At 38.1% G+C, this 72089-nt stretch overlaps 1 non-coding gene and 1 pseudogene across 1 annotated transcript; one reads left to right on the top strand and one right to left on the bottom strand.

Moving 5' to 3' along the window:
- The first annotated feature begins 16742 nt into the window (after positions 1-16742).
- LOC148690532 (uncharacterized) lies at positions 16743-19126 on the top strand (annotated as a pseudogene).
- A 28067-nt stretch (positions 19127-47193) lies between these two features.
- On the bottom strand, positions 47194-47304 carry LOC148690531 (small nucleolar RNA R71). Its single transcript, XR_015957390.1, has one exon. It is a non-coding gene; the product is annotated as a small nucleolar RNA R71 (small nucleolar RNA).
- Between the last annotated feature and the right edge of the window lie 24785 nt (positions 47305-72089).

Here is a 72089-nt window from a genome sequence, read left to right as displayed (position 1 = left end):
AGTATTGAGGCCTGGAATGCTCTAGCTCCGATGCCTTCCGCTCCGATGCCTTCCGCTCCGATGCCTTCCGCTTCTATGCCTCCTGCTTCTATGCCTTCCGCTCCTATGCCGTCCGCTTCTATTCCTTCTGCTTCGACGCCTCGTAGTGGGGCTTCACGTAAACATCCTCTGTGAAGGCTCCATCTTTCTCCATGTTTAGTATCTTTCATTTTTTTTTTATTTTTTTTAATTTTTTTTTTAATTTTTTTTTTATTTATATTAACATAAATAAAATCAAACGGCATGGAATTGGTCCTTGAATGGAAGGTGATACTTGAAGTGAACCGGCATTGGTTTGAATTCTAGTGTAGGTGCCTGATTCATAAAAAACAGCAAGTTAGTATAAAATCTAATGGAATTTGGAAAAAAAAACTTACTTGTTTTGTCCGATAAGAACTCAATGACAAACACCACTCCTTTGAAAGTTTCAGGGATATTGGACTTGGCCAGATTGCAAGTGATGGTTATGACTTGTCCAATGTCATCAAATTTAACTTCTTTGGGCATTGTTGTCTCAAGTATATTCTCTTTGATGAATTCATGAAATTCCCTACTTTGCACCTTTGGAAGGTCTTCCAAGATGTCTTTTTCACTTTCTTCTTCCTTGGAATTCATGAACCTGCAAGGAATAGGGATATTAGGTGGAATGGGGTTAGAACTAATTGGAACAACCTTACTTGAATTAGATGGCGTAGGAGCAATAAGTGCTTCCGGCAAAGGTGCTTCAAATTCTCCCTTCGGATTTACAATGGTTGAACTAGGGAGTTTGCCTTGGTCGCAAAATTGTCCTACGAACTCCGCTATCTGCCCAATTTGCTTTTCCAAGTGGTTCAACCTTTTGTCTTCTTGTCGAGCCTCATTGTCTTGATTTTGTGAGCCCTGCACCAAACAAATTAATTCGTTAAGCTTTTGATTATAATCTATTGACGAACTTAATTTTGGTTGGGCATATTGAATATGAGGTTGTGGTGGCTGCCAATATCCTCCTTGTTGAGCATTTTGACGTTCCCACCACATAGAGTTTGAATGATCACTCCAATCTGAATTGTAAGTATTGGAAAACACGTTATTCCTTGATTGAAGATTAAATATATCAACTCTTTGCATTTGGGATCTTTCCATAAGTTGTGACAAAAGAGAAGCATTATCAAGTGCCATCTAGTACTTGAATTCAACAAACAAAACACAAATAAAAAAAACTAAATCTAAAATACATAACAGAAACAAACAATCCAAGGGATTAGCAAATTTTCTAATCCCCGGCAACGGCGCCAAAATTTGATGCGAGAATTATACGCACACAAATTAAACCCTCTTTTCGTCAAATTGTAGTATATGTATAAGTAGGGATCGTTCTAGACCGGGGATTAGGAGGGATTGTTAACCACTTGGATTTGACTCAAAAACGTAAAATAACAATATGAAACACTATACTAGACTCAAAGAATGCAAAACTAAACTTTAAAACACTAAGACAAACCAAAAGACTCAAAACAACACAAACACACTCAAATCTGCCTAAAAACCACTTTCTGGGCAGATTTGAGCACAAACACAAATTTGGACGAAATTAAGTAATAACTTGACTCAAGAACGTAAAAACACAATATAAAACACTAAACTAACTCAAAGAATGTAAAACTAAACACTTAAAACATTAAAACAAACCAAAAGACTCAAACATCACCCAAAACACTCAAAACTGCCTTAAAATCACTTTCTGGGCAGTTTTGAGCACTTTGGTGAATCTGGACGAAATTGGGAAATAAAATGAATCAAAACACTTAAAAGCACAAACTAAATTGATTTCTAACTAAATTGGACATTAAAGTAAAGGGGGATTTAGATTTATACGAAAATTGAAATAACAAAACAAGTTAATAAACTAAACAGATTGTAAAACGAATTTGATGGAATGGAATGAATGGCTAAGGGGTTCATCTCCATACATGTTATACTTGCATAATAAAATGATTTCCAATTGCATTTCAATAAACCATGAAACTCAACACCCCGGGTTAACCGTGATGCACTAATTAACCTTCAAATCTTCCTAACGTTATTGAATTGGATGGGTTAGCGCATACAACAATTCAAAACATTCCCCACAAGTCCTCAACATGAATGCATAGAAGAGATACAAGCAAGAATCATTACGCTCTATGAAAATTATAAGTGTTGACGAGGCATTCGTTACTATGGATTGCATGAAACTTATGCCAAGAATTTGTTTAACGCGATTGTTTATAAGCAACCTCCACTACTTGTGAATATAAGTTCATAACGATTAGGTGAAACTTACTTATATTCTAGCGTCATATTCATGCATGAAAATTAAGCGCGCATTCTCAATAAACATACATAAATAAGTTATCAATCAAACGGTTAAACAAATTGAATCCACAACTTATGAAACGCAATTAGAAGTATTCAAATCAAAATGCAAGCATAAACATATATTCGAATCACCCCCTAACCAAGGGGGGTTTAGTTCCTCATGGTACAAAACAAAGAGAATCAAAGAAACACCTAAACATTCCAACAACTCAAACTTGAATTGTATGAACGTTTAGGCCCTCTTATCTTCCATTCCTCATTCGTACAAAACAAAGAGCATTGAAATTAAACATTGAAATCAAAGAAACGCCTAAACATTCCAACAACTCAAACTTGAATTGTATGAATGTTTAGGCACTCTTCTCTTCCTCTTCGTTGTAGCACAAGGTCTAAGGATAGTTTGATGGTGTGAATGGTTTGGGGAGTGGTTGGAGTGGCTGCAATGGAGGAGAAAAGTGTTTTGGTGGCTGCTGCAAGGGTGTGGAGAGGTTTTGACGAATTTCTGGAATATGGAAGAGTGAATGAATGTTTGTGTGAAGTGTGTATGGTTTTTATAGGGAGATGGATGGATGGGAGAGGGAACATGACAGCTAGGTTGCATGTGCAAATGCTAGGATGGCTGAAATTGTAAGGGGAATGCATGTGCAATGTTGGAAATCTGATGGGAGAAAGGTGGATGCATGTGTTGGCTGATTTAAAGAATGTGAGGGAATGATGAAAGGGGAAACATGACAGCTAGGATGAATGCATGTGGAGTGCATGTGCAATGTTTTAAAGGATGGAATGCATGTGAATATGCTAGAAATCTGATGGGAATGAATGATTAAATGTGAATGGCTGATTAGAATCTAGGGTGCATGTGGGTTAGAAATGCATGTGGGTGAATGTTTGAATGATTAAAGGGGAAACATGACAGCTAGGTTGGTTGGTGGCTGCCATGGAGGTGTGGAATGATGGAATTTCACAAGGGGAATGCATGTGCACAGTTTTGGTGTGGAGAAATGATTATGGATGCATGTGTTGAATGATTTCTTGGTGAGGGATGTGGAGTGGCTGGAATGATGAATGAATAAAGGGTGCATGTGGGTTAATTAATTAAAGGGAGTGCATGTGCAATGTTGTTGTTGGTGCAATGATGGAGGAACAAGTGCATGTGGCTGAAATGTGGAAGGTGTGTGGCTACTTCAAGTAGGAATCCTTGTGACATCAACTCTTCAATTTCGTCCATTCCTTTTGCTCCAAGTATAAGTTATCCCTTCCAAGTCCAATTTTGCTCCAAAATGCATCTTTTTGCTTCCTTAGCCACATGAACCTAAAAACACACGAAAATGGCTTAAACGCCAAAAACAACTATGAATTAACAATATAAATGCACGAAAACAAGCTAAGTAAGTCGCCTAAATATGCTCCTATCAAATTCCCCCACACTTAGCTTTTGCTAGTCCTCGAGCAAAACAAAACAAAAGAAACCAAAAACAAAACAAAACGAACAAAACACAACCTACACCTTCCAACAATCGTCTCAGGGATTTCCAATGCACATGACATGTTAAAAATCATTATTCCCACAGATTTTGGTTATCTTTACACTTAAGTACATACTTAATCATAGTCACCACATACTAATTCACAATTAAGCATTTAAAACTATATTTTGAATGTAGTAACATGCCTTAGAGAATTTGCTCAATTCCTTACAAGATATGCACTCAATTTTCACTCAGATTTTCTGACTACACACCCTAAACTAGTTATATGTGAGAAGATTGATGTAAACATAAAAACGAACACTCACATATATGTATTTCAAAGGAAGCAATTTCTGGAGTTAATAAGCATGTTTAGATATGATCTCATGAATGGAATGCTACTACTTAGATGCGAGAACCAGTGACACCATAAGCTCATATCAATTCGAAACTCCACATTTTGAAACAAATAACACTCAAGATAGAAGTCAAAAGGTTGTAACGGGGCTAGGGTATTGGCTAACAATGAAAGGTGAAGGATAAACAAACATTCTTAAAGCAATAGTGAGCAAAGTATTGAATTAGGCACTTAGAATTCCCTTAAGAACGCAGAAGTCAACTTTGAACACCCAAGGGAAAGTCACACAAAACTTAGGGCCATATTCAACTTTTTGGACCCTTTCTTCAACCATCAACGCTCGTGAGTTCATTCTTACTTATTTTCACTCCTTTTTTTTTTCTTTTCTTCTTCTTTTTCTTTTGAATCTCAAAACATACATATAAACGTAAGAACAAACTTTTACTCCCCCACACTCATTTTCTTGCATAATGTAACTCAAAAGGAATTCATTTAAGTCATGCTCACTATACTTTAAGAACAAGGGTATAGGAAAGTCCTACTCTAGGTTAGGTATGGGGTGATGTGGGTTAACAAAGAATAAAGGCTACACGAGGCTCAACGGGGTTAAAACTTACAACAAATACGAAAAATGGGAAGTAAGGCTATTTGGTTATGGTGGCAACTACACAACTTCATCTTGATATATGTTATGCAATTCAGTGTCATGCTTTGAATGAAACGGATATAAGTTCTAGCATTTAGTTCTATCATGATACAATTGCATTCTAAGTAGCAACCAAGCAAGGATAATGAGATCATGCAACAACTTTAGAAAACAAAGAATCACAGAAAATAACTCTCCAAAGAAAGTAATGGCTCGAGTCTCACAGGGAATGTTTCCCCTTTCTGTGAATATGCTAGAAATCTGATGGGAATGAATGATTAAATGTGAATGGCTGATTAGAATCTAGGGTGCATGTGGGTGAATGTTTGAATGATTAAAGGGGAAACATGACAGCTAGGTTGGTTGGTGGCTGCCATGGAGGTGTGGAATGATGGAATTGCACAAGGGGAATGCATGTGCACGGTTTTGGTGTGGAGAAATGATTATGGATGCATGTGTTGAATGATTTCTTGGTGAGGGATGTGGAGTGGCTGGAATGATGAAAGAATAAAGGGTGCATGTGGGTTAATTAATTAAAGGGAGTGCATGTGCAATGTTGTTGTTGGTGCAATGATGGAGGAACAAGTGCATGTGGCTGAAATGTGGAAGGTGTGTGGCTACTTCAAGTAGGAATCCTTGTGACATCAACTCTTCAATTTCGTCCATTCCTTTTGCTCCAAGTATAAGTTATCCCTTCCAAGTCCAATTTTGCTCCAAAATGCTCCAAAATGCATCTTTTTGCAACCTTAGCCACATGAACCTAAAAACACACGAAAATGGCTTAAACGCCAAAAACAACTATGAATTAACAATATAAATGCACGAAAACAAGCTAAGTAAGTCGCCTAAATATGCTCCTATCACCCTCCTAATCCCCGGTCCAGAACGATCCCTACTTATACATATACTACAATTTGACGAAAATAGGGTTTAATTTGTGTGCGTATAAATCACGCATCAGAATAACTCGGCAGGATGTGTGCTAAACACTCCCTTCATTCATTCACATATCTACCAAGATTATGCATGATGTGTGTTCTAATCTTGGCTACACAACTTTGTGATTAATTGAAATGATGATCAAACATTAAAATCAACACACTAAGTCACCATTAAAACAGAAAATGAAACAAGAAATAGATGGACAAACTGAGCATTCTAACTTAATTACATGGCAAACTTTGCAAGGTTACATCGAATCCCTAGAGGAAGATTAGTTACACTTCATGTTTACAAAGGTTTAACATAAAAATAAATAACATGAGTGAACATAAGATTAAGAAGGAGAAACCCTTGAAGCAAAACTGATGTTGAAGTCCTTGAAGAGTTCCTTGGTGTTGCTTCTCCAAATGTGGTGCGGATGAAGGTAGAATGGCTTGGTTGAATGGTTTCTGCCCTTGGGACAGAAAATGGACTGAGAATGGAGCGAAATGGGAGAGGTTATGGGTGTGTAATGGACTGGTTGAAGAAGAAAACTTGTGGATGGAAGAGAATGTGTAATGGAATAAAATGTAGATAATTTTCTGTGAATGGGAGAGAATGTCGAATGCAATGGAATGGAGAGAATGTGTCATGAATAATGCACAGAAGTGGAGCAAATAGGGTGTGTGTAATGGAATCCAATCCGAGAGAGAGAGTGAGTGAGTCCCTTAGTGCATTTCTGAAAATGGTTAATGATGGAAAAACAATCAGAATCCATGTGAAAGCTGACATGATCCATGTGAAAGGAATGCTGAAAAGGGTGTGAATGTGCACGGTATGGGCATGAGGGATTTGGAATCGCATGAAATGGTTGGATGAGTGGATTTTTGGCGTGATACCTGCAAAGCATGGACATGATCTGCAGGTATGTGGTTTATTTTATTCAAGACACATGTGGAATGTCTGCAAGCATGAAGTGGGTGATAGGAGCATATTTAGGCGACTTACTTAGCTTGTTTTCGTGCATTTATATTGTTAATTCATAGTTGTTTTTGGCGTTTAAGCCATTTTCGTGTGTTTTTAGGTTCATGTGGCTAAGGAAGCAAAAAGATGCATTTTGGAGCATTTTGGAGCAAAATTGGACTTGGAAGGGATAACTTATACTTGGAGCAAAAGGAATGGACGAAATTGAAGAGTTGATGTCACAAGGATTCCTACTTGAAGTAGCCACACACCTTCCACATTTCAGCCACATGCACTTGTTCCTCCATCATTGCACCAACAACAACATTGCACATGCACTCCCTTTAATTAATTAACCCACATACACCCTTTATTCTTTCATCATTCCAGCCACTCCACAATCCCATTCATCAACACATGCATCCACATGCATTCACCCTTTAAACCATTAAATCCACATGCTTTCCTATTCAATTAAATCAGCCACATGCATTCATCATCATAACCTAGCTGTCATTCCACTTCATTGCACATGCATCTTCAAATAAATCAGATTTCCATCATATTCACATGCATTCCATCCTTTAAAACATTGCACATGCACTCCCTTTAATTAATTAAGCCACATGCACTCCCATCCATTTCATCATTGCAGCCAACACATGCTTTCACATGCATTTTCAGATTGTCCCCTTGCACATGCAGCCACATATTCATTGCACATGCAATTCCAACCCACATGCATCCTTTAATCATTCAAACATGCAGCCACATTCCCTCCTAGCTGTCATGTTCCCCCCATTTCACCTATAAATAAGCATCCATTGCATTCATTCTCATTCACACTTCCATTTCAGAAACTCATCCATTGCAGAAATGTAGACCATCAAACTCCCTTGTGCCGTGCTCTCCCTTACAATCCAAACACCATCCTTCCATTTCCACCACTCCTCTTCCATATCTCCACCACTCCCGAAACCATTCACACCATCAAACTCACCTTAGACCTTGTGCCACAACGAAGAGGAAGAGAAGAGTGCCTAAACGTTCATACAATTCAAGTTTGAGTTGTTGGAATGTTTAGGTGTTTCTTTGATTTCAATGTTTAATTTCAATGCTCTTTGTTTTGTACGAATGAGGAATGGATGATAAGAGCGCCTAAACGTTCATACAATTCAAGTTTGAGTTGTTGGAATGTTTAGGCGTTTCTTTGATTCTCTTTGTTTTGTACCATGAGTAACTAAACCCCCCTTGGTTAGGGGGTGATTCGAATATATGTTTATGCTTGCATTTTGATTTGAATACATCTAATTGCGTTTCATAAATTGTGGATTCAATTCGTTTAACTGTTTGATTGATAACTTATTTATGTATGTTCATTGAGAGTGCACACTTAATTTTCATGCATGAATATGACGCTAGAATATAAGTGAGTTTCACCTAATCGTTATGAACTTATATTCACAAGTAGTGGAGGTTGCTTATAAACAATCGCGTTAAATGAATTCTTGGCATAAGTTTCATGCAATCCATAGTAACGAATGCCTCGTCAACACTTATAATTTTCATAAAGCGTAATGATTCTTGCTTGTACCTCTTCTATGCATTCATGTTGAGGACTTGTGGGGAATGTTTTGAATTGTCGCATGCATCATCCAATTCAATAACGTTAGGAAGATTTGAAGGTTAATTAGTGCATCACGGTTAACTTGGGGTGTTGAGTATCATAGTTTATTGAAATGCAATTGGAAATCATTTTATTATGCAAGTATAACATGTATGGAGATGAACCCCTTAGCCATTCTATCATCCATTCATTCCATTCCATCAAATTCGTTTTACAATCTGTTTAGTTTATTAACTTGTTTTGTTATTTCAATTTTCGTATAAATCTAAATCCCCCTTTACTTTAATGTCCAATTTAGTTAGAAATCAATTTAGTTTGTGCTTTTAAGTGTTTTGATTCATTTTATTTCCCAATTTCGTCCAGATTCACCAAAGTGCTCAAAACTGCCCAGAAAGTGATTTTAAGGCAGTTTTGAGTGTTTTGGGTGATGTTTGAGTCTTTTGGTTTGTTTTAATGTTTTAAGTGTTTAGTTTTACATTCTTTAAGTTAGTTTAGTGTTTTATATTGTGTTTTTACGTTCTTGAGTCAAGTTATTACTTAATTTCGTCCAAATTTGTGTTTGTGCTCAAATCTGCCCAGAAAGTGGGTTTTAGGCAGATTTGAGTGTGTTTGTGTTGTTTTGAGTCTTTTGGTTTGTCTTAGTGTTTTAAAGTTTAGTTTTGCATTCTTTGAGTCTAGTATAGTGTTTCATGTTGTTATTTTACGTTTTTGAGTCAAATCCAAGTGGTTAACAATCCCTCCTAATCCCCGGTCCAGAACGATCCCTACTTATACTTATACTACAATTTGACGAAAAGAGGGTTTAATTTATGCGCGTATAATTCACGCATCAGTGGGTAACCTGAAATTGGTTATAATAATCTGGAAATGGTATGGAAGTGCACGGGATGGACATGAAGGATTAGGAAATGCAAAGGTGATCTGTTTAGGTGTTGGGAATGCATAAGAGAGCTGGGAATGCATGTGTTTCTGAGGTGGTGGACGCACGGCATGGGCAATGTCCAAGCATGTGGCTATTTTAATTGACTCATGCATGTGGATTTCTGCAAGGCTGAATTGTTTGTACAAATTCTGGAAAGGTGAAGAAAGCACACGGCATGGAATGATGGAATGAGTGAATTTCTGGAATAAAGGATGCAAGGAGTGGTTTGTTTAATCACAATGCATGTGAATTTCTGCAAAGATGAAGTGGAGAAAGATAATGGAGTGTAAGGTCAGATTGTGAGTCATGCATGTGAGGGATGTTTTGGGTGTTAAAACATGGAATCTGCACGAAATGGAATGATTATGTTTGTTGGTGTCAAAATGGCTGAAATGAATTAAGTGATGGAAATGGGTGTTTTTGGCGCAAAAGGGAGGTGGACAAGTAGTGGAATGCACAATCTGACTTGGTGCTAGAAGTGCATAAAATGATGGGATGATATGGGAACGCACGGCCAAGTTGTGACATGCATGTGAATGCATGTTTTGGTGTTGGAACCACATAGCTGACTTCAATGATTTTGCCTTCCCATTGATCCAAATTCACACTTGGCTGCACACTAACACCAAATAATGTAAAATGCAACTAGTTTAATCCAAAACAATCACAAAGAAGCCAAATAAGGAAGATATAAATGTATGCAAAATGTGACTTATCAAATACCCCCAAACCTGGTTTTTGCTAGTCCTCGAGCAAACTTAAAACTAAAACACACAAAACTCAAACATCTAACTAAACCACTTTCGCTGGCTAAACGATTGCACTGAGCATGTGCAACAAGCCTTTGAACCCCTAGGTGTCCCTAGATGGAGGAGTTGTGTCTCCTGAGGGTTTACAGTGATGACACCCACAAACATCTACAAACACTGCAAACAATTTGGCTAAAACATGCTTTAAACAAACTAATAAGAACCAATGAAGGTTTTGTCATTCAATCAACTCAAAAGTTTTCCACTTCAAAGAATCGTATCAATTGTAACGTATAAAGATATTTCTCCATGTCTTACGACTTCAAAGTCACCATACCCAAATGCTTAAGATAGAATTCGCCTCAACTCTACTCCTCACAGCTTCCACTCAAGTTTTCACTCAGATCTTAAGGTTTAGTCTCTCAACAACATATATGAGTGAAATTATGTAAAGGAAATCAAAATTCTCACATATGAAATCTGAAATGGAAGCACAGTTTCTGAGTAGATCTCATGAAATGAATCAAATGCTAAGAATATAGATAACACACACACTTACCATCACCCATGAATACATCCTTAATGATCAGCTAGGTCTTTCTCAAGGTTGTAATGCAAGGCTTAGGGTATAGGTTACGAAAGAGGTGATATGAAAAACTAGAGCTTGGGGCCTACCAAGGTGTCTTTGAGGCTCTTCACTGGCATTTGTCTTCTTTTGTTTTTGGCGTCCAGGCCCTATGCTTTATAATTAGGCGATTTGGAGTTTGAATCCTCCATGTCAAGCACATAGAAATCTGCAGGAAAAATCAAGTGGTCTACCTGCACCAAAACATCTTCCAAAACTCCTCTTGGGTATGCATTAGATCGATTGGCTAATTGAATAAAAACACCATCATTTTTAAGCTCTCCTAGATTCATAGATGCATAAACAGAGTATGGCATGACATTAATTGATGCACCTAAATCTAGCATAGCATGCTCGAACCTTGTATTACCAATTACACAAGGGATAGTGAAACTACCTGGATCTTTGCATTTAGGTGGCAGCTTCCTTTGCAACATTGCAGAGACATTCTCACTTACATGTACCACCTCCTTCTCCCGAATCCGTTTCCTTGTTGTACAAATCTTTCTTAAAAACTTAGCGTACTTCGGAATTTGCTTTATTGCATCAAGGAGCGGGATATTGACATGCACCTTCCTAAACGTCTCCAGGATGTCTTTTTCATCCTCCTCCTTCTTTGTTTGCAAAAATCTGTGAGGAAAAGGAACATTGGGTGGAACGGGGTTAGAATTAATCAAATTTGAACCCAACTTACCTTTGGTGGCCGAATGGGATGCATTGGATGAAGTAGTGTCCTTAGGTGCTTGCGGCAAAGGGGATTGTGTCCTTGCCGTGGGCTTGTTTGCAGCCTCCTCTTCATATTGCAACGTCTCTTCTTCATTAGGACTTGTTTTGGATGGTGTGGATGTAGTGCCAACTTCTTTTCCACTCCTCAAGGTGATTGCGTTGGCCGTTTCGAACCCTCCCTTTGGATTGACAATGGTTGAGCTTGGGAGCTTGCCTTGGTCTCGGAATTGTCCCACAAACTCCGCAATCTGCCCTATTTGCTTCTCTAAGTGGTCCATCCTTTTGTCTTGGTTTTGCATTGCCTTTTCGTGGTTTTGCAATACCTTTTCTTGGTTTTGCAATACTTTGTTTTGATTTTCTTGCCCCTGAGACAAACTAGTAAGTAACTTAAGAATCATAGCATTATCTAAAGACATACCTTGATGGTTTTGGGCGGATTGGGGTTGGGTTTGGTCTTGGCCATGGGTGTTGGTGTAAAACCCTAGGGGTTGCTGCCTAAAGCCTCCTTGTTGGTAAGGTTGTTGAGGCTCCCTCCACTTGAAGTTTGGATGGTCTCTCCAACCCGGATTGTATGTATTGGAATATGGATCATTCCTTGGTTGATTTTGGCTTGGAAACCCAATGGCGTTTGCACTCTCCCACCCACCATTCTCAATCAATTGAGGGCACTTTTCCGAAGGATGACCTTGAATAGAACATACGCCACATACAATTGGACTTTGGATCTTCATTCCTTCTGCCATCTAAGACACAAGAGAAGTAAAATTAGCTAATTGAGTTTGAAGATCGGATTGAGAACTTACCTCATTCAACTGTTGCCGTGGGGGGTCCCTTTGCCCAATTCCTTCGTATTGTTGTGCATTGAGAGCTCGGTTTGCAATGAGGTTCTTGGCTGCCATAGGGGTTTTATCCACCAACGCTCCTCCCGCCGAAGCATCAAGCATTTGTCTTTCAATGGGAAGAAGACCTTCATAGAAGTATTGAATTAGAAGCTCCTCCTTCATTTGATGTTGAGGACATGATGCAACAAGGGTTTTAAAACGCTCATAGTATGTTGGAAAAGACTCCCCTTGACTTTGTTGAATTCCGCTAATCTTCTTTCTCAAGAGAATGACTCTTGAAGTAGGAAAGAACTTTTCAAGAAATGCCCTCTTCATGCTTTTCCCAAGAAGTGACCGTTCCGGGTGCTAACTCGTATAACCAATCCTTGGCTCTCTCCAAAAGTGAGAACGGGAAGGCCTTCATCTTCAAAATGCTACCATCAACGTTAACTGGAGTCATGCTCGAACACACCACCTCGAACTCCTTCAAATGCTTGTTGGGATCCTCCATGGACAGTCTATGGAACTTTGGAATGTGGTGCAACAAGCTTGACTTCAATTCAAATTCGTCGGTCTTGTCTTGAGCCGCCCTTAGGTATTGGATGCACAAGGGTGCGGCATTGGCCAATCGCGAAGCGGAAAACTCCTTGATTGTTCGGTTGTCCGCTGCCATGTCTTCTTCACCCACTCTTGCCGTGGGTTCCTCTTCTTCAAATTCAGAAACGGACTTGGAACTTTCACTTGATTCGCTAGGTTCTGGGTTCTTTCTCTTTCGTCTCAACTCTCGCTCGAAATCGTCGTCAAAGTCCAAGATATGTTCACGAATCGGATGAGAACTCCGAGTCATAAACTAGTACCTAAAACATGAAACAAAACAAGATTAAGAATCTGGAATAAAATAAAACAAACGAAAATAAAACAATCCAAGGGATTAGCAAAGTTGCTAATCCCCGGCAGCGGCGCCAAAAATTTGATGTGATAAAAAATAGCACTCAAATTAAACCCTCTTTTTGACAATTGTAGTATAGATATAAGTAGGGATCGTTCTAGGCCGGGGATTAGGAGGGATTGCTAATCTAATGAAAATTGACTCAAAGATGTAAAAATATGTTTTAAAACACTTTAAATAGACTCACAAGACTCTTACTAACTTATATGACTCAAAACAAACTTTAAAGACTCAAAACAACCAAAAACAACCAAAAAGACTCAATTTAGACTCTAGGACTTAATTTGGACGAAAATACACTTGGTTTTGACTCTAAAGACTCAAAAAGACTCTTTTGGACAGATTTGGAACAAATAAGAAAGGGGGTTTTGATTTTGGACGAATTTAAAAGAAAACAAGTGACTTAAAACTTTAAAACAGATTTTGGACGAAAATAAGAAAAACTAATGGATGATGGGATAGCCAAGGGATACTTCTCCACATATGATACGTTGTAACATAAATTGATTTCCAGTTGCTTTTCCGATAAACCATGAACCTCAACACCCCAGATTAACCGTGAATTGCACTAATTAACCCTCAGATTTTCCTCACGTTATTGAATTGGATGATTGCATACGACAACTCAAAGCATTCCCCACAAGTTCCCTACATGAATTGCATAATAGAGATACAAGCAAGAATCATTAAGTTCTTTGAAAACCATAAGCATTGACGAAGCACTCGTTACTATGAATTGCATGAAACTTATGCCAAGAATTTACTTAACATGATTGTGAAAACAACGTTAACTACTTGTGAATATTAGTTTGTGACGATTATGTGAAACACCCTAATATTCTAGCCCCAAATTCAAGCATGCAAATTAAGTAGGCCTCCCTAATAAACATACAAGAATAAGTTATCCGTCAAACGGTTAAGTAAATTGCGTTCACAATTTATGAAATCACAACTGGACTCAATCAACTCATATTATAAATGTAATCATGGTTTCAAAGCATCCCTAGGCTAAAACGAGTTTAGCCTCTCATGTTCATGACAAAACAAAGCAACATAGATTTAAACATTAACAATAAAGGATAGATTACACCTAGAAACGTCCAACACTCCAACTTGAATGCACAAACGCCCAAGGCTTGGTCTTCCTTCTCCTCCTCCTTGCTAAGTCACGGCAAAGGGTCTATGGTGGTGTATGGAGGTGTGGAAGTAGGGGAATGATGGATGGGTGGTTGTAAGGTCACGGCAAAGGATGGTTGTGTTTATGAATGAATGATTGTTGTGTGAAGGGTGGTGCACTAAATGGTGCGGCAAAGGGCTGTTTATATAGGCTAGTTTGGCACACTTAGTGAAGGAAAAGGATTGCCTAATCCTATTGAAAAAGGGTTAATTCAAGGCAGAAATCAAGTGGGATTGGGAATAGGAATTTCGGCTAGGAATTAGGGAGTTCTAGAAGGCTAGGTGCGGCACACATGTAGGGATAGGATTAGGTGTTCTAGAAACTGTGTTTAAGGCAGATTTCCTAATCCTAAAGGGCCTAGGATATGTGATATAAGAGTAGGAAAAGGTTTTCAATTCCTAAACCTACTAGAAGGGGTGTCTTGCGGCATTGGTATGGATAAGTGTTCTAGAACTGAATTAGGTGTTTAAATGTGTAATTGATTCCCCCTAATTAGCTAGGTTTAAGCCCCCACCTGATTTGGATAGGATAGAATAGGATAATGTTAGAGATAGGATAGGATAAGGTTTTTAGGATAGGATAAGATAAGGTTGGATAAGGTTCCTTGTTTCTTGCTTCTTCCTTATCTTCATTGTATTAGGACTTCTTCCACCAGATTTGTAGCCTTTCCTAACTTTTCTAGTCTTCAATTTCGTCCATCCTCTTTGCTCCATGGTTAAGCTATCCAATCCATGCCCAAAAATGCTCCAAATAGCCTCAAAATGCACTTTATTGCTCCCTTTGCCATTAGAACCTAAAAACACACGAAAATAGCTTAAAAGACTAAAATAGATAGTAATTAAGTAACTAAATGCAAGGAAACAACATAACTAAGTAGCATAAATATGCTCCTATCACCTTGCAAGCCAAGTAACCCTCTCCCCTAAATCAGCCGCACCTTCCTAGGCCCAATTCCTTTGGGATTCTGATTTCCAAGGCCTAATCCTTGTGGATTTGGGTATACAAATCAGTTTATAAAACTATGTGGGCCAAAACCTCCTCCTAAGTGGATTTGGTTAACCATAGCCGAATTCTAGGGCCCTAATCCACCAAATCTGTTAAGTCTAACCCTAATCTACTTAACCCTAGGACTATATAAACATAATTTGAGCCAAAAATTCGTACCACCCGCTTATGCTATTCAGAAACCCTTGTGCCGCATCTCCATTCTCCATTCTAAGCCTCCATAAACCTCCCTACACATCCATACACTTCTGCCGCACCCTTCCCCACCATAATCAACCATCCTCCATCCCTCTAAACCAGGAAAAACCATCCAAAACCCCCAATTCCATCACCCACACCTTGTGCCGCAACAAAGAGGAGGAGAAGAGGGCTTGGACGTTCATGTAATTCAAGTTCGAGTTGCTGGAATTTTTAGGTGTTTCCTCTCCTTTGATTTCAATGGTTAAATTTACTTCTCTTTGTCTTGCACGTATGAGGAACTAAACCCCCCCCTTGGCTAGGGGGGGGATTCGAAACCATGATCATGCTTGCTATATGATTTGATTACCTCTAATTGCGTTTCATAAGTGGTGAATTCAATTCACTTATCTATTTGAATTAAACTGATTTGTGTGTGTTGGTTGAGAGTGCACGCTTAATTATCATGCATAAATCTAATGCTAGGATATAAGGAAGTTTCACCTAATCGTTACAAACTTATATTCACAAGTAGTAAAAGTTGATGATCTCAATTGCGTTAAGTAAATTCTTGGCATAAGTTTCATGCAATTCATAGTAACGAGTGCTTCGTCAATGCTTATGGTTTTCAAAGAACTTAATGATTCTTGCTTGTATCTCTATTATGCAATTCATGTAGGGAACTTGTGGGGAATGCTTTGGGTTGTCGTATGCAATCATCCAATTCAATAACGTTAGGAAAATCTGAGGGTTAATTAGTGCAATTCACGGTTAATCTGGGGCGTTGAGAATTCATGGTTTATTGAAAAGCAATTAGAAATCGTTTTGTGTGCAAGTATGGCATGTGTGGAGATGAACCCCTTAGCTAGCCTTCATTCCATTCATTAAATCCAAATTCGTTTTAAAAATCTGTTCGTTTTACAAAGTTTTAAGTTTTGTTTTCAATTTCGTCAAAATCAAAATCCCCCTTTACTTGGAGTGTCAAATTAGTTAGAAATCAATTTAGTTTGTGTTTTTAAAGTATCTTGAGTCAAGTTATAACTATTTTCGTCCAAATTCTTCTCTAGTGCTCAAAACTGCCCAGAAAGTAGTTTTAAGGCAGTTTTGAGTGTTTTCTTGCTGTTTTGAGTCTTTTGGTTTGTCTTAGTGTTTTAAACTTTAGTTTTGCATTCTTTAGGTCTAGTTTGGTGTTTTATATTGTGTTTTTACGTTTTTGAGTCAAATCCAAGTGATTAACAATCCCTCCTAATCCCCGGTCCAAAACGATCCCTACTTACATTCTTCACTACAATTCATAAAAAGAGGGTTTAATTTGTGTGCGTATAATTCTCACATCAAATTTTGGCGCCGTTGCCGGGGATTAGCAACTTTGGTAATCCCTTGGATTGTTTTATTTTCGTTTGTTTTATTTTATTCCAGATTCTTAATCTTGTTTTGTTTCTTGTTTAGGTACTAGTTTATGACTCGGAGTTCTCATCCGATTCGTGAACATATCTTGGACTTTGACGACGATTTTGAGCGGGAGTTGAGACGAAAGAGAAAGAACCCAGAACCTAGCGAATCAAGTGAAAGTTCCGAGTCCGTTTCTGAATGTGAAGAAGAGGATCCCACGGCAAGAGTGGGTGAAGTAGACATGGCAGCGGACAACCTAACAATCAAGGAGCTTTCCGCTTCGGGATTGGACAATGCCGCACCCCTATGTATTCAATATCCTAGGGCGGCTCCAGATAAGACTGCCGAGTTCGAATTGAATTCAAGTTTGCTACATCACATTCCGAAGTATCATGGGTTGTCCATGGAGGATCCAAACAAACACTTAAAGGAGTTCGAAGTTGTTTGTTCGAGCATGACCCCGGTGAATGTCGATGGAAGCATCTTGAAGATGAAAGCTTTTCCATTCTCTCTAATGGATAAAGCTAAAGATTGGTTGTATGAATGGGCTCCCGGAACTGTCACATCTTGGGAGAGCATGAAACGGGCTTTCTTGGAGAAGTTTTTCCCAACTTCTCGAATCATCCTCCCACGAAAAAGGATAAGTGGAATTCAACAAGATGAAGGTGAATCTTTTCCTACTTATTATGAACGTTTTAAATCTCTTGTTCCTTCATGTCCACAGCATCAGATGAAGGAGGAACTTCTCTTACAATACTTCTACGAGGGACTTCTACCAATCGAACGTCAAATGCTAGATGCCTCAGCGGGAGGAGCCTTGATGGACAAGACCGCCACGGCTGCAAAGACCTTGATTGCTAATCGAGCATTGAACGCTCAACAATACGAAGGCATTGGACAGAGGAGTACCCCACGGCAACACCAAGTCAATGAGGTAAGTGCCATAACCGAGCTTCAAAATCAAATGGCTAACCTCACTACTTTGCTTTCTCAGGTGATGGACGGTCCAAAAGTCCAAACCGTAGCTTCTTGTGGTGTGTGCTCCATGCAAGGACATCCCACGGATAAGTGCCCACAATTGATCGAGAATGGAGGGTGGGAGACACTCAATGCCGTGGGATATGGGAATCAATACCAAAATCGTGGTGACCCCTTCTCCAATACCTACAATCCCGGTTGGCGTGATCATCCAAATTTCAAATGGCGGGATCCTCAACAACCCCAACAACAAGGAGGATTTAGGCAGCAACCACCGGGCTTTTATACATAGCCATTCGTACCCAATCAAACTCAATCGCAATCTACCCCAACAAGCTCAGGTATGTCTTTGGATAATGATCAAGTTGTTAAGTTACTTACTACTTTGACGCAGGAAGTCCAAACTCAAACTAAGGAGAGACAAATCCAAGACAAAAGGGTGGACAATTTGGAGAAGCAATTGGGGCAAATTGCCGAGTTCATGGGACAATTTCGAGAGCAAGGTAGGTTGCCAAGTTCAACCGTGGTCAATCCGAAAGGTGGATTCGAATCTGCAAAAGCTATGAGTTTGCGAAGTGGAAAGCAAGTTGGATCTGATCCTAGACCACCCACATCACATTCCAACGAGGAGGAAGAATTGAGAATTGAAGAGGAGGAACAAAGCTCACTCACGGCCAAGGTGGAAACACCTTTGCCGCAAGCCTCATTTGATCCTAAACCGTCCAATTCACCAAATAAAGGTAAAAACGTGTCAAGTTCAGTTCCTACTAATGCTTTTCCTTTGAATGTTCCTTTTCCTAGTAGGTTTAAGCAAACAAAAAAAGAGGAAGCGGAAAACGACATTCTCGAGACGTTTCGCAAAGTTCAAGTCAATATCCCTCTTTTGGATGCAATCAAGCAAGTCCCGAGGTACGCCAAGTTCTTGAGGGAACTTTGCACTAATAGGAGGAGGATTTCGACCAAGGAGGTTGTAAAAGTGGGTGAAAATGTCTTAGCCATCTTGCAACGCAAACTGCCCCCTAAATGCAAAGATCCGGGTAGTTTCACAATTCCGTGTGTTATTGGTAATTCTAGGTTTAAATCTGCCATGTTAGACTTAGGTGCATCCATAAATGTCATGCCACATTCAATTTATGCATCTATGAACCTAGGAGCGATGAAAAATGATGGTGTTATTATACAATTGGCCGATAGATCTAATGCCTATCCAAAGGGAGTTTTGGAAGATGTTTTAGTGCAGGTTAATCATTTGATCTTTCCGACGGATTTCTACGTACTTGAGATGGATGAATCGGACCATGCCCTGATGCAGGATTTATACGCACACAAATTAAACCCTCTTTTCGTCAAATTGTAGTATATGTATAAGTAGGGATCGTTCTGGACCGGGGATTAGGAGGGATTGTTAATCACTTGGATTTGACTCAAAAACGTAAAAACGTAATATAAAACACTAAACTAGACTCAAAGAATGTAAAACTAAACTTTAAAACACTAAAACAAACCAAAAGACTCAAAACAACACAAACACACTCAAATCTGCCTAAAAACCACTTTCTGGGCAGATTTGAGCACAAACACAAATTTGGACGAAATTGGGAAATAAATTTAATCAAAACTCTTAAAAACACAAACTAAGATACTTTCTAACTAATTTGACATTAAAGTAAAGGGGGATTGAGTTTTATACGAAATTAAGCTAAAATGTACAGATTGTAAATTAAAGCAAAATGTAAATGTGAATGTGATAGAATGAATGGAATGAAGGCTAGCTAAGGGGTTCATCTCCATACATGTTATACTTGCACAATAAAACGATTTCCAATTGCATTTCAATAAATCATTAATTCTCAACACTCCAAGTTAACCGTGATGCACTAATTAACCTTCAAATCTTCCTAACGTTATTGAATTGGATGATTGCATACGACAACCCAAAACATTCCCCACAAGTCCCCTACATGATTGCATAATAGAGATACAAGCAAGAATCATTACGCTCTATGAAAATTATAAGTGTTGACGGGGCATTCGTTACTATGATTGCATGAAACTTATGCAAAGAATTCGTTTAACGCGATTGTTTATAAGCAACCTCCACTACTTGTGAATATAAGTTCGTAACTATTAGGTGAAACTCACTTATATTCTAGCGTCATATTCATGCATGAAAATTAAGCGCGCATTCTCAATAAACATACATAAATAAATTATCAATCAAACGGTTAAACAAATTGAATCCACAACTTATGAAACGCAATTAGAAGTAATCAAATCAAAATGCAAGCATAAACATATATTTCGAATCCCCCCCTAGCCAAGGGGGGGTTTAGTTCCTCATAACTTTGAAATCAAAGAAACACCTAAACATTCCAACAACTCAAACTTGAATTGTATGAACGTTTAGGCACTCTTCTCTTCCATTCCTCATACGTACAAAACAAAGATAATTGAATTTAAACATTGAGATCAAAGAAACACCTAAACATTCCAACAACTCAAACTTGAATTGTATGAACGTTTAGGCACTCTTCTCTTCCTCGTTGTTGTAGCACAAGGTCTAAGGATAGTTTGATGGTGTGAATGGTTTGGGGAGTGATGGAAATGGAAGAGGAGTGGTGTTTGGATTTGTAGGGAATTGGTGGAATTGCACGGCAAAGGGGGAGGGGTTTTGGTGAATTTCTGAATATGGGAATGAATGAAATGTGTATGAATGAGTGTGTGAATGAGTGTGAATGAATTGTGGCTGAAATGCATGCTTATTTATAGGTAAATAAGAGGGAACATGACAACTAGGAGGTGGGTGGAAATCTGAAATGGTGATGGGAGATGCATGTGGCTGATTTATGCATGTGATTAAAGCTAGAGTGATGATGATGAATGCATGTGCAAAGGAAGTGGATTTTCTGCAAATGCAAGATGAATGTGCATGGCTGAAAATGCATGTGAAAGCATGTGAATTAAATGGATGTGGGTGGCTGCAATGATGAAGTGAATAAAGGGTGCATGTGGGTTAATTAATTAAAGGGAGTGCATGTGGGTGCAAGGTGTGAATGATTATGAGTGCATGTGCAATGTTTTAAAGGATGGAATGCATGTGAATATGCTAGAAATCTGATGGGAATGAATGATTAAATGTGAATGGCTGATTAGAATCTAGGGTGCATGTGGGTGAATGTTTGAATGATTAAAGGGGAAACATGACAGCTAGGTTGGTTGGTGGCTGCCATGGAGGTGTGGAATGATGGAATTGCACAAGGGGAATGCATGTGCACGGTTTTGGTGTGGAGAAATGATTATGGATGCATGTGTTGAATGATTTCTTGGTGAGGGATGTGGAGTGGCTGGAATGATGAAAGAATAAAGGGTGCATGTGGGTTAATTAATTAAAGGGAGTGCATGTGCAATGTTGTTGTTGGTGCAATGATGGAGGAACAAGTGCATGTGGCTGAAATGTGGAAGGTGTGTGGCTACTTCAAGTAGGAATCCTTGTGACATCAACTCTTCAATTTCGTCCATTCCTTTTGCTCCAAGTATAAGTTATCCCTTCCAAGTCCAATTTTGCTCCAAAATGCTCCAAAATGCATCTTTTTGCAACCTTAGCCACATGAACCTAAAAACACACGAAAATGGCTTAAACGCCAAAAACAACTATGAATTAACAATATAAATGCACGAAAACAAGCTAAGTAAGTCGCCTAAATATGCTCCTATCAAATTCCCCCACACTTAGCTTTTGCTAGTCCTCGAGCAAAACAAAACAAAAGAAACCAAAAACAAAACAAAACGAACAAAACACAACCTACACCTTCCAACAATCGTCTCAGGGATTTCCAATGCACATGACATGTTAAAAATCATTATTCCCACAGATTTTGGTTATCTTTACACTTAAGTACATACTTAATCATAGTCACCACATACTAATTCACAATCAAGCATTTAAAACTATATTTTGAATGTAGTAACATGCCTTAGAGAATTTGCTCAATTCCTTACAAGATATGCACTCAATTTTCACTCAGATTTTCTGACTACACACCCTAAACTAGTTATATGTGAGAAGGTTGATGTAAACATAAAAACGAACACTCACATATATGTATTTCAAAGGAAACAATTTCTGGAGTTAATAAGCATGTTTAGATATGATCTCATGAATGGAATGCTACTACTTAGATGCGAGAACCAGTGACACCATAAGCTCATATAAATTCGAAACTCCACATTTTGAAACACATAACACTCAAGATAGAAGTTAAAGGGTTGTAACGGGGCTAGGGTATTGGCTAACAATGAAAGGTGAAGTATAAACAAGCAATAGTGAGCAAAGTATTGAATTAGGCACTTAGAATTCCCTTAAGAACGCAGAAGTCAACTTTGAACACCCAAGGGAAAGTCACACAAAACTTAGGGCCATATTCAACTTTTTGGACCCTTTCTTCAACCATCAACGCTCGTGAGTTCATTCTTACTTATTTTCACTCCTTTTTTTTTTCTTTTCTTCTTCTTTTGCTTTTGAATCTCAAAACATACATATAAACGTAAGAACAAACTTTTACTCGCCCACACTCATTTTCTTGCATAATGTAACTCAAAAGGAATTCATTTAAGTCATGCTCACTATACTTTAAGAACAAGGGTATAGGAAAGTCCTACTCTAGGCTAGGTAAGGGGTGATGTGGGTTAACAAAGAATAAAGGCTAAACGAGGCTCAACGGGGTTAAAACTTACAACAAATACGAAATATGGGAAGTAAGGCTATTTGGCTATGGTGGCAACTACACAACTTCATCTTGATATATGTTATGCAATTCAACGTCATGCTTTGAATGAAACGGATATAAGTTCTAGCATTTAGTTCTATCATGATACAATTGCATTCTAAGTAGCAACCAAGCAAGGAATAATGAGATCATGCAACAACTTTAGAAAACAAAGAATCACAGAAAATAACTCTCCAAAGAAAGTAATGGCTCGAGTCTTGATGCGAAAATTAGCTTAACACACAAATTAACCCTCTTTTGACAATTGTAGCATATAAATAAGTAGGGATCGTTCTTACACCGGGGATTAGGAGGGCTTGCTAAACACTCTAAACTGACTCAAATAAATAAAACTGACCTTTAAAACACTTAAGCTCACTTAAAAAAACTCAAACACGTTCACAAGACTCAAAATAGGCTAAAAACACTCAAAACTGCCTTAAAAACACAATCTGGGCAGTTTTGAGCCTAAACACAAACTTGGACGAAAATTGGTTCTAACTTGACTCAAAACTCTAAAAAACACAATCTAAAACATATTTGGACCAATTAGACACTCTAAGACACTTGGGGATTTGGTTTTTGACGAAAATCAAACAAACAAAACAAATATGTAAAATAGGCAGATTCTGACGAAATTGGTGGAATTAAATGGATGGTGAGATGGCTAGGAGGTTTTTCTCCACACATGGCATACTTGCATACAAAATAATCTCCAGTTGCTTATTCGATGAATTTATGAACCTCAACACCCCAAGTTAATTAGGTACGCTTAAATTAACTCTCAGATTTCCCTTAGGTCATTGAATTGAATGGAATTGGCGCATTGCAATCAAATTATTCCTTAAAAGTTTTCTATATGAAAGCGCATAAAAGAAAGACAATCAAAGATCATTAGATTCTATGGAAATCATAGGTGTTGACGAGGCATTCGTAACTATGAAAGCGCATGATACTTATGCCAAGAATTCACTTATCATAATTGTGACCAACAATCTTAACTACTCATGAATATAAGTTCCCAACGATTAGGTGAAGTTCCCTCATACCCTAGCATCATGTTTATGCATGCAAATCAAGCGTGCACTCTCAATTCATATACATAAGCAAGTTTTAATTAAAATAGATAAGTAAATTGAATTCATCATTCATGAAATCACAACTGAAAGTAATCAAATCATCATGCAAATACAACCATGGTTTCGAATTTCCCCCCCTAGCCAAAGGGGGGATTAGTTCCTCATGCTTGCACAACAAAAAGTATTGAATTTAAACATTGAAATCATAAGAAAGAATACACCTAAATGCTCAGCAATTCCAAGATGGATTCGATGCACAGATTGGCTCCTCTTCCTCCTCCTTGTTGCGGCACAAAGTGTGGGTGATGGAATTGGTGGTTTTGGATGGTGTTTTCTTGTTTGGAGGGATGGAGGATGGTTGATTATGGTGGGGAAGGGTGCGGCAGAGGTGTATGGATGTGTAGGGAGATGTGCGGATGTGTAGAATGGACAATGGAGGTGCGGCACAAGGGTTTCTGAATAGCATAAGGGGGTGGTACGAATTTGTGGCTGAAAATATGTTTATATAGTCCTAGGGTTTATTAGATTAGGGTTTACTTAGCAGATTTGGTGGATTAGGGCCCTAGAATTCGGCCATGGGTTGTCAAATCCACCTAGGAAGAGGTTTTTGGCCCACATAGTTTTATAAAACGAATTGTATACCCAAATCCACAAGGATTAGGCCTTGGAAATCAGAATCCCAAAGGGATTGGGCCTAGGGAGGTGTGGCTGACTTAGGGGAGAGGGTTGCTTGGCTTGCAAGGCAAGCCAAAGCCTTCTAGAATGGATTGGGGCGCCACTTTTCTAGGGCTTATAGAAAGAATAGGTTTTGTGGCAGATTTGGGCCTTCTAGAAATAGGTTCTAGAATTATCCATTTAGGTCCCCATGCAATTAGGATTAAGACATGATAAGGTTTGGATAAGATAAGATAAGATAAGGTTTGGATAATGTTTTGCATAATTGGATAATGTTGGATAAGGTTGGATAATGTTTAGATAATGTTTTGGATAAGGTTTCCTCTTTTGAGCTCCTTCCTTATCCACTTTGTCCTTAGCTTAGTTCCTTCCTCTTCTTATCACATATCTAGCCTCTTGAAGTCCAAATTCGTCCATCCATGTTAGCCCACATGCAAGCTCACCACCTAGTGTCCAAAATAGCTCCAAAATGCACCAAAATGCACTTTCTTGATACTTTAACCCATAGGACCTACAAACACACGAAATTGAGTTGTAATACGACATTAACTAAGAAATAATAGCACAAATGCACAAGAATAAGCTAGTTAAGTCGCCTAAATATGCTCCTATCAAGTCTCACAGGGATGTAGCGTTTGTTTGAGTTCCTTCCTTCAAGCATGTTACAAAAACGAATTTTTCTTTTATGATTGCATGTGAAGTCATACATTATAACCATAACCAAGCATATACCAAGAGTAAATCAAACTTTTCTCTATGTTTATAATTCTTTTTAACCGTCATGCAATTACAAACCAAATCCTTATCATTGTGTTGGAAGGTACCCTAAGACACAAACACACAAAAACGACTCAAAACACTCTTTTTAGGCTTTTTAAAACATGTTTTTCAAATTTTTATGTGATTTTTGGAGTTATAAAAACAAAACATACTAAAACACTCTAAAACAACTTAAAAACACCTTAAAACAGCAAGGAACAACATTTGAAGTCATGGGTGATAAAATCCCACGAATTTGCATTAACAACATTAGTTACCCCCCCACACTTAAATCAAACATTGTCCTCAATGTTTTAAGCATAGATTCACACAAAACATAAGTAAACACACAAAAAGCACTTAAACATACTAAACATGGCAGAATGTAATTAACAAAGAGAAGAGTTTAGGGACGCAAATCTGGTTATGGAGTGTGATGCGAAAATAGTTAAGCACACAAATTAACCCTCTTGTTGTCAAATTGTAGTAAAGATGCAAGTAGGGATCGTTCTTAACCGGGGATTAGGAGGGATTGCAAATCACTTGGATACTGACTCAAAAACGTAAAATAAAGTTAAAAACGTTCACAAAGACTCAAAGGACTCAAAACAAGTTCAAAAGACTCAAAACTGCCTAAAAACACTAACTAGGCAGTTTCTGACCTTAAACCCAATGTTGGACGAATTTAAGATTATGGTTTGATTCAAACGTAAAAACACAATATAAAACACTATACTAGACTCAAAGAATGCAAAACTAAACTTTAAAACACTAAAACAAACCAAAAGACTCAAACATCACCCAAAACACTCAAAACAGCCTTAAAATCACTTTCTGGGCAGTTTTGAGCACTTTGGTGAATTTGGACGAATTTTGGGAAATAAATTGAATCAAAACACTTTAAAACATAAACTAAACAAAGTCTAAACACTAAAGAACAAGAAAGTAAAGGGGGGTTTTAAATTGACGAGAATTGAAATAACGAAACAAGTTAATAAACTAGACAGAATGTAAAGATGAATTTGATGGAATTGAATGGATGGGAACCTAGCTAAGGGGTTCATCTCCATACATGTTATACTTGCATAATAAAATGATTTCCAATTGCATTTCAATAAACTATGATACTCAACACCCCAAGTTAACCGTGATGCACTAATTAACCTTCAAATCTTCCTAACGTTATTGAATTGGATGATGCATGCGACAATTCAAAACATTCCCCACAAGTCCTCAACATGAATGCATAGAAGAGGTACAAGCAAGAATCATTACGCTCTATGAAAATTATAAGTGTTGACGAGGCATTCGTTACTATGATTGCATGAAACTTATGCCAAGAATTTGTTTAACGCGATTGTTTATAAGCAACCTCCACTACTTATGAATATAAGTTCGTAACTATTAGGTGAAACTCACTTATATTCTAGCGTCATATTCATGCATGAAAATTAAGCGTGCTCTCTCAATAAACATACATAAATAAGTTATCAATCAAACAGTTAAACAAATTGAATCCACAACTTATGAAACGCAATTAGAAGTAATCAAATCAAAATGCAAGCATAAACATATATTTCGAATCCCCCCCTAGCCAAGGGGGGTTTAGTTGAATTTAAACATTGGAATCAAAGAAACACCTAAACATTCCAACAACTCAAACTTGAATTGTATGAACGTTTAGGCCTTCTTCTCTTCCATTCCTCATTCGTACAAAACAAAGAGTATTGAAATTAAACATTGAAATCAAAGAAACACCTAAACATTCCAACAACTCAAACTTGAATTGTATGAACGTTTAGGCCCTCTTATCTTCCTCTTCGTTGTAGCACAAGGTCTAAGGATAGTTTGATGGTGTGAATGGTTTGGGGAGTGGTTGGAGTGGCTGCAATGGAGGAGAAAAGTGTTTTGGTGGCTGCTGCAAGGGTGTGGAGAGGTTTTGACGAATTTCTGGAATATGGAAGAGTGAATGAGAATGAATGCAATGGATGCTTATTTATAGGTGAAATGGGGGGAACATGACAGCTAGGAGGGAATGTGGCTGCATGTTTGAATGATTAAAGGATGCATGTGGGTTGGAATTGCATGTGCAATGAATATGTGGCTGCATGTGCAAGGGGACAATCTGAAAATGCATGTGAAAGCATGTGTTGGCTGCAATGATGAAATGGATGGGAGTGCATGTGGCTTAATTAATTAAAGGGAGTGCATGTGCAATGTTTTAAAGGATGGAATGCATGTGAATATGATGGAAATCTGATATGGTGATGGGAGATGCATGTGGCTGATTTATGCATGTGAATGCATGTGGCTGCAAGGTGTGAATGATTATGGGTGCATGTGGCTGCAATGGATTAGGAATCCTTCAATTTCGTCCATTCCTTTTGCTCCAAACACAAGCTATCCATTCCAAGTCCAATTTTGCTCCAAAATGCTCCAAAATGCATCTTTTTGCTTCCTTAGCCATATGAACCTAAAAACACACGAAAATGGCTTAAACGACTAAAACAACTATGAATTAACAATATAAATGCACGAAAACAAGCTAAGTAAGTCGCCTAAATATGCTTCTATCAGAGTGTAAATTCCCTCTTCTCCTTGGTGATTGCATTGAGGTTTTGATCTTTATGATTCCACAGGCTTACTCTTGAACTGGTTTCCGCCCATCATTGATTTTCCTTTGTGCTACTCTTGAACTGGGCAGCAGGATTCTTTTGGGTCTCCCCCGAAGGTCTGAGCTAGGTTTGAGCTTCCTCCTTTTATCTGTTTCTTTGTTCAATCTTTCCAATTCGTATTGAAGAGGGTTAGAGGATAGCTCAGCATATGCAGTTGTTGCTTGTCTCCACATGCTTCAATGTATCATTTTCACTTGCCTTACTTGCTCCGTTGAAGATGACTACTCGAGAGCAACGCTAGGTAAGCAATCAGGAATAGATTCCAGGAAGTTGGCTCCAGATCGGAAGACTGACTCCAAGTGTCGGCTGATTGCTTCTTTTACTTTGCCATGCGAGTAAGAACAAGGACAAAGAAAAAGACAGGGAAAGAGCATGATATGAGATACTTTTGCTTTTGACCTTGATGATATGAGATACCTTTGCTTTTGAAGAAGCGGTGAATGAATCAGCACACTTCAATCCGCCGTTTCCTCCTGGGTCATATGTACTCCAGGCATCTGGTATCATCTTTGGGGAAGAAGAAAGAATTGAATATTTCGAAAGGCTTTGCTGGGAGTGCGCCCACAGAGGTGAGGGAGAGTTGGGCATTTTCTTCAAGTTTGCCTTGCCATAAAAGACGAAGGTCGACATATATAGAGATAATATCAAGTGGTGGTACTGTTCGTTTACCCTTGTCGACAAATGTCTCTTCGATATCAGAACGACGCCTCTTCGATTTCTGAGCAGGCGCCCCTTCGATTTCTGAACGACGCCCCTTTGCTTTCTGAACGACACGTAGTAGTGCGGATGCGGCTCCTTTTGACAAAGCTGCACGCGTTTTCTGAAAAGCAGAGAAAGCGTCGTCGAACTTTGCGCTTGTCGGCTAAAGATGTGTAGTTGCGATGATGGCCTCCACGTGTTGTCTGAAAAGAAGAAATCTTTTGACAAAGTTGAACGCGTCTTCTGATGCGAAATATATAAGCACACAAATTAAACCCTCTTTTCGACAATTGTAGTATAGATATAAGTAGGGATCGTTCTAGGCCGGGGATTAGGAGGGATTGCTAATCTAATGAAAATTGACTCAAAGATGTGAAAATATGTTTTAAAACACTTTAAATAGACTCACAAGACTCTTACTAACTTATATGACTCAAAACAAACTTTAAAGACTCAAAACAACCAAAAACAACCAAAAAGACTCAATTTAGACTCTATGACTTAATTTGGGCGAAAATACACTTGGTTTTGACTCTAAAGACTCAAAAAGACTCTTTTGGACAGATTTGGAATAAATAAGAAAGGGGGTTTTGATTTTGGACGAATTTTAAAAGAAAACAAGTGACTTAAAACTTTAAAACAGATTTTGGACGAAAATAAGAAAAACTAATGGATGATGGGATAGCCAAGGGATACTTCTCCACACATGATACTTTCTAACATAAATTGATTTCCAGTTGCTTTTCCGATAAACCATGAACCTCAACACCCCAGATTAACCGTGACATCACTAATTAACCCTCAGATTTCCCTTAAGTTAGTGGATTGGATGACATCATACGACAACCCAAAGCATTCTTCAAAAAGTCCCCTACATGACATCATAATAGAGATACGGTTAAAGATCATTACGTTCAATGGAAACCATAAGTATTGACAAAGCACTTGTAACTATGACATCATGATACGCATGCTAGGAATTTACTTAACATGATTGTGAAAACAACCTTAACTACTTGTGAATATAAGTTTGTGACGATTATGTGAAACACCCTTATATTCTAGCCCCAAATTCAAGCATGCAAATTAAGTAGGCCTCCCTAATAAACATACAAGAACAAGTTATCCATCAAACGGTTAAGTAAATTGCATTCGCAATTTATGAAATCACAACTGGAATTAATCAAATCATATTATAATTGTAATCATGGTTTCAAAGCATCCCTAGGCTAAAACGAGTTTAGCCTCTCATGTTCATGACAAAACAAAGCAATATAGATTTAAACATTGAAAATAAAAGATAGATTACACCTAGACACGTCCAACACTCCAACTTGAATGTACAAACGCCCAAGGCTTGGTCTTCCTTCCCCTCCTCCTTGCTAGGTCACGGCACAAGGGTCTATGGTGAGTTTGTGGATGATTTTCTGGATTTTGGATGGTTTTAGGTCTATATGGTGGTGCGGCAAGGGGTTATGGTGGTGTATGGAGGTAGGGATGGATGTATGGAAGTAGGGGAATGATGGATGGGTGGTTGTAAGGTCACGACAAAGGTTGATTTCTGAAGGGATGTATGAATGTTGTGTGAAGGGATGGTGATTGTTGTGTGAAGGGTTGGTGATTGTTGTGTGAAGGGTTGTGATTGTTTGGCACGGCAAGGCTGTTTATATAGGCTATTTTGGCACACTTAGTGAAGGAAAAGGATTGCCTAATCCCATTGTAAAAAGGTTAACTCAAGGCAGAAATTAAATGGGAATGGGAATAGGAATTTCGGCTAGGAATTAGGGAGTTCTAGAAGGCTAGGTGCGGCACACATGTAGGGATAGGATTAGGTGTTCTAGAAACTGTGTTTAAGGCAGATTTCCTAATCCTAAAGGGCCTAGGACATGTGATATAGGAGTAGGAAAAAGATTGTGATTCCTAAACCTACAAGGAATGGTGATTTGCGGCAATGGTATGGATGAGTCTTCTAGAAACTGAAATAGGTGTTTAAATGTGTAATTGATTCTCCCTAAGTAGCTAGGTTTAGGTCCCAATCTGATTTGGATAGGATAGAATAGGATAATGTTAGAGATAGGATAGGATAGGGTTTCTAGGATAAGATAAGATAAGGTTGGATAAGGTTGGATAAGGTTCCTTGTTTCTTGCTTCTTCCTTATCTTCATTGGAGTAGAACTTCTTCCACCAGATTTGTAGCCTTTCCTAGCTCTTCTAGTCTTCAATTTCGTCCATCCTCATTGCTACATGATTAAGCTATCCAATCCATGCCCAAAAATGCTCCAAATAGCCTCAAAATGCACTTTCTTGCTCCTTTTGCCATTAGGACCTAAAAACACACGAAAATACTTTAAAAGACTGAAATACATAGTAATTAACTCACTAAGTGTAAGGAAACAACACAACTAAGTAGCATAAATATGCTCCTATCATCTTCTGAAAAGCCGAGAACGCGTCGCCTAAATTACGCCGGAAATTCCGGCTTTTTGAATTGGTGGACGCGTCGCCTTGGCTTCTTATAGAGCTATCGATCACCACAACAAACACACTCTGAAGAATTCCCATTCTTGAAAATCGACTCCGGCCCTTTGAGAATTAACTCCATCCACCCCATCTCTTTGAACACTTTTGAAAAATGGCAAACTCATCGAACCTTAGCTTGGAATTGAGCCTTAGCAGTGATACGGGCGCGCCGCGTCAAGGTAACGTATGGCGCCCTTCTTTCTTATCTTCTAACGGTCTTCTTACAGGTGAAGACTTCGTGATGCAGGACGCCACAACAGCTACAATAGTAGCTAGGAACCTCTTCACTCCAAAAGATAGTAGGCTGCTGTCAGGACGGTCCGATGAGTTGGCCGTTCAAGAGTCCCTCGCACTTAGTGTTCAGTGTGCGAGTTCTGTGTCCAACATGGGCCAACGCCTGCTTGCCCGCTCCCGTCAAGTGGAATCCTTGATGGCAGAGGTGGAAAGTCTCAAGCAGGAGATCCAGCAGCTTAAGTACGAGAATAGAAGTTTGCACGTGCTTGCAAACAACTATTCGACGGGCATGAAGAGGAAGCTTGATGAGCTGTAAGAGTCTGAAGGTCGGATTCAAAGTGACCGTCAAAGGTTTTCGTCTTTCCTCCAGAGGCACCTTTTTCCTGGATCATCCAGCGTTTGCCCAAGTATTAAGGCCTGGAATGCTCTAGCTCCGATGCCTCCCGCTCCGATGCCTTCCGCTTCGATGCCTTCCGCTTCAATGCCTTCCGCTTCTATGCCTTCCGCTTCTATGCCTTCTGCTTCGACGCCTCGTAGTGGGGCTTCACGTAAACATCCTCTGTGAAGGCTCTATCTTTCTCCATGTTTAGTATCTTTTCTCTTTTTTTTTTTTTTTTTTTTTTTTTTTTTTTTTTTACATAAATAAAATCAAACGGCATGGAATTGGTCCTTGAATGGAAGGTGATACTTGAAGTGAACCGGCATTGGTTTGAATTCTAGTGTAGGTGCCTGATTCATAAAAAACAGCAAGTTAGTATAAAATGTAATGGAATTTGGAAAAAAAAATTTACTTGTTTTGTCCGATAAGAACTCAATGACAAACACCACTCCTTTGAAAGTTTCAGGGATATTGGACTTGGCCAGATTGCAAGTGATGGTTATGACTTGTCCAATGTCATCAAATTTAACTTCTTTGGATTTTTTGGTTTCAAGAACGTCCTCTTTGATGAATTCACGACATTCCCTACTTTGCACCTTTGGAAGGGCTTCCAAGATGTCTTTTTCACTTTCTTCTTCCTTGGAATTCATGAACCTGCAAGGAATAGGGATATTTGTTGGAATGGGGTTAGAACTAATTGGAACAACCTTACTTGAATTAGATGGCGTAGGAGCAATAAGTGCTTCTGACAAAGGTGCTTCAAATCCTCCCTTCGGATTTACAATGGTTGAACTAGGGAGTTTGCCTTGGTCGCAAAATTGTCCTACGAACTCCGCTATCTGCCCAATTTGCTTTTCCAAGTGGTCCAACCTTTTGTCTTCTTGTCGAGCCTCATTGTCTTGATTTTGTGAGCCCTGCACCAAACAAATTAATTCGTTAAGCTTTTGATTATAATCTATTGACGAACTTAAATTTGGTTGGGCATATTGAATATGAGGTTGTGGTGGGTGTATAGGTCTTGAATAGAACTCCTCATATGGCTACCAATATCCTTCTTCTTGAACATGTTGAGGTTCCCACCACATAGAGTTTGAATGATCACTCCAATCTGAATTGTAAGTATTGGAAAACACGTTATTCCTTGATTGAAGATCAAATATATCAACACTTTGCATTTGAGACCTTTCCATGAGCTGTGACAAAAGAGAAGCATTATCAAGTGCCATGTTGTTCTTCTCTAGTATTTGAATTCAACAAACAAAACAAAAATAAAAAACTAAAACTAAAACTAAAATACATAACAGAAACAAACAATCCAAGAGATTAGCAAATTTGCTAATCCCCGGCAACGGCGCCAAAATTTGATGCGGGATTTATACGCACACAAATTAAACCCTCTTTTCGTCAAATTGTAGTATATGTATAAGTAGGGATCGTTCTGGACCGGGGATTAGGAGGGATTGTTAATCACTTGGATTTGACTCAAAAACGTAAAAACGTAATATAAAACACTAAACTAGACTCAAAGAATGTAAAACTAAACTTTAAAACACTAAAACAAACCAAAAGACTCAAAACAACACAAACACACTCAAATCTGCCTAAAAACCACTTTCTGGGCAGATTTGAGCACAAACACAAATTTGGACGAAATTGGGAAATAAATTTAATCAAAACTCTTAAAAACACAAACTAAGATACTTTCTAACTAATTTGACATTAAAGTAAAGGGGGATTGAGTTTTATACGAAATTAAGCTAAAATGTACAGATTGTAAATTAAAGCAAAATGTAAATGTGAATATGATAGAATGAATGGAATGAAGGCTAGCTAAGGGGTTCATCTCCATACATGTTATACTTGCACAATAAAACGATTTCCAATTGCATTTCAATAAATCATTAATTCTCAACACTCCAAGTTAACCGTGATGCACTAATTAACCTTCAAATCTTCCTAACGTTATTGAATTGGATGATTGCATACGACAACCCAAAACATTCCCCACAAGTCCCCTACATGATTGCATAATAGAGATACAAGCAAGAATCATTACGCTCTATGAAAATTATAAGTGTTGACGGGGCATTCGTTACTATGATTGCATGAAACTTATGCCAAGAATTCGTTTAACGCGATTGTTTATAAGCAACCTCCACTACTTGTGAATATAAGTTCGTAACTATTAGGTGAAACTCACTTATATTCTAGCGTCATATTCATGCATGAAAATTAAGCGCGCATTCTCAATAAACATACATAAATAAATTATCAATCAAACGGTTAAACAAATTGAATCCACAACTTATGAAACGCAATTAGAAGTAATCAAATCAAAATGCAAGCATAAACATATATTTCGAATCCCCCCCTAGCCAAGGGGGGGTTTAGTTCCTCATAACTTTGAAATCAAAGAAACACCTAAACATTCCAACAACTCAAACTTGAATTGTATGAACGTTTAGGCACTCTTCTCTTCCATTCCTCATACGTACAAAACAAAGATAATTGAATTTAAACATTGAGATCAAAGAAACACCTAAACATTCCAACAACTCAAACTTGAATTGTATGAACGTTTAGGCACTCTTCTCTTCCTCGTTGTTGTAGCACAAGGTCTAAGGATAGTTTGATGGTGTGAATGGTTTGGGGAGTGATGGAAATGGAAGAGGAGTGGTGATGCGGGATTTTATACGCACACAAATTAAACCCTCTTTTTGACAATTGTAGTATAGATATAAGTAGGGATCGTTCTGGACCGGGGATTAGGAGGGATTGTTAACCACTTGGATTTGACTCAAAAACGTAAAAACGTAATATAAAACACTAAACTAGACTCAAAGAATGTAAAACTAAACTTTAAAACACTATGACAAACCAAAAGACTCAAAACAACACAAACACACTCAAATCTGCCTAAAAACCACTTTCTGGGCAGATTTGAGCACAAACACAAATTTGGACGAAATTAAGTAATAACTTGACTCAAGAACGTAAAAACACAATATAAAACACTAAACTAACTCAAAGAATGTAAAACTAAACACTTAAAACATTAAAACAAACCAAAAGACTCAAACATCACCCAAAACACTCAAAACTGCCTTAAAATCACTTTCTGGGCAGTTTTGAGCACTTTGGTGAATTTGGACGAAATTGGGAAATAAAATGAATCAAAACAGTTTAAAACATAAACTAAACAAATTCTAAACACTAAAGAACAAGAAAGTAAAGGGGGGTTTTAAATTGACGAGAATTGAAATAACAAAACAAGTTAATAAACTAAACAGATTGTAAAACGAATTTGATGGAATGGAATGAATGGATGATAGAATGGCTAAGGGGTTCATCTCCATACATGTTATACTTGCATAATAAAATGATTTCCAATTGCATTTCAATAAACCATGAAACTCAACACCCCGGGTTAACCGTGATGTACTAATTAACCTTCAAATCTTCCTAACGTTATTGAATTGGATGGGTTAGCGCATACAACAATTCAAAACATTCCCCACAAGTCCTCAACATGAATGCATAGAAGAGATACAAGCAAGAATCATTACGCTCTATGAAAATTATAAGTGTTGACGAGGCATTCGTTACTATGGATTGCATGAAACTTATGCCAAGAATTCATTTAACTCGATTGTTTATAAGCAACCTCCACTACTTGTGAATATAAGTTCATAACGATTAGGTGAAACTCACTTATATTCTAGCGTCATATTCATGCATGAAAATTAAGTGTGCACTCTCAATGAACATACATAAATAAGTTATCAATCAAACAGTTAAACGAATTGAATCCACAACTTATGAAACGCAATTAGAAGTATTCAAATCAAAATGCAAGCATAAACATATATTCGAATCACCCCCTAACCAAGGGGGGTTTAGTTCCTCATGGTACAAAACAAAGAGAATCAAAGAAACACCTAAACATTCCAACAACTCAAACTTGAATTGTATGAACGTTTAGGCCCTCTTATCTTCCATTCCTCATTCGTACAAAACAAAGAGCATTGAAATTAAACATTGAAATCAAAGAAACACCTAAACATTCCAACAACTCAAACTTGAATTGTATGAACGTTTAGGCACTCTTCTCTTCCTCTTCGTTGTAGCACAAGGTATAGGGATAGTTTGATGGTGTGAATGGTTTGGGGAGTGGTGGAGGAATGGAAGAGGAGTGGTGGAATATGGAAGGATGGTGTTTGGATTTGTAGGGGAGTGGTGCCTCAAGGCCACGGCACCAAGGGCAGTTTGTGATGGTCTACATTCTGAAAATGGAAGGGTTTGTGTTGTGGTATGTACAATGGATGAATTTCTGAAATGGAGGAGTGAATGAGAATGAATGCAATGGATGCTTATTTATAGTTGAAATGGGGGGAACATGACAGCTAGGAGGGAATGTTGCTGCATGTTTGAATGATTAAAGGATGCATGTGGGTTGGAATTGCATGTGCAATGAATATGTGGCTGCATGTGCAAGGGGACAATCTGAAAATGCATGTGAAAGCATGTGTTGGCTGCAATGATGAAATGGATGGGAGTGCATGTGGCTTAATTAATTAAAGGGAGTGCATGTGCAATGTTTTAAAGGATGGAATGCATGTGAATATGATGGAAATCTGATTTATTTGAAGATGCATGTGCAATGAAGTGGAATGACAGCTAGGTTATGATGATGAATGCATGTGGCTGATTTAATTGAATAGGAAAGCATGTGGATTTAATGGTTTAAAGGGTGAATGCATGTGGATGCATGTGTTGATGAATGGGATTGTGGAGTGGCTGGAATGATGAAAGAATAAAGGGTGCATGTGGGTTAATTAATTAAAGGGAGTGCATGTGCAATGTTGTTGTTGGTGCAATGATGGAGGAACAAGTGCATGTGGCTGAAATGTGGAAGGTGTGTGGCTACTTCAAGTAGGAATCCTTGTGACATCAACTCTTCAATTTCGTCCATTCCTTTTGCTCCAAGTATAAGTTATCCCTTCCAAGTCCAATTTTGCTCCAAAATGCATCTTTTTGCTTCCTTAGCCACATGAACCTAAAAACACACGAAAATGGCTTAAACGCCAAAAACAACTATGAATTAACAATATAAATGCACGAAAACAAGCTAAGTGATAGAAGCATATTTAGGCGACTTACTTAGCTTGTTTTCGTGCATTTATATTGTTAATTCATAGTTGTTTTAGTCGTTTAAGCCATTTTCGTGTGTTTTTAGGTTCATATGGCTAAGGAAGCAAAAAGATGCATTTTGGAGCATTTTGGAGCAAAATTGGACTTGGAATGGATAGCTTATGTTTGGAGCAAAAGGAATGGACGAAATTGAAGGATTCCTAATCCATTGCAGCCACATGCATTCACATGCATAAATCAGCCACATGCATCTCCCATCACCATATCAGATTTCCATCATATTCACATGCATTCCTGATAAGTCACACTTTGCATGCATTTATATCCTCCTTATTTGGCGTTTTTGTGATTGTTTTAGATTGAACTAGTTGAATTTTACATTATTTGGTGTTAGTGTGCAGCCAAGGGTGAACTTGGATCAATGGAAAGGCAAATGAAGTAAAAACATTCCAAAAAAGATGTGAAGTGTTAAGAGATGTAATTCGGCCATATTGGGTGATTTTAAACAAGGCAAAAACATTGAAGTCAATTATGTGGTTCCAACACCAAAACATGCATTCACATGCATGTCACAACCTTGGCCGTGTGTTCCCATATCATCCCATCATTTGATGCAATTCTAACACCAAATCAGATTCCTCACAATCCCATTTCCATCACTTAATTCATTTCAGCCATTTTGACACCAACAAACACAAACATCCATTCCGTGCACTCCATTACATTTCTACACTTCATCTTTACAGAAATTCACATGCATTGTGATTAAACAAGTAACTCCTTGCAGCCATCATTTCAGAAATCCAACCCATCCCTTTGTCCATGCCGTGTGTTCTTCCCATTTTCAGATTTGTATAAACATTTTCTGGTGCTCCAATTGACCTTTGCAGGTTCCACTCACTTGTGGCAGCAAGGGCACATGCATTTTAATTAAAGAAACCACATCTGTGCAGACCTTGTCCATGCCGTGAGAACAACACTCAGAAACCCATCATTCCATCTGATTTATGCTCTGCCATCTGAGTTAAACAACTCCTAGATCCAATCTGAATGTTGGGGGATCACACACACTCTATTAGGCTCCATTTTCCGTCCATCATACTGACTCATTTTTCTTCCCCTCCATACCATTGCATTCTACATTCTTTTCCTTACACAGAAACTGTCCATTTTCATCTACCATCCGCAAGTTTGCTTCTTCAACCAGTCCATTACACATCCATTTCACTCCATTTCTGTCCATTGTCATTCTCTCCATTTCACTCCATTTCTGTCCTAAGGGCAGAAACCATCCAAACAAAACCAATCTACTTCATCCGCACCACATTTGGAGAAGCAACACCAAGGAACTCTTCAAGGATTTCAACATCAGTTTTGCTTCAAGGGTTTATTCTTATTAATTCTATGTTCATTCATGTTTTATATTTTTATGATAAATCTTTTGTAAACATGAATTGTAACTAATCCTCCTCTAGGGATTCGATGTAACCTTGCAAAGTTTGCCATGTAATTAAGTTAGAATGCTCATTTTGTCCATCTATTTCTTGTTTCATTTTCTGTTTTAATGGTGACTTTGTGTGTTGATTTTAATGTTTGATCATCATTTGAATTAATCACAAAGTTGTGTCGCCAAGATTAGAACACACATCATGCATAATCTTGGTAGATATGTGAATGAATGAAGGGAGTGTTTAGCACACATCCTGCCGAGTTATTCCCTTTAGTTTTATGAAAGTTTCTTGTACATTACATAATCTTGATTATGAACCGAAGTTGCACATCACAATTAGGTTCATGATTAGAGACATTTGATCAAATCCACACATCATATGGTTGATCATATCCAAGTGAAACAAACTCAAGAAATAGGTAGATGAATGAGTACAACCTAACTTGACAAACATGGACTTAGTTGAGCAATGGTGAAACCGAATCCCTAGCTTCATTTCCATTGATACTATCTGGTGTGAGAATTATATGCACACAAATTAAACCCTCTTTTTGTCAATTGTAGTATAAGTATAAGTAGGGATCGTTCTGGACCGGGGATTAGGAGGGATTGTTAATCACTTGGATTTGACTCAAAAACATAAAAACAAAGTTAAAAACGTTCACAAAGACTCAAAGGACTCAAAACAAGTTCAAAAGACTCAAAACTGCCTAAAAACACTAACTAGGCAGTTTCTGACCTTAACCCCAATGTTGGACGAATTTAGGATTATGGCTTGATTCAAACGTAAAATAACAATATAAAACACTATACTAGACTCAAAGAATGCAAAACTAAACTTTAAAACACTAAAACAAACCAAAAGACTCAAACATCACCCAAAACACTCAAAACAGCCTTAAAATCACTTTCTGGGCAGTTTTGAGCACTTTGGTGAATTTGGACGAATTTTGGGAAATAAATTGAATCAAAACACTTTAAAACATAAACTAAACAAAGTCTAAACACTAAAGAACAAGAAAGTAAAGGGGGGGGGGGTTAGGTTTTGACGAATTTAAACTAAAAGAACAGATTGTAAGTAAAAGCAAAATGTAAATGTGAATGTGTGATAGAATTGAATGGAATGAAGGCTAGCTAAGGGGTTCATCTCCATACATGTTATACTTGCATAATAAAATGATTTCCAATTGCATTTCAATAAACTATGATACTCAACACCCCAAGTTAACCGTGATGCACTAATTAACCTTCAAATCTTCCTAACGTTATTGAATTGGATGATGCATGCGACAATTCAAAACATTCCCCACAAGTCCTCAACATGAATGCATAGAAGAGGTACAAGCAAGAATCATTACGCTCTATGAAAATTATAAGTGTTGACGAGGCATTCGTTACTATGATTGCATGAAACTTATGCCAAGAATTTGTTTAACGCGATTGTTTATAAGCAACCTCCACTACTTGTGAATATAAGTTCGTAACTATTAGGTGAAACTCACTTATATTCTAGCGTCATATTCATGCATGAAAATTAAGCGCGCATTCTCAATAAACATACAGAAATAAGTTATCAATCAAACGGTTAAACAAATTGAATCCACAACTTATGAAACGCAATTAGAAGTAATCAAATCAAAATGCAAGCATAAACATATATTTCGAATTCCCCCCTAGCCAAGGGGGGTTTAGTTGAATTTAAACATTGGAATCAAAGAAACACCTAAACATTCCAACAACTCAAACTTGAATTGTATGAACGTTTAGGCACTCTTCTCTTCCATTCCTCATACGTACAAAACAAAGAGTATTGAAATTAAACATTGAAATCAAAGAAACACCTAAACATTCCAACAACTCAAACTTGAATTGTATGAACGTTTAGGCACTCTTCTCTTCCTCTTCGTTGTAGCACAAGGTCTAAGGATAGTTTGATGGTGTGAATGGTTTGGGGAGTGGTTGGAGTGGCTGCAATGGAGGAGAAAAGTGTTTTGGTGGCTGCAATGAGGGTGTGGAGAGGTTTTGACGAATTTCTGGAATATGGAAGAGTGTATGAATGTTTGTGTGAAGTGTGTATGGTTTTTATAGGGAGATGGATGGATGGGAGAGGGAACATGACAGCTAGGTTGCATGTGCAAATGCTAGGATGGCTGAAATTGTAAGGGGAATGCATGTGCAATGTTGGAAATCTGATGGGAGAAAGGTGGATGCATGTGTTGGCTGATTTAAAGAATGTGAGGGAATGATGAAAGGGGAAACATGACAGCTAGGATGAATGCATGTGGAGTGCATGTGCAATGTTTTAAAGGATGGAATGCATGTGAATATGCTAGAAATCTGATGGGAATGAATGATTAAATGTGAATGGCTGATTAGAATCTAGGGTGCATGTGGGTTAGAAATGCATGTGGGTGAATGTTTGAATGATTAAAGGGGAAACATGACAGCTAGGTTGGTTGGTGGCTGCCATGGAGGTGTGGAATGATGGAATTTCACAAGGGGAATGCATGTGCACAGTTTTGGTGTGGAGAAATGATTATGGATGCATGTGTTGAATGATTTCTTGGTGAGGGATGTGGAGTGGCTGGAATGATGAATGTATAAAGGGTGCATGTGGGTTAATTAATTAAAGGGAGTGCATGTGCAATGTTGTTGTTGGTGCAATGATGGAGGAACAAGTGCATGTGGCTGAAATGTGGAAGGTGTGTGGCTACTTCAAGTAGGAATCCTTGTGACATCAACTCTTCAATTTCGTCCATTCCTTTTGCTCCAAGTATAAGTTATCCCTTCCAAGTCCAATTTTGCTCCAAAATGCATCTTTTTGCTTCCTTAGCCACATGAACCTAAAAACACACGAAAATGGCTTAAACGCCAAAAACAACTATGAATTAACAATATAAATGCACGAAAACAAGCTAAGTAAGTCGCCTAAATATGCTCCTATCAAATTCCCCCACACTTAGCTTTTGCTAGTCCTCGAGCAAAACAAAACAAAAGAAACCAAAAACAAAACAAAACGAACAAAACACAACCTACACCTTCCAACAATCGTCTCAGGGATTTCCAATGCAGATGACAAGTTAAAAATCATTATTCCCACAGATTTTGGTTATCTTTACTCTTAAGTACATACTTAATCATAGTCACCACATACTAATTCACAATTAAGCATTTAAAACTATATTTTGAATGTAGTAACATGCCTTAGAGAATTTGCTCAATTCCTTACAAGATATGCACTCAATTTTCACTCAGATTTTCTGACTACACACCCTAAACTAGTTATATGTGAGAAGATTGATGTAAACATAAAAACGAACACTCACATATATGTATTTCAAAGGAAGCAATTTCTGGAGTTAATAAGCATGTTTAGATATGATCTCATGAATAGAATGCTACTACTTAGATGCGAGAACCAGTGACACCATAAGCTCATATCAATTCGAAACTCCACATTTTGAAACACATAACACTCAAGATAGAAGTCAAAGGGTTGTAACGGGGCTAGGGTATTGGCTAACAATGAAAGGTGAAGGATAAACAAACATTCTTAAAGCAATAGTGAGCAAAGTATTGAATTAGGCACTTAGAATTCCCTTAAGAACGCAGAAGTCAACTTTGAACACCCAAGGGAAAGTCACACAAAACTTAGGGCCATATTCAACTTTTTGGACCCTTTCTTCAACCATCAACGCTCGTGAGTTCATTCTTACTTATTTTCACTCCCTTTTTTTTTTTTTTTTTTTTTCTTTTCTTCTTCTTTTTCTTTTGAATCTCAAAACATACATATAAACGTAAGAACAAACTTTTACTCCCCCACACTCATTTTCTTGCATAATGTAACTCAAAAGGAATTTATTTAAGTCATGCTCACTATACTTTAAGAACAAGGGTATAGGAAAGTCCTACTCTAGGTTAGGTAAGGGGTGATGTGGGTTAACAAAGAATAAAGGCTACACAAGGCTCAACGGGGTTAAAACTTACAACAAATACGAAAAATGGGAAGTAAGGCTATTTGGTTATGGTGGCAACGACACAACTTCATCTTGATATATGTTATGCAATTCAATGTCATGCTTTGAATGAAACGGATATAAGTTCTAGCATTTAGTTCTATCATGATACAATTGCATTCTAAGTAGCAACCAAGCAAGGAATAATGTGATCATGCAACAACTTTAGAAAACAAAGAATCACAGAAAATAACTCTCCAAAGAAGGTAATGGCTCGAGTCTCACAGGGTTGTAGCGTTTGTTTGAGTTCCTTCCTTCAAGCATGTTACAAAAACGAATTTTTTCTTTTATGATTGCATGTGAAGTCATACATTATAACCATAACCAAGCATATACCAAGAGTTAATCAAACTTTTCTCTATGTTTATAACTCTTTTTAACAGTCATGCAATTACAAACAAAATCCTTATCATTGTGTTGGAAGGTACCCTAAGACACAAACACACAAAAACGACTCAAAACACTCTTTTTAGGCTTTTGAAAACATGTTTTTCAAATTTTTATGTGATTTTCGGAGTTATAAAAACAAAACATACTAAAACACTCTAAAACAACTTAAAAACACCTTAAAACAGCAAGGAACAACATTTGAAGTAATGGGTGATAAAATCCCACGAATTTGCATCAAATATACTTAGTTACCCCCCCACACTTAAATCAAACATTGTCCTCAATGTTTTAAGCATAGATTCACACAAAGCATAAGTAAATACACAAAAAACACTTAAACATACTAAACATGGCAAAATGTAATTAACAAAGAGAAGAGTTTAGAGACGCAAATCTGGTTATAGAGTGTAAATTCCATCTTCTCCTTGGTAATTGCATTGAGGCTTTTGATCTTTGTGATTCCACAGGCTTACTCTTGAACTGGTTTCTGCCCATCGTTGATTTTCCTTTGTGCTACTTCTTGAACTGGGCAGCATGATGGTTCTTTTGGTCTCCCCCGAAGGTCTGAGCGTATAATTCTCACACCAAATTTTGGCGCCGTTGCCGGGGATTAGGAGGGATTGTTAATCACTTGGATTTGACTCAAAAACATAAAAACAAAGTTAAAAACGTTCACAAAGACTCAAAGGACTCAAAACAAGTTCAAAAGACTCAAAACTGCCTAAAAACACTAACTAGGCAGTTTCTGACCTTAACCCCAATGTTGGACGAATTTAGGATTATGGCTTGATTCAAACGTAAAATAACAATATAAAACACTATACTAGACTCAAAGAATGCAAAACTAAACTTTAAAACACTAAAACAAACCAAAAGACTCAAACATCACCCAAAACACTCAAAACAGCCTTAAAATCACTTTCTGGGCAGTTTTGAGCACTTTGGTGAATTTGGACGAATTTTGGGAAATAAATTGAATCAAAACACTTTAAAACATAAACTAAACAAAGTCTAAACACTAAAGAACAAGAAAGTAAAGGGGGGGGGGGGGTTAGGTTTTGACGAATTTAAACTAAAAGAACATATTGTAAGTAAAAGCAAAATGTAAATGTGAATGTGTGACAGAATTGAATGGAATGAAGGCTAGCTAAGGGGTTCATCTCCATACATGTTATACTTGCATAATAAAATGATTTCCAATTGCATTTCAATAAACTATGATACTCAACACCCCAAGTTAACCGTGATGCACTAATTAACCTTCAAATCTTCCTAACGTTATTGAATTGGATGATGCATGCGACAATTCAAAACATTCCCCACAAGTCCTCAACATGAATGCATAGAAGAGGTACAAGCAAGAATCATTACGCTCTATGAAAATTATAAGTGTTGACGAGGCATTCGTTACTATGATTGCATGAAACTTATGCCAAGAATTTGTTTAACGCGATTGTTTATAAGCAACCTCCACTACTTGTGAATATAAGTTCGTAACTATTAGGTGAAACTCACTTATATTCTAGCGTCATATTCATGCATGAAAATTAAGCGCGCATTCTCAATAAACATACATAAATAAGTTATCAATCAAACGGTTAAACAAATTGAATCCACAACTTATGAAACGCAATTAGAAGTAATCAAATCAAAATGCAAGCATAAACATATATTTCGAATTCCCCCCTAGCCAAGGGGGGTTTAGTTGAATTTAAACATTGGAATCAAAGAAACACCTAAACATTCCAACAACTCAAACTTGAATTGTATGAACGTTTAGGCACTCTTCTCTTCCATTCCTCATACGTACAAAACAAAGAGTATTGAAATTAAACATTGAAATCAAAGAAACACCTAAACATTCCAACAACTCAAACTTGAATTGTATGAACGTTTAGGCACTCTTCTCTTCCTCTTCGTTGTAGCACAAGGTCTAAGGATAGTTTGATGGTGTGAATGGTTTGGGGAGTGGTTGGAGTGGCTGCAATGGAGGAGAAAAGTGTTTTGGTGGCTGCAATGAGGGTGTGGAGAGGTTTTGACGAATTTCTGGAATATGGAAGAGTGTATGAATGTTTGTGTGAAGTGTGTATGGTTTTTATAGGGAGATGGATGGATGGGAGAGGGAACATGACAGCTAGGTTGCATGTGCAAATGCTAGGATGGCTGAAATTGTAAGGGGAATGCATGTGCAATGTTGGAAATCTGATGGGAGAAAGGTGGATGCATGTGTTGGCTGATTTAAAGAATGTGAGGGAATGATGAAAGGGGAAACATGACAGCTAGGATGAATGCATGTGGAGTGCATGTGCAATGTTTTAAAGGATGGAATGCATGTGAATATGCTAGAAATCTGATGGGAATGAATGATTAAATGTGAATGGCTGATTAGAATCTAGGGTGCATGTGGGTTAGAAATGCATGTGGGTGAATGTTTGAATGATTAAAGGGGAAACATGACAGCTAGGTTGGTTGGTGGCTGCCATGGAGGTGTGGAATGATGGAATTTCACAAGGGGAATGCATGTGCACAGTTTTGGTGTGGAGAAATGATTATGGATGCATGTGTTGAATGATTTCTTGGTGAGGGATGTGGAGTGGCTGGAATGATGAATGTATAAAGGGTGCATGTGGGTTAATTAATTAAAGGGAGTGCATGTGCAATGTTGTTGTTGGTGCAATGATGGAGGAACAAGTGCATGTGGCTGAAATGTGGAAGGTGTGTGGCTACTTCAAGTAGGAATCCTTGTGACATCAACTCTTCAATTTCGTCCATTCCTTTTGCTCCAAGTATAAGTTATCCCTTCCAAGTCCAATTTTGCTCCAAAATGCATCTTTTTGCTTCCTTAGCCACATGAACCTAAAAACACACGAAAATGGCTTAAACGCCAAAAACAACTATGAATTAACAATATAAATGCACGAAAACAAGCTAAGTAAGTCGCCTAAATATGCTCCTATCACTATCCCATTACATTAGTTGTTGATTCATTTATTTGTGTTTACTTCATTTTCTCATGCTTTCAAGTTACAACAACAAATCTGTTTATTTAGACTAGTTTGATTCATTTCCAAATCTGCCTAGTTTGTTTAGTTTGATTCATTTCTTAGAGTTCTTGCAAAACAAGTAATTACATAGGTCCAATTAGTCCCTGTCGATTCGACACCCTTACTTATGCCATTTTACTAAATATATTCTAGCATTAGGAAGGAATTATACATCAACAAAAATGGCGCCGTTGCCGGGGACTGATTTCAGTCCCTTGTAATTGCTTGTTTGCTTGTTTGCTATTTTGATTAGTGTCAAGGTTCATAACTTGTCAAATTGATAATTGGAAGTTGATTTAAGTTGCATACATTTCATATATGGAAAAGAATCCCTTAGCCATTCCATTATCCATTGGTTTACATCAACTTGCTTTACAATCTGCTTTTGTTATAATCTGTCCATTTAATTGCATTTCGTCCAAATACAATTTCTCCCCATAGTTTGTTAAGTCTTAAGCTTAGAATCTGTCTTATCTTGTGTTTTGAAGCATTTTGAGTCAAGCTCAAACCTAATTTTCGTCCAAAATTGAGTTTAGTGTTAAAACTGCCCAATTTGTGTTTTTAGGCAGTTTTGAGAGTTTTTAGCTTGTTTTGAGTCTTGTGAATCTGTTTTGAGTCCTTTGAGTCTTTGTTTTGTCCAAATTAGTTAGAAAGTGTTTTGATTTGTGTTTATAAGTGTTTTGATTCAAGTTTCCATCCAATTTCGTCCAAATTAGTGTAGGTGCTCAAAACTGCCCAGAAAGTGGTTTTTAGGCAATTTTGAGTCTTCTAGTTGCTGTTTTGGGTTTTAGGATTGTTTAAGTGTTCTAAGCGTTTAGTTCCACATCCCTTGAGTCTTTTCAAACGTTTTTAAATTTATTTTTGTTCTTTTCATTGTTGTTTGCTTCTTGATTTTCATTCACACTTGTGTTACTTTGTTTCAGGTAGTATATGTCAAATAAACTTGTTGAGTTAGGCCAAAGAATTGAAAGATTAAAGGGCCACACTTTGGACAACTTTGTGCCATCAAGTTCATCCCTAATCCGTGAGGAAGAGGAAGGGAATTCACCTAGTTCAACAAGTAAAGAATCTGAGCAATTTAATTGGGAAAGAGAAGAAGAGATGGCGGGCAACGAAGATGAACTTCGAGCTTTGGAGGACTTTGCTCAACCAATCATACCAAATTCACCTTCATGCATCTTGCTGCCCACAGAAGCTAGAAACTATGATCTCAAATCTTCACATTTCCATATGTTTCCTTCATTTTATGGCTTACCTAATGAAGACCCTTTAGCTCATATTAAAGAGTTTTACAATGTTGTGAGTGGTTTACCTTTGCAGGGAGTAAGTGAAGCGAATTTGAGGATGAGAGTGTTTCCTTACACCTTGAAAGATAGGGCCAAGAGTTGGTTGATGACTCTAACACCAGGTTCCCTCACCACATGGGATGCCGTGGCTAAGAAGTTCTTGGAGAAGTTCTTTTCCACTCAAAAGACAGCCACATTAAGGGGACAAATCTTCAACTTCAAACAAGATGATGGTGAACCTTTCAATGAGTGTTGGGAGCGTTTTAAAGGCCTCTTGATACAATGTCCACACCATGGGTTACCTTTTCACTTACAAATGCAAATTTTCTATGATGGACTAACCCAAAATTGTCAATCAACTGTGGATAATGCAGCAGGTGGAGCATTGAAGAAAAAGAATGCTCAAGAGTCGTATAACATTTATGAGATGTTGGGGTCTAATGCTCAACACAAAGATTTAAGGGGTAAGAAAGTTGGAGTTTATGAAACAAGTTCTAATCATGAGCTTTTGTTGCAGGTAGCTAACCTAGAAAGGAAGCTTGAATCCGTGCTCAACATGGTGCCAAAAGCTAATGAAGTGTGTGCCATTTGCAACATACCAAGCCATCCTACTCACCAATGTCCATCTAGGGAAGCTTACCCCGAGTATGTTCAAGAACAAGTGAACCTCATGAATTCTTACAACCAAAGACCAAGGAATGATATGTATTCTAACACATATAACCCAAGTTGGAGAGATCATCCCAACTTTTCATGGAAGAACAACAATCCAATCCAAAATTTCCAACCAAAACCTGCCACTACCCTTGAGGACACGGTTAGCCCAAAACACCTTGCAATTCCAACATTCCACCAATAGCACACTCCAACAACATTCAGCCGCCCTAACCAAAATGGAGACACAATTGGGGCAGATTGCAGATGCCTTGAACCAAAGAGAGGTTGGGAAGTTTCCAAGCCAACCCGTGATACTCCAAAGGAACCAAGAGCAAGCCAAAGCAATCACTACACTTAGAAGTGGTAAGGTTATTGATAATAGAGTTGGCAATGAAGTTACTAATGAATATGATCATGTGAATGCAGGTGTTACTCAAGGAGACAATGAGAAACCAAATGAGGAACCAAGCCATGCTACTTCCTCATTTGAAGCACCAAATCTTCACAAGGCCGAGAAACCATACACTCCACCAATACCATTCCCTGGAAGACTTGCCAAGAGCAAGCAGGATAAGTCATTCAAAGAAATTTTTGATATACTAAGCAAAGTGAATGTTAACTTACCTTTGCTTGATGTCATTAGGAACATGCCGGCATATGGGAAGTTCTTCAAGGAGTTAAACAGCTACAAAAGGAAGTATGGACCACATGAGAAGGTAGTGGTGTCTGAGAATGGGAGTGCAGTTTTGCAAAGAAAACTTCCACCAAAGCTCAAGGACCCAGGAAGTTTCTCTATCAACATCACCATAGGGGACAAGAAAGTAGAGAAGGCAATGCTTGATTTGGGTGCTAGCATCAACTTAATGCCTTATTCAGTGTACCTTCAACTAGGTTTGGGAGATTTGAAAGCCACCACCATTTCATTACAACTTGCAGACAGATCAGTTAAATATCCAAGAGGTATAGTAGAAGATATTCTAGTTCAAGTTGATAAACTAATCTTGCCTGCAGATTTTGTAGTGTTGGACATGGAAGAAGCTCCTATACATGATCGTGAGTTGCCAATATTGCTTGGGAGACCTTTCATGGCCACGGCCAAGACCATCATTGATGTGCAAAATGGACTCCTCACTATGACAGTGTTAGGAGAGACAGTTCAATTCAAAGTGTTTGAATCTCTTTCTCATCCTTCTTCCTCTCTTGATTGTTATGCCATTGATGTGCTTGATTCACTTGTTTTCTCTAAGTTCTTGCAGGCACAATCTAATGAACCATTACAAACTGTTTTGAGTCAATCTCAAGATGAGTTTGATGAAGAGGATGCACTCATGGAAGAAGTAGCTACCTTGGAAGCATTGGCATTGTATCCTTTGCATGTTTCACCTCTTTTTGAGCCTTTAGAATCATCAATGTCACATCTAACTCCTTCCACTGTTAAGGCACCAAAACTTGAACTTAAGCCACTTCCACCACATCTAAAATATGCATATCTAGCTGAATTTGAAACTCTTCCAGTTATCATAGCTTCTGACCTCACCCCAGTTGAAGAAGATAAACTAATTAGGGTGTTAAAAGAGTTTAAATCAGCTTTTGGTTGGTCTATTGCAGATCTCAAGGGAATAAGCCCTACCATGTGCATGCATAGGATCCTTTTGGAGGAAGGAGCAAAAACAAGCCGTGAGCCACAAAGAAGGCTCAATCCACACATGAAGGAAGTTGTTAGGAATGAGGTGTTGAAATTGTTAGATGTGGGGATCATATATCCCATTTCTGATAGCAAATGGGTGAGTGCTATTCAAGTGGTGCCTAAGAAGGTGGGAATCACTGTGATGAGGAATGAAAACAATGAGCTTGTGCCCACAAAGCCCACGACCAGTTGGCGTGTTTGCACCGATTACAGGAAGTTGAATTCTAGCACTAGAAAAGATTACTTTCCTATGCCTTTCATAGATCAAATGCTTGAGAGATTGGCAGGTTACTCACATTATTGTTTTCTGGATGGATACTCAGGTTACAATCAAATTGCAATCGCTCCGGAGGATCAAGAGAAAACAACCTTTACTTGCCCCTTTGGCACATTTGCATACAGGAGAATGCCTTTTGGACTTTGCAATGCTCCAGCAACATTCCAAAGATGTATGTTGGCCATCTTCTCTGACATGGTAGAAAGGTTCATTGAGGTATTTATGGATGACTTCTCAATGTTTGGTTCCTCTTTTGATGAATGTCTTAACCATCTCTCTTTAGTACTTCAAAGATGTCAGGAAACAAATTTGGTTCTCAATTGGGAAAAGTGCCAATTCATGGTGAAGCAAGGAATTGTGTTGGGGCATGTAATCTCTAGCAAAGGAATGGAGGTAGACAAAGCCAAAATTGACGTCATCACCAATATGGTAGCCCCCACCACTGTGAAGGGAGTAAGAAGTTTTTTGGGCCATGCGGGTTTTTATCGTCGTTTCATTAAGAACTTTTCAATGATCACCCGTCCATTATGCAATCTGTTAGCTAAAGATGTTGTATTTCATTTTGATAAGGCTTGTATGGATGCATTCAATACTTTGAAAAATGAACTAACCTCGGCTCCTATTATCATGGCACCAGATTGGTCGTTACCTTTTGAATTAATGTGTGATGCCTCTGACTATGCTGTTGGTACAGTTTTAGGGCAAAGGGTGAACAAGCTTCCACATGTGATCTACTATGCAAGCAGGACTCTGCATGATGCCCAACTTAACTATTCCACAACTGAAAAGGAGTTGCTTGCTGTTGTTTTTGCCTTAGAAAAGTTTAGGTCATATCTTGTAGGATCTAAAGTTATTGTGTTTTCTGATCATGCAGCCCTTAGGTACTTGATGACAAAGAAGGATGCTAAACCACGTTTGATTAGATGGATACTCTTACTACAAGAGTTTGACTTGGAAATTCGAGATAAGAAGGGCAGTGATAATGTTGTGGCTGACCATTTGTCCAGGCTTAATGAAAACCATGGAGTTGGACAACCTTTGCCCCTAAATGAATCATTTCCAGATGAACAACTCCTTGTTGTTCAAGAAAAAGAACCATGGTATGCAGATTTTGTTAATTATCTTGCTTGTGGTATAATGAGAAATGACCTTTCTTTTCAGGAAAGAAAGAAGTTCCTTGCCATGGTAAAGCAGTACGTTTGGGACGAACCATATTTGTTTAAATATTGCCCTGATCAAATCATTAGGAGGTGTGTCCCAGAGAGTGAGCAACAAAGCATCCTAACATTTAGCCACACATTGGCATGTGGAGGCCATTTTGTGCCAAAAAGACATCTCTAAAGGTTTTACAATCTGGTTTCTTTTGGCCTACTTTATTCAAAGATGCTTTGATTTTTGCTCTAAGTGTGATAGGTGCCAGAAAATGGGGAACATTAGCCGAAGAAATGAGATGCCATTGAACAACATTTTGGTGGTGGAACTCTTTGATGTTTGGGGAATCGATTTCATGGGACCATTTCCATCCTCTTTTGGCTACTTATACATATTAGTGGCAGTGGATTACGTATCCAAATGGGTTGAAGCCATTGCTACAAGAACTAATGATCATAAGGTTGTGTTGAGTTTTATTAAAGATGTGATTTTTTGTAGGTTTGGAACCCCAAGAGCTATTATTAGTGATGGTGGCAGCCATTTCTGCAACAAACCTTTTGAATCCTTGATGAAGAAGTACAACATCAATCACAAAGTGGCAACCCCGTACCATCGTCAAACCTCAGGACAAGTGGAGATTAGCAATAGGGAGATCAAGAACATTTTGATGAAGACTGTGAGCCCTACAAGGAAGGATTGGTCATTGAGGTTAAATGATGCACTATGGGCATATAGAACAGCATACAAGACCCCCATTGGCATGAGTCCTTATCGCCTTGTGTTTGGGAAAGCTTGTCACTTGCCAATGGAGTTTGAACATGTTGATGTATATTTCCTTCCTAATGCAAGAATATATTTAGTATAATGGCATAAGCAAGGGTGTCGAATCCACAGGGACTAATTGGACCTATGTAACTACTTGTTTGCAAGAAATCTAAGAAATGAATCAAACTAGTCTAAATAGGCAGATTTGAATCAAACTAATCAAACTATGCAGATTTGTTGTTTTAACTTGAAAGCCTAAGAGAATGAAGTAAACACAAATCAATGAATCAATAACCAATATAATGAGATAGTATCAATGGAAATGAAACTAGGGATTCGATTTCACCATTGCTTAATTAAATCCATGTTTGTCAAGTTAGTTTATACTCATTCATCTACCTATTTCTTGAGTTTGTTTCACTTGGATATGATCAACCATATGATGTGTGGATTTGATCAAATGTCTCTAATCATGAGCCTAATTGTGATGTGCAACTTTGGTTCATAATCAAGATTATGTAATGTACAAGAAACTTTCATAAAACCAAAGGGAGTAATTCGGCAGGATGTGTGCTAAACACTCCCTTCATTCATTCACATATCTACCAAGATTATGCATGATGTGTGCTTTAATCTTGGCTACACAACTTAGTGATTAATTCAAATGATGATCAAACATTAAAATCAACATACTAAGTCACCATTAAAACAGAAAATGAAACAAGAAATAGATGGACAAAATGAGCATTCTAACTTAATTACATGGCAAACTTTGCAAGGTTACATCGAATCCCTAGAGAAAGATTAGTTACAATTCATGTTTACAGAATGTTTAACATAAAGATACACAACATGAATGAACATAGAATTAAGTAGAAGGGACCCTTGAAGCAAAACTGATGTTGAATTCCTTGAAGAGTGCCTTCGGTGTTGGTGCTCCCAAATGTGTTTGTAAATGAGGGTGGAGAAACTTATGTCGAATGGTTTCTGTGAGTGGTGCATAAATGGAGAGAAATGGACAGTTTTTTGTGAAAGGGAGAGAGTGTCGAATGAAATGGAATGGAGAGGGGGAATGAGAGTGAATGAATGGGCAGAAAATGGAGCAAAATGGTGTATGTAATGGAATGGATGATGAATAATAATTGCGGATGGGAAAGGGAGAGAATATGGTCAGTTTCTGTGCAAGGAAAAGAAAGTGGAATCCAATGGAATAATGGAGAGAATGTGTGCGGATCAGGGACAGAAAAAATGGAGCCAATTGAGTGTGTTTCCAATCTGATCCGAGTGAGAGATGAGTGAGTGTTCCTTGGTGAATTTCTTAATGTGCTAATGATGGAGAATAATCAGAAATGCATGTGGAAAACTGACATGGTCCATGTGAAAGGAATTCTGAAAAGAGAATGAATGTGCACAGTATGGACATTAAGGAGATGGAATCGCATCAAATGGTTGGATGAGTGGATTTCTGGCATGATACCTGCAAAGCATGGACATGCTCTGCAAGTGTGTGGTTTATTTAATCCAAACACATGTGGAATGTCTGCAAGCAAGGGAGTGGAACCTGCAAATTGGTTAGAATAATCTGGAATTGGGTATGGGAGTGCACGGTTTGGACATGAAGGAAATGGAAATGACATGGAATGATGGGATGAAATGGGTGTTAAAATATGGAATCTGCACGGAATGGACAATGTTCAAGCATGTGGCTATTTTAATTGACTCATGCATGTGAATTTCTGCAAGGTTGAAGTGGATTAAGGTGATGGAATGCACGGTCAGATTGTGTTTGTTGGTGGAATGTTGCTGAATGTTTTAGTTAATGGGAATGAGTGTGGAAATGCAAGGGAATACACGGCACAAGGTTGTGACATGCATGTGAATGCATGTTTTGATGTTTTAGAGGTGCATAATCTGATTTGGAACCAAATGGGAGTGCACGGGCAGGTTGTGGACATGCATGTGGTTGCATGTTTTTGCCTTGTTTAGAACCACCCAAAGTGACTCCAATGCATCACTTTCTGTTTAGAACCATCCAATGTGGTCGAATTGCACCACATTTCATCATTTGTCTTCCGATTGATATTATTACACACTTGGCTGCACACTAACACAAAACAATGTAAAACGCAACTAGTTTACTCCAAAACAATCACAAAGATGCCAAATAAAGAAGATATAAATGCATGCAAAATGTGACTATCAAATACCCCCAAACCTGGTTTTTGCTAGTCCTCGAGCAAACTTAAAACTAAAACACACAAAATACAAACATCTAACTAAACCACTTTCGCTGGCCAAACGATTGCACTGAGCATGTGCAACAAGCCTTTGAACCCCTAGGTGTCCCTAGTTGGAGGAGTTGTGTCTCCTGAGGGTTTACAGTGATGACACCCACAAACATTTACAAAATCTGCAAACAACTTGGTTAAAACATGCTTTAAACAAACTAATAAGAACCAATGAAGATTTGTCATTCATTCAAACTCAAAAGTTTTCCACTTCAAAGAATCGTATCAATTGTAACATATAAAGATATTTCTCCATGTCTTACAACTTCAAGGTCACCATACCCAAATGCTTAAGATAGAATTCGCCTCAACTCTACTCCTCACAGACTTCACTCAAATTTTCACTCAGATCTTAAGGTTTAGTCTCTCAACAACATATATGAGTGAAATTATGTAAAGGAAATCAAAATTCTCACATATGAAATCTGAAATGGAAGCACAATTTCTGAGTAGATCTCATGAAATGAATCAAATGCTAAGAATATAGATAACACACACACTTACCATCACCCATGAATACATCCTCAATGATCAGCTAGGTCTTTCTCAAGATTGTAATTTAAGGCTTAGGTTATAGGTTACGAGAGAAGTGATATGAAATACTAGAACTTGGGGCATACCAAAGTGTTCTTGAGGATCATGATCTTCATTTGCATTTGTTTTCTTTCTTCTTTGTTTTTGGCATCCAGGCCCTATGTCTTATAATGAGGAGATTTGGAACTCGTATCCATTTTAATTCTCTTTTTTTTTTTTTTATAACCCCTTTTTTTTTAGAAGCATCTTCAACATAGGCGCCCTCGGTACATGCCACAATCTTGTTCTATAACTCAATCTGCCCTTAGTCTTCATCACATTGGTATTCCCCAAACTATAAGGTATGGCTTGTAATGGGCTAGAATGGGTAGAGTATGGTGTGGGTGATGAAAGAATTGGGCTAAAGTGTTTGGCTGCAACGAGGGTGAATGGAACACACAAATGGGTAGGATTTAAGCCTTTTAGTAGTTAAACATGCATAGCCTAAAATCATCTCATTGAGTTCATTCACGAATGATACTAAACACATGGTATCTGCAAAGAGAGTAATTCTTAGTATCCAATCAAAATAGAAGTAATGAGATCATTTAAAGTGAAATTGAAAGAAAGAGATAGGAGTAGAAACACTTTAAACCCTCTCAAAGAAGCAATTAGGCTCAAAATAACTCACTAGGGTAGTCTCCACTATTCTTCTTCCAGCATTTGAGTATGGTACCTCTATCATCATAATTTCAAGAGTTATAGCTTTATAAATGACAACAATATGCAACTCTTTTCCATAGCAACCCAATCGTTTGTTTTCAAACATAGTCCTCATATACATTCATATTAGCATGCAAAAACACTCTTAACCAAAACTAACACCTCAAACAAACACAAACACACAAAAACGACTCAAAACACTCTTTTTAGGCTTTTTAAAACAAGTTTTTCAAATTTTTATGTGATTTTCGGAGTTATAAAACAAAACACACTAAAACACTCTAAAACAATTTAGAAACTCCTTAAAACAGCAAGGAACAACATTTGAAGTTATGGGTGATAAAATCCCACGAATTTGCATTAAAATCTTAGTTACCCCCCCACACTTAAATCAACCATTGTCCTCAATGTTTTAAGCATAGATTCACACAAATCATAAGTAAACACACAAAAAGCACTTAAACATACTAAACATGGCAGAATGTAATTAACAAAGAGAAGAGTTTAGGGACGCAAATCTGGTTATGGAGTGTAAATTCCCTCTTCTCCTTGGTAATTGCATTGAGGCTTTGATCATAGTGACTCCACAGGCTTACTCTTGAACTGGTTTCTGCCCATCGTTGATTTTCCTTTGTGCTACTTCTTGAACTGGGCAGCAGGATGGTTCTTTTGGTCTCCCCCGAAGGTCTGAGCTTCCCCCCTTTATCTGTTTCTTTGTTCAATCTTTGCAGTAGTGGTCCCTTCTCTGGAAGTGTATCAACCGTTGAAGATGACTACTCGAGAGCAACGCTAGGTAAGCAATCAGGAATAGATTCCAGGCAGTTGGCACCAGATTGGAAGACTGACTCCAAGTGCCGGCTGATTGCTTCTTTCACTTTGCCATGCGAGTAATAACAAGGACAAAGAAAAGGACAGGGAAAGAGCATGATATGAGATATTTTTGCTTTTGACCTTAATGATATGAGATACCTTTGCTTTTGAAGAAACGATGAATGAATCAGCGCATGCTTCAATCCGCCGTTTCCTCCTGGGTCATATGTACTCCAGGCATCTGGTATCATCTTTGGGGAAGAAGAAAGAATTGAGTATTTCAAGAGGCTTTGCTGGGAGTGCGCCCTCAGAGGTGAGGGAGAGTTGGGTATTTTCTTTAGGCTTGCCCTGCCATAAAAAAAAAAAAACGAAGGTCGACATATATAGAGATAATATCAAGTGGTGGTACTTTGTACCTTTGTCGACAAATGTTTTGATCCCGCAACTCCGGCTTTTTGAAATAGTGGCGCCTCTTCGATCTTTGAACGCCTCTTCGATTTTTGAACGGTAAAAGTAGTCACGGGTGCGGCTCCTTTTGACAGAGCTGCACGCGGTTTCTGAAAAGCAGAGAAAGCGTCGCCGATATTTGCGCTTGTCGGCTAAAGACGTGAAGTTGTGATGATGGCCTCCACGTGTCTTCGACTTTGTCAGATATCTTTTGACAAAGTTGAACGCGTTTTCTGAAAAACCGCGAACGCGTCGTCAAAATTTGCGGAGGAAAATCCGGCTTTCTGAATGGGTGGACGCGTCGCCTTGGCATTTTATAGAGCTATCTATCATCACAACAAACACACTCTGAAGAATTCCCATTCTTGAAAATCGACTCCGACTCTTTGAAAATTAACTCCATCCACCACTTCTCTTTGAACACTTGTGAAAAAAATGGCAAACTCATCGAACCTTAGCTTAGATTTGAGTCTCAGCAGCGATCCGGTTGCGCCCCGTCAAGGTAATGTATGGCGCCCTTCTTTTTTATCATCTAACGGTCTTCTTACAGGTGAAGACTCCGTGATGCAGGACGCCACAACAGCTACAATAGTAGCTAGGAACCTCCTCACTCCAAAAGATAGTAGGCTGCTGTCAGGACGGTCCGATGAGTTGGCCGTTCAAGAGTCCCTCGCACTTAGTGTTCAGTGTGCGAGCTCAGTGTCCAACATGGGCCAACGCCTGCTTGCCCGCTCCCGTCAGGTGGAATCATTGATGGCAGAGGTGGAAAGTCTTAAGCAAGAGAACCAGCAGCTTAAGCACGAGAATAGAAGTTTGCATGTGCTTGCAAATAACTATTCGTCGGGCATGAAGAGGAAGCTTGATGAGCTGCAAGAGTCTGAAGGTCGGATTCACAGTGACCGTCAAAGGTTTTCGTCTTTCCTCCAGAGGCACCTTTTTCCTGGCTCATCCAGCGCTTGGCCAAGTATTGAGGCCTGGAATGCTCAAGCTCCGATGCCTCCCACTCCGATGCCTTCCGCTCCAATGCCATCTGCTTCGAAGCCTTCTGCTTCGACGCCTCGTAGTGGGGCTTCACGTAAACAACCTTTGTGAAGCACCACCTTTCTCCATGTTTAGTATTTTATTTAATAAATGAAACTTTTTTTTTTTTTTTTTTTTTTTTTTTTTTTTTGACATGCTTTGTTTTATTCAGTGCATTGGGTTGCCTCCCAAGTAGCGCTTTCTTTTACGTCTTGCAGCCGGACGAAGAACCCAATCACTCCAGGATATGTTCACGAATCGGATGAGAACTCCGAGTCATGAACTAGTACCTAAAACAAGAAACAAAACAAAATTAAGAATCTGTAAAAATACAAACAAACGAAATTAAAACAATCCAAGGGATTAGCAAAGTTCTCCAAAGCTCGAAGTTCATCTTCGTTGCCCGCCATCTCTTCTTCTCTTTCCCAATTAAATTGCTCAGATTCTTTACTTGTTGAACTAGGTGAATTCCCTTCCTCTTCCTCACGGTTAAAGGATGAATTTGATGGCACAAAGTTGTCCAAAGTGTGGCCCTTTAATCTTTCAATTCTTTGGCCTAACTCAACAAGTTTATTTGACATATACTACCTGAAACAAAGTAACACAAGTGTGAATGAAAATCTACTAGCAAACAACAATGAAATGAACAAAAATAAACTTAAAAACATTTGAAAAGACTCAAGGGATGTGGAACTAAACGTTTAGAACACTTAAACAATCCAAAAACCCAAAACAGCAACTAGAAGACTCAAAATTGCCTAAAAACCACTTTCTGGGCAGTTTTGAGCACCTACACTAATTTGGACGAAATTGGATGGAAACTTGAATCAAAACACTTATAAACACAAATCAAAACACTTTCTAACTAATTTGGACAAAACAAAGACTCAAAGGACTCAAAACAGATTCACAAGACTCAAAACAAGCTAAAAACGCTCAAAACTGCCTAAAAACACAAATTGGGCAGTTTTGACACTAAACTCAATTTTGGACGAAAATTAGGTTTGAGCTTGACTCAAAATGCTTCAAAACACAAGATAAGACAGATTCTAAGCCTAAAACCTAACAAAATATGGGGGAAATTGTATTTGGACGAAATGCAATTAAATGGTCAGATTATAACAAAACCAGATTGTAAAGCAAGTTGATGTAAACCAATGGATAATGGAATGGCTAAGGGATTCTTTTCCACACCTGAAATGTATGCAACTTAAAAATCAACTTCCAGTTATCAATTTGACAAGTTATGAACCTTGACACTAATCAAAATAGCAAACAAGCAAACAAGCAATTACAAGGGACTGAAATCAGTCCCCGGCAACGGCGCCATTTTTGTTGATGTATATTTCCTTCCTAATGCAAGAATATATTTAGTATAATGGCATAAGCAAGGGTGTCGAATCCACAGGGACTAATTGGACCTATGTAACTACTTGTTTGCAAGAAATCTAAGAAATGAATCAAACTAGTCTAAATAGGCAGATTTGAATCAAACTAATCAAACTATGCAGATTTGTTGTTTTAACTTGAAAGCCTAAGAGAATGAAGTAAACACAAATCAATGAATCAATAACCAATATAATGAGATAGTATCAATGGAAATGAAACTAGGGATTCGATTTCACCATTGCTTAATTAAATCCATGTTTGTCAAGTTAGTTTATACTCATTCATCTACCTATTTCTTGAGTTTGTTTCACTTGGATATGATCAACCATATGATGTGTGGATTTGATCAAATGTCTCTAATCATGAGCCTAATTGTGATGTGCAACTTTGGTTCATAATCAAGATTATGTAATGTACAAGAAACTTTCATAAAACCAAAGGGAGTAATTCGGCAGGATGTGTGCTAAACACTCCCTTCATTCATTCACATATCTACCAAGATTATGCATGATGTGTGCTTTAATCTTGGCTACACAACTTAGTGATTAATTCAAATGATGATCAAACATTAAAATCAACATACTAAGTCACCATTAAAACAGAAAATGAAACAAGAAATAGATGGACAAAATGAGCATTCTAACTTAATTACATGGCAAACTTTGCAAGGTTACATCGAATCCCTAGAGAAAGATTAGTTACAATTCATGTTTACAGAATGTTTAACATAAAGATACACAACATGAATGAACATAGAATTAAGTAGAAGGGACCCTTGAAGCAAAACTGATGTTGAATTCCTTGAAGAGTGCCTTCGGTGTTGGTGCTCCCAAATGTGTTTGTAAATGAGGGTGGAGAAACTTATGTCGAATGGTTTCTGTGAGTGGTGCATAAATGGAGAGAAATGGACAGTTTTTTGTGAAAGGGAGAGAGTGTCGAATGAAATGGAATGGAGAGGGGGAATGAGAGTGAATGAATGGGCAGAAAATGGAGCAAAATGGTGTATGTAATGGAATGGATGATGAATAATAATTGCGGATGGGAAAGGGAGAGAATATGGTCAGTTTCTGTGCAAGGAAAAGAAAGTGGAATCCAATGGAATAATGGAGAGAATGTGTGCGGATCAGGGACAGAAAAAATGGAGCCAATTGAGTGTGTTTCCAATCTGATCCGAGTGAGAGATGAGTGAGTGTTCCTTGGTGAATTTCTTAATGTGCTAATGATGGAGAATAATCAGAAATGCATGTGGAAAACTGACATGGTCCATGTGAAAGGAATTCTGAAAAGAGAATGAATGTGCACAGTATGGACATTAAGGAGATGGAATCGCATCAAATGGTTGGATGAGTGGATTTCTGGCATGATACCTGCAAAGCATGGACATGCTCTGCAAGTGTGTGGTTTATTTAATCCAAACACATGTGGAATGTCTGCAAGCAAGGGAGTGGAACCTGCAAATTGGTTAGAATAATCTGGAATTGGGTATGGGAGTGCACGGTTTGGACATGAAGGAAATGGAAATGACATGGAATGATGGGATGAAATGGGTGTTAAAATATGGAATCTGCACGGAATGGACAATGTTCAAGCATGTGGCTATTTTAATTGACTCATGCATGTGAATTTCTGCAAGGTTGAAGTGGATTAAGGTGATGGAATGCACGGTCAGATTGTGTTTGTTGGTGGAATGTTGCTGAATGTTTTAGTTAATGGGAATGAGTGTGGAAATGCAAGGGAATACACGGCACAAGGTTGTGACATGCATGTGAATGCATGTTTTGATGTTTTAGAGGTGCATAATCTGATTTGGAACCAAATGGGAGTGCACGGGCAGGTTGTGGACATGCATGTGGTTGCATGTTTTTGCCTTGTTTAGAACCACCCAAAGTGACTCCAATGCATCACTTTCTGTTTAGAACCATCCAATGTGGTCGAATTGCACCACATTTCATCATTTGTCTTCCGATTGATATTATTACACACTTGGCTGCACACTAACACAAAACAATGTAAAACGCAACTAGTTTACTCCAAAACAATCACAAAGATGCCAAATAAAGAAGATATAAATGCATGCAAAATGTGACTATCAGAACACCGTGCATATTGGGCCATCAAGAAGTTCAACTTTGATTACAAGGATGCTGGAATAGCAAGGAAGCTCCAACTTAATGAGTTGGAAGAGCTTAGAAATGAGGCATATGAGAATGCCAAAATCTACAAGGAACGGACTAAGCTCTATGATGACAAGGTCATCCTGAGGAAGGAGTTTCACCAAGGTATGAAAGTACTTTTGTTTGACTCACGTTTGAGACTTTTTCCAGGAAAATTGAAGTCTAGGTGGGTGGGACCATTCAAAGTGCTGCAAACATTTCCCCATGGAGCTGTGGAGATAGAGAACATGAAGAATGGCACCTCTTTTAAAGTCAACGGGCAGCGATTGAAGCCATACTTGGATAAAGTGGAGGAGGAGCAAGTGTATCAAGTCGTGGATGTTCTTGAATTTACAACACCATGAACAAGCTACCATGTCTTGCCTAGACATTAAATACAGCGCTTACTAGGAGGCAACCTAGTGTGGTTTGTGTTCTTTCTTTATGTTGTGTTTATTTTGATACCATTCCATATTCTTTGCCTACTTGCATTGCATACAATTTTAAACATCGAGGACAATGTTTAGATTAGGTTTGGGGGTATGGTTTGGAAGGTTTGTCTTGTGTTTGTGTTTGTTTGAGGTGTTAGTTTTGGTTATGAGTGTTTTTGCATGCTAATATGAATGTATATGACGACTATGTTGAAAACAAACGATTGGGTTGCTATGGAAAAGAGTTGCATCTTATTGTCATTTATAAAGTTATAACTCTTGAAATTATGATCATGGAGGTACCATACTCAAATTCTGGAAGAAGAATAGTGGAGACTACCCTAGTGAGTTATTTTGAGCCTAATTGCTTCTTTGAGAGGGTCTAAAGTGTTTCTACTCCTATCTTTTTCTTTCATTTTCACTTTAAATGATCTCATTACTTCTATTTCGTTTGGATGCTAAGAATCATTCTTCTTTGCAGATACCATGTGTTTAGTATCATTCGTGAATGAACTCAATGAGATGATGTTAGGCTATGCATGTTTAACTACTAAAAGGCTTAAATCCTACCCATTTGTGTGCTCCATTCACCCTCGTTGCAGCCAAACACTTTAGCCTAATTCTTTCATCACCCACACCATACTCTACCCATTCTAGCCCATTACAAGCCATACCTTATAGTTTGGGGAATACCAAGGTGATGAAGACTAAAGGTAAATTGAGCTTAGAACAAGATTGTGGCATGTACCGAGGGCACCTATGTTGAAGATTCTTCTAAAAAAAAAAGTTATAAAAAAAAAAGAAAAGAAGAGAATTAAAGTGGATACAAGTTCCAAATCTCCTCATGATAAGACATAGGGCCTGGATGCCAAAAACAAAGAAGAAAGAAAACAAATGCAAGTGAAGAGCATGATCCTCAAGAACACTTTGGTATACCCCAAGCTCTAGTATTTCATATCACTTCTCTCGTAACCTATAACCTAAGCCTTACATTACAATCTTGAAAAAGACCTAGCTGATCATTGAGGATGTATTCATGGGTGATAGTAAGTGTGTGTGTTATCGATATTCTTAGCATTTGATTCATTTCATGAGATCTACTCAGAAATTGTGATTTCATTTCAGATTTCATATGTGAGAATTTTGATTTCCTTTACATAATTTCACTCATATATGTTGTTGAGAGACTAAACCTTAGGATCTGAGTGAAAATTTGAGTGAAATCTGTGAGGAGTAGAGTTGAGGCGAATTCTACCTTAAGCATTTGGGTATGGTGACCTTGAAGTTGTAAGACATGGAGAAATATCTTTATACGTTACAATTGATACGATTCTTTGAAGTGGCAATCTTTTGAGTTGAATAAATGACAAAATCTTCATTGGTTCTTATTAGTTTGTTTAAAGCATGTTTTAACCAAGTTGTTTGCAGATTTTGTAAATGTTTGTGGGTGTCATCACTGTAAACCCTCAGGAGACACAACTCCTCCAACTAGGGACACCTAGGGGTTCAAAGGCTTGTTGCACATGCTCAGTGCAATCGTTTGGCCAGCGAAAGTGGTTTAGTTAGATGTTTGTGTTTTATGTGTTTTAGTTTTAAGTTTGCTCGAGGACTAGCAAAAACCAGGTTTGGGGGTATTTGATAAGTCACACTTTGCATGCATTTATATCCTCCTTATTTGGCGTTTTTGTGATTGTTTTAGATTGAACTAGTTGAATTTTACATTATTTGGTGTTAGTGTGCAGCCAAGGGTGAACTTGGATCAATGGAAAGGCAAATGAAGTAAAAACATTCCAAAAAAGATGTGAAGTGTTAAGAGATGTAATTCGGCCATATTGGGTGATTTTAAACAAGGCAAAAACATTGAAGTCAATTATGTGGTTCCAACACCAAAACATGCATTCACATGCATGTCACAACCTTGGCCGTGTGTTCCCATATCATCCCATCATTTGATGCAATTCTAACACCAAATCAGATTCCTCACAATCCCATTTCCATCACTTAATTCATTTCAGCCATTTTGACACCAACAAACACAAACATCCATTCCGTGCACTCCATTACATTTCTACACTTCATCTTTACAGAAATTCACATGCATTGTGATTAAACAAGTAACTCCTTGCAGCCATCATTTCAGAAATCCAACCCATCCCTTTGTCCATGCCGTGTGTTCTTCCCATTTTCAGATTTGTATAAACATTTTCTGGTGCTCCAATTGACCTTTGCAGGTTCCACTCACTTGTGGCAGCAAGGGCACATGCATTTTAATTAAAGAAACCACATCTGTGCAGACCTTGTCCATGCCGTGAGAACAACACTCAGAAACCCATCATTCCATCTGATTTATGCTCTGCCATCTGAGTTAAACAACTCCTAGATCCAATCTGAATGTTGGGGGATCACACACACTCTATTAGGCTCCATTTTCCGTCCATCATACTGACTCATTTTTCTTCCCCTCCATACCATTGCATTCTACATTCTTTTCCTTACACAGAAACTGTCCATTTTCATCTACCATCCGCAAGTTTGCTTCTTCAACCAGTCCATTACACATCCATTTCACTCCATTTCTGTCCATTGTCATTCTCTCCATTTCACTCCATTTCTGTCCTAAGGGCAGAAACCATCCAAACAAAACCAATCTACTTCATCCGCACCACATTTGGAGAAGCAACACCAAGGAACTCTTCAAGGATTTCAACATCAGTTTTGCTTCAAGGGTTTATTCTTATTAATTCTATGTTCATTCATGTTTTATATTTTTATGATAAATCTTTTGTAAACATGAATTGTAACTAATCCTCCTCTAGGGATTCGATGTAACCTTGCAAAGTTTGCCATGTAATTAAGTTAGAATGCTCATTTTGTCCATCTATTTCTTGTTTCATTTTCTGTTTTAATGGTGACTTTGTGTGTTGATTTTAATGTTTGATCATCATTTGAATTAATCACAAAGTTGTGTAGCCAAGATTAGAACACACACCATGCATAATCTTGGTAGATATGTGAATGAATGAAGGGAGTCTTTAGCACACATCCTGCCGAGTTATTCCCTTTAGTTTTATGAAAGTTTCTTGTACATTACATAATCTTGATTATGAACCGAAGTTGCACATCACAATTAGGTTCATGATTAGAGACATTTGATCAAATCCACACATCATATGGTTGATCATATCCAAGTGAAACAAACTCAAGAAATAGGTAGATGAATGAGTACAACCTAACTTGACAAACATGGACTTAGTTGAGCAATGGTGAAACCGAATCCCTAGCTTCATTTCCATTGATACTATCCCATTACATTAGTTGTTGATTCATTTATTTGTGTTTACTTCATTTTCTCATGCTTTCAAGTTACAACAACAAATCTGTTTATTTAGACTAGTTTGATTCATTTCCAAATCTGCCTAGTTTGTTTAGTTTGATTCATTTCTTAGAGTTCTTGCAAAACAAGTAATTACATAGGTCCAATTAGTCCCTGTGGATTCGACACCCTTACTTATGCCATTATACTAAATATATTCTAGCATTAGGAAGGAATTATACATCAACAATTCCATCCTTTAAAACATTGCACATGCACTCCCTTTAATTAATTAAGCCACATGCACTCCCATCCATTTCATCATTGCAGCCAACACATGCTTTCACATGCATTTTCAGATTGTCCCCTTGCACATGCAGCCACATATTCATTGCACATGCAATTCCAACCCACATGCATCCTTTAATCATTCAAACATGCAGCCACATTCCCTCCTAGCTGTCATGTTCCCCCCATTTCACCTATAAATAAGGATTCACACTCATTCACACCTCAATTCATTCTTCCACATTTCAGAAAATCATCCATTCACACCAAGAAACATCACCTTGGCCGTGAGTTTCCCTACAAATCCAAACACCACTCCTCTTCCATTTCCATCACTCCCCAAACCATTCACACCATCAAACTATCCTTAGACCTTGTGCTACAACGAAGAGGAAGAGAAGAGTGCCTAAACGTTCATACAATTCAAGTTTGAGTTGTTGGAATGTTTAGGTGTTTCTTTGATTTCAATGTTAATTTCAATACTCTTTGTTTTGTACGTATGAGGAATGGAAGAGAAGAGTGCCTAAACGTTCATACAATTCAAGTTTGAGTTGTTGGAATGTTTAGGTGTTTCTTTGATTTCAATGTTATGAAGAACTAAACCCCCCTTAGCTAGGGGGTGATTCGAAATATATGTTTATACTTGCATTTTGATTTGATTACTTCTAATTGCGTTTCATAAGTTGTGGATTCAATTTGTTTAACCGTTTGATTGATAACTTATTTATGTATGTTCATTGAGAGTGCACACTTAATTTTCATGCATGAATATGACGCTAGAATATAAGTGAGTTTCACCTAATCGTTATGAACTTATATTCACAAGTAGTGGAGGTTGCTTATAAACAATCGCGTTAAATGAATTCTTGGCATAAGTTTCATGCAATCCATAGTAACGAATGCCTCGTCAACACTTATAATTTTCATAGAGCGTAATGATTCTTGCTTGTACCTCTTTTTATACGCACACAAATTAAACCCTCTTTTTATCAATTGTAGTATAAGTATAAGTAGGGATCGTTCTGGACCGGGGATTAGGAGGGATTGTTAATCACTTGGAAACTGACTCAAAAACGTAAAAACAATATAAAACACTAAACTAGACTCAAAGAATGCGAAACTAAACGTTAAAACACTAAGACAGAATGTAAATATGAAATTGATGAAATGGTGTTGAAGTTTTCCTTCTTCGTGCTAGAATATTTTTAGTATAATGGCACAAATAAGGGTGTCGAATCCACAGGGACTAATTGGACCTAAACAACTACTTGTTTTGCAAAAACTCTATAAGAGAAATAAAACTAATCAATTTAGGCAGATTTGTTGTTGTAACTTGAAAGCACAAGAAAATGAAGTAGACACAAATAAATGAATCAACAACTAATGAAATGAGATAGCACAAATAGAGATGTAGCTAGAGATTCGATTTCACCATTGCTAAGCCAAGTCCATGCTTGTTAAGTCAGATTATACTCATCCCTCTACTTATTTCTTGGGTTTGTTTCACTTATATATGATCAGCCATATGATGTGTGGACTTGATCAAATGTCCCTAATCATGAACCTAATTGTGATGTGCAACTTTGGTTCCTAATCAAGAATATGTAGTGCATAAGAAACTTTCACAAAACCAAAGGGAACACTCGGCAGGATGTTTGCAAAACATTCCCTTCATTCATTCACATATCCACCAAGATTATGCATGATGTGTGCTTTAATCTTGGCTAAACAACCTGTGGTTAATTCAAATGATGATCAAGCACTAAAATTAACACACTAAGTCACAATTAAATCGGAGAATGAAACAAGAAATAGATAGATTAAATGAGAATTCTGAATTAACTACATGGCACTCTTGCAAGGCTACATCGAATCCCTAGAGAGAGATTAGTTACACTTCTAGTTTACAAAAGGTTTGACATAAAAATATATAACATGAGTGAACATAGGATTAAGAAGAAAGAACCCTTGAAGCAAAACTGATGTCGAAAGAGGAAGTTCCTCATGGTACAAAACAAAGAGAATCAAAGAAACACCTAAACATTCCAACAACTCAAACTTGAATTGTATGAACGTTTAGGCCCTCTTATCTTCCTCTTCGTCGTAGCACAAGGTCTAAGGGATGTTGTTGGTGTGTTGAATGGATTGGGGAATTATGGAAATGGATGAGGAGTGGTGTTTGGATTATAAGGGAAGATTGGATGTGTTTGTGGTGTGTTGTGTATGAAAATGAGATGTGATTTTTGTGTATGAATGCATGGGTTGAATTTGTGATGCAATGATGAAAGAGTAAGTGCATGTGTGTGTGAATGGTGGTGCAATGATGAAAGAGTAAGTGCATGTGTGTGTGAATGGTGGTGCAATGATGAAATGATGAAGTAGGAAGGTGGAAATGCATGTGTTGAATTGGTGGTGCAATGATGAAAGAGTAAGTGCATGTGTGTGTGAATGGTGGTGCAATGATGAAATGATGAAGTAGGAAGGTGGAAATGCATGTGGCTAAGGGTTGTTGATTGGGCTAGAAGTTTTGCATGGCTCAAAGGATTGTTTGATTGGGCTAGGCCCTTTGTTTTATGTCCAAAGTGCATACAAGGCTTTCAAATTCGTCCAACACTTTGGCTCCAAGCATATGCTATCCATTCCAAGCCCAATTTTGCTCCAAAATGCTCCAAAATGCATCTTTTTGCTTCCTTAGCCATATGAACCTAAAAACACACGAAAATGGCTTAAACTACTAAAACAACTATGAATTAACAACATAGATGCACGAAAACAAGCTAAGTAAGTCGCCTAAATATGCTCCTATCAGGTCCAAAACATCTCGAGAGGCTCAACGCCGTCTCAACCCTCCGATGATGGAAGTTGTGAAGAATGAGATAATCAAGCTTTTGGATTGTGGAGTAATCTATCCAATCTCGGATAGTAGGTGGGTTTCGCCCGTGCAATGTGTTCCAAAGAAATCCGGAGTAACTGTGGTTGCAAATGCCGAGAATGAGCTTTTTCCTACGCGCATTCAAAATGGTTGGAGGGTGTGCATCGTGATAAGTCACATTTTGCATGCATTTATATCTTCCTTATTTGGCGTTTTTGTGATTGTTTTGGATTAAACTAGTTGCCTTTTACATTATTTGGTGTTAGTGTGCAGCCAAGTGGGAATTTGGATCAATGGGAAGGCAAATGAAGTAAAAACATTCCAGAAAAGATGTGAAGTGTTAAGAGATGCAATTCGGCCATATTGGGTGATTCTAAACAAGGCAAAAACATTGAAGTCAGCTATGTGGTTCCAACACCAAAACATGCATGATAGGAGCATATTTATGCTACTTAGTTGTGTTGTTTCCTTACACTTAGTGAGTTAATTACTATGTATTTCAGTCTTTTAAAGTATTTTCGTGTGTTTTTAGGTCCTAATGGCAAAAGGAGCAAGAAAGTGCATTTTGAGGCTATTTGGAGCATTTTTGGGCATGGATTGGATAGCTTAATCATGGAGCAAAGAGGATGGACGAAATTGAAGACTAGAAGAGCTAGGAAAGGCTACAAATCTGGTGGAAGAAGTTCTATTCCAATGAAGATAAGGAAGAAGCAAGAAACAAGGAACCTTATCCCACCTTATCCAAACCTTATCTTATCCTATCCTAGAAACCTTATCCTATCCTATCTCTAACATTATCCTTTTCTCTCCTATCCAAATCAGATTGGGACCTAAACCTAGCTACTTAGGGAGAATCAATTACACATTTAAGCACATAATTCAGTTTCTAGAAGCCTTATCCACTAAATTGCCGCAAGAACTCCATTCCTTGTAGGTTTAGGAATTACAATCCTTTTCCTACACAAATATCATGTATCCTTGGCCCTTTAGGTTTAGGAATCTGCCCTAAAACTTCCCTTCTAGAAGCCTTATCTCAGCCCTATACATGTGCCGCACCAAAAACCTTCTAGAATCCCTAAATCCTAGCCGAATTCCCTATTTCCAATCCCCTTTGGTTTCTGCCTTAAGATACCCCTTTTTCAATAGGATTAGGCAATCCTTTTCCTACACTAAGTGTGCCAAACTATAGCCTATATAAACAGCCTTGCCGTGCCATTTAATCACAACCATCCCTTCACACAACATTCATACATCCCTTCCTCCATACACCACCATAACCCCTTGCCGCACCACCATATATACCTAAAACCATCCAAAATCCAGAAAATCGTCCACAAACTCACCATAGACCTTTGTGCCGTGACCTAGCAAGAAGAAGGAGAAGAAAGACCAAGCCTTGGGCGTTTGTACATTCAAGTTGGAGTGTTGGACGTGTCTAGGTGTAATCTATCTTTTATTTTCAATGTTTAAATCTATATTGCTTTGTTTTGTCATGAACATGAGAGGCTAAACTCGTTTTAGCCTAGGGATGCTTTGAAACCATGATTACAATTATAATATGATTTGATTAATTCCAGTTGTGATTTCATAAATTGCGGATGCAATTTACTTAACCGTTTGATGGATAACTTATTCTTGTATGTTTATTAGGGAGGCCTACTTAATTTGCATGCTTGAATTTGGGGCTAGAATATAAGGGTGTTTCACATAATCGTCACAAACTTATATTCACAAGTAGTTAAGGTTGTTTTCACAATCATGTTAAGTAAATTCCTAGCATGCGTATCATGATGTCATAGTTACAAGTGCTTTGTCAATACTTATGGTTTCCATTGAACGTAATGATCTTTAACCGTATCTCTATTATGATGTCATGTAGGGGACTTTTTGAAGAATGCTTTGGGTTGTCGTATGATGTCATCCAATCCACTAACTTAAGGGAAATCTGAGGGTTAATTAGTGATGTCACGGTTAATCTGGGGTGTTGAGGTTCATGGTTTATCGGAAAAGCAACTGGAAATCAATTTATGTTAGAAAGTATCATGTGTGGAGAAGTATCCCTTGGCTATCCCATCATCCATTAGTTGTTCTTATTTTCGTCCAAAAATCTGTTTTAAAGTTTTAAGACACTTGTTTCTTTTAAATTCGTCCAAAATCAAAACCCCCTTTCTTATTTGTTCCAAATCTGTCCAAAAGAGTCTTTTTGAGTCTTTAGAGTCAAAACCAAGTGTATTTTCGTCCAAATTAAGTCATAGAGTCTAAATTGAGTCTTTTTGGTTGTTTTTGGTTGTTTTGAGTCTTTAAAGTTTGTTTTGAGTCATATAAGTTAGTAAGAGTCTTGTGAGTCTATTTAAAGTGTTTTAAAACATATTTTCACATCTTTGAGTCAATTTTCATTAGATTAGCAATCCCTCCTAATCCCCGGCCTAGAACGATCCCTACTTATATCTATACTACAATTGTCGAAAAGAGGGTTTAATTTGTGTGCTTATATATTTCGCATCAAATTTTTGGCGCCGTTGCCGGGGATTAGCAATTTTGCTAATCCCCCGTTGTTTCTTTTTGTTTCTTTGTATTTTCTTTTTTGTTTTAGCTACTGACCTAATTTCTTTTCTTGTTTATAGGTACTAGTTTATGACTCGTAGTTCTCAACCCGTTAGTGCAAACATCTTGGATTTCGACGACGATTTTGAGCGCACTTTGAGGAAGAAGAAGAAGAACGCAGAATCTAGTACGGCTCCCAACCTTGAGGAGGAGGAAGAGCCAACGCCAAGGGAGGAAGAAGAACCCACGGCACAAGAGGAAGAAACCATGGCAGTGGACAACCGTACAATCAAGGAGCTTTCGGCTTCGGGAATGGCCAATGCCGCACCCTTGTGCATCCAATACCCAAGGGCGGCTCAAGACAAGACCGACGAATTTGAATTGAAGTCAAGCTTGTTGCACCACATTCCAAAATTCCATGGATTATCCATGGAAGATCCCAACAAGCATTTGAAGGAGTTTGAGGTAGTGTGTTCAAGCATGACTCCAGTTAACGTTGATGGTAGCATTTTGAAGATGAAGGCTTTCCCGTTCTCACTTTTGGAGAAGGCCAAAGATTGGTTATACGAGCTAGCACCCGGAACGGTCACCTCTTGGGAGAGCATGAAGAGGGCGTTTCTTGAAAAGTTCTTTCCTACTTCAAGAGTCATTCTCTTGAGAAAGAAGATTAGTGGAATTCAACAAAGTCAAGGGGAGTCTTTTCCAACATACTATGAGCGTTTTAAAACCCTTGTTGCATCATGTCCTCAACATCAAATGAAAGAGGAGCTTCTACTTCAATACTTCTATGAAGGTCTTCTTCCCATTGAAAGACAAATGCTTGATGCTTCGGCGGGAGGAGCGTTGGTGGATAAAACCCCTATGGCAGCCAAGAACCTTATTGCAAACCGGGCTCTCAATGCACAACAATACGAAGGAATTGGGCAAAGAGACCCCCCACGGCAACAAGTGAATGAGGTAAGTTCTCAATCCGACATTCAAACTCAATTAGCTAATCTTACTTCTCTTGTGTCTCAGATGGCCGAAGGAATGAAGATCCAAAGTCCAATTGTATGTGGCGTATGTTCTATTCAAGGTCATCCTTCGGAAAAGTGCCCTCAATTGATTGAGAATGGGGGATGGGAGAGTGCAAACGCCATTGGATTTCCAAGCCAAAATCAGCCAAGGAATGATCCATATTCCAATACATACAATCCGGGTTGGAGAGACCATCCAAATTTCAAGTGGAGGGAGCCTCAACAACCTTACCAACAAGGAGGCTTTAGGCAGCAACCCCCGGGGTTTTACACCAAACCCCACGGCCAAGACCAAAACCAACCCCAATCCGCCCAAAACCATCAAGGTACATCTTTAGATAATGCTACAATTCTTAAGTTACTTACTAGTTTGTCTCAGGGGCAAGAAAATCAAAACAAGGCAATGCAAAACCAAGACAAAAGGGTGGACCACTTAGAAAAGCAAATAGGGCAGATTGCGGAGTTTGTGGGACAATTCCGAGACCAAGGCAAGCTTCCAAGTTCAACCATTGTCAATCCAAAGGGAGGGTTCGAATCTGCCAAAGCAATTACTTTGAGGAGTGGAAAAGAAGTTGGCACTACATCCACACCACCCAAAACAAGTCCTAATGAAGATGAGACGTTGCAACATGAAGAGAAGGCTCCAAACATGCCCACGGCAAGGACACAACATCTATTGCCGCAAGCATCTAAGGACACTACTTCATCCAATACATCCCATTCGGCCACCAAAGGTAAGT

Source organism: Pyrus communis, chromosome 15 (assembly GCF_041283825.1).
Source record: "Pyrus communis isolate YQ-2024b chromosome 15, ASM4128382v1, whole genome shotgun sequence".
Lineage (NCBI taxonomy): Eukaryota > Viridiplantae > Streptophyta > Magnoliopsida > Rosales > Rosaceae > Pyrus > Pyrus communis.
Note: the sequence above shows the minus strand (reverse complement) of the source record. Positions and strands in the feature narration are given on the sequence as shown.